Below are 72,089 nucleotides of genomic sequence, written 5' to 3'. Positions count from 1 at the left end.
AGCTCACCAGGAGCGGAGTATATGGCCAGTAAAGGATGTTTTCAAGTGCCATTGAGTATAGGTAGGCATGTGTTTCCCTCGGATTTAATCATTTTGTAATCGCAAGGCTTGGATGTAATTTTGGGTATGGATTGGCTATCGATGTATGGAGGAAACATCGATTGCGCCAGTAACTCGATTTTGCTTACCACTCCAGAGGGAATAAGGATCAAGTATGTATCACGACATGTGCCGAATAGGACTCAAGTAAATTCCTTATCAGGAGTTGTACAGGAGGAGGTACCGGTGCTAAAGGATTTTCTGGATGTATTTCCAGAAGAATTTCCAGGCATGCCACCGGATAGAGACATTGATTTTTTGATTGAGCTTTTGCCAGGCACATGACCAATATCTAAGAGACCGTATAGAATGCATGCAAAGGATTCGGAGGAGATTAAGAAGCAGATTAAAGAGTTACTGGATAAGGGATATATTCGCTCAATTTCTTCACCTTGGGGATCACCAGTACTTCTAGTGGAAAAGAAGGACGGATCGTTAAGGATGGTTGTTGATTATCGAGGATTGAATGAAGTGACGATCAAGAATAAGTACCCACTGCCGATGATCAATGATTTGTTTGACCAATTGCAAGGAGCTAAGGTATTTTCCAAGATCGATTTGCGATCAGGATACCACCAATTGAAGATTCGAGAGCAGGACATACCTAAGACAGCTTTCACCACAAGGTATGGGCTGTATGAGTATATTGTTATGTCATTTGGCCTGACTAACGCACCTGCCTATTTTATGAACATGATGAACAAAGTGTTTATGGAGTTTTTGGATAAGTTCGTCGTAGTGTTCATTGATGATATTCTGGTTTACTCGAAGAATGAAGAAGAACATAAATAACATTTGCGTTTGGTACTCGGTAAGCTCAGAGAACATCAGTTATACACCAAGTTTAGCAAATGTGAGTTTTGGTTGAAGGAAGTGGGATTCCTCGGACATGTTATATATGGAGAAGGAATAGATGTAGATCCCACCAAGGTTGTCACTGTGACAAATTGGGAAGCCCCAACAACAGTTGGAGAGATCCAGAGTTTTCTTGGACTCGCAGGATACTACCGGAGGTTCATTGAAAATTCTCAAAGATTGCAAAACCTATGACGGAGTTGTTGAAGAAGGATACCAAGTTCAAATGGACTGAGGAATGTGAGGCCAGTTTCTAGGAGTTGAAGAAACGTTTGGTTACCTCGCCGGTGTTGATTCTGCCAGATCAGCGCAAGGATTACGAGGTATATTGCGATGCTTCACGTCGAGGACTTGGACCAGTGCTTATGCAGGAAGGAAGAGTTCTTTCATATGCCTCACGACAGCTTAAGCCCCATGAGTTGAATTATGCTACACACGACTGGAGTTAGCAGACGTAGTGCACGCTTTAAAGACGTGGAGACATTTTCTCATCAGAAACCATTGTGAGGTGTACACGGATCACAAGAGTTTGAAGTACATCTTCACGCAGAAGGAGTTGAATCTTAGGCAAAGGAGATGGTTGGAACTCATCAAGGATTATGATATGAGATTACATTATCATCCTGGAAAGGTGTAACGCCTCGAGACCGATGTGCCAGGTGTCCTATAGTTATTCGATGTTGTTGCGTTGTCATTGCTTGAGTGTCATGCATTGCATATCATTTCATCATGTGCATGTCATTTGCATATGTGTTCATCTCATGCATCCGAGCATTTTTCCCGTTGTCCGTTTTGCATTCCGGCGCTCTTATCTCCTCTGGTGTCCCTTTCTACCTTTTTTCATGTGCGGGTATTAAACGTTTTCGGATTGGACCGAGACTTGCCAAGCGGCCTTGGTTTACTACCGGTAGACCGCCTGTCAAGTTTCGTACCATTTGGACTTCGTTTGATGCTCCAACGGTTAACCGAGGGACCAAGAAGGCCTCGTGTGTGCTGCAGCCCAACATCATTCCAATTTGGCCCAAAACCCACCTAAACCTCCTCCATCATCTCGGTCATTCGATCACGATCGCGTGGCCGAAAACCGCACCTCATTTGGACTCTCCTAGCTCCCTCTACCTATAATATGTGGCTCTTCCTGAATTTTCGCGCAGTCCAAACCCTAGCGTCGTCCTCCTCGCGCCGTTGGACATGTCCAACCGCGCCGGACATGTCCAGCCTCCACCTCGCCTCGGCCAATCGCATCATGCCACGTCAGCGCCGCCATCGCCCACGTCCAACCGCGCCGTGCCACGTGTCCGGCTGCGTACCTCCGCCACCGCGCGCCGCCGTGGCCCGCGGGGCCCGAGGCCGGCCCGCCCGAGCCGCGTCCGGGCCCGAGCCCCGCCGCCGTCCACCACTCGTCACCGGCGTTCTTCACCGCCGCCTCACCGGCGCAACTTCGCCGGAGCTGTGCTCCGCTCCGGCCCTCCTCCGCACAGCGTCCTCGTCCTCGTCCTCATCCCGCGCAACGCCGCCGCAGCGCAGCGCCATGCCCGGATCCGGCCACGGCCAACTTCGCCGGAGAGCGCCGCCCTGCTCCCACGCCGGTAATGGCGCCGCTGCCCTCGTGCTCGTCACCGGAGAGGCGAGCGTCGCCGGATCCGCCCCGGCACCCCCGCCTGGATCAGATCCACCGGTGCGCCCAACCAAACGCGCCCCGCCGTGTACCGGTTCCCTCCATCCTGGATCTCTTCCTCCGTCCCGTTGACTTTTCACGGAGGTATATTTTTCACTAAGTCCCCGAGTTTTCCATGTTTCAAATGCCCATGTTCACCGCATCGTAACTTTGCATCCGTAGCTCCGATTCATGAGTGTAGCATAGCAAAATGTTCGTCTCAGAGAGCACATCATTTCATCTCATTGCATCATTTTCATTCGAGCTCATATTAATGCCCGAAATGCTGTTGGAAGAGTGCTATTTGAGTTAGTTGCCAGATCTGCTGCTCCAAATAGCTATTTGTCATTTTTGCCATGATTAATGTGTGCATGATATGCCCCTGAGCTCTACATGTGTTTTGTTATATGCCATGCCATCTTTCCAGAGGTGCTATCAATGTATTTTTGGTGACATGTGTGGTGACTAGAATAAGCTTGCAAAGTGATGCATTCGTTAATGCTGATTTCAGGGACTTGGTAATTTCACTAAGTCCTTGGTCTGTTCTTGTCAATATGCCATATGTTCATGTTGTTTCCTAGTGATCCGTGCCTCTTTTGAGTATGATCAGTAAGGATGATTTGTTAGTCTTGTGATGCTCTATCCATCCATATCTTTGTTTGCATTTATGAAGCACCCTAGCTTGAGTCAATCGAGCTCTACTTTTGCTATTTCGTGAATCTGGGCAGATTGTCTACTTGTTAGCGATTTTGCCGAGGATGTTGTTGTTGATCCGTGCATGCTATGTTGTTGTTCTTACCATGTCTAGCTTGGATAACATGTATTCTTGATGGGTGTATTCTTAGATTGTAATGCCTTGCTCTGTAGTGAGTGCATCGAGCTCGTAAACATGCCTACTTGATATCTGATTTGCATGCTCTAGTTTTTCTCTAAGTCTGTAACCTGTTTATGTTTTTGCCATGTTTACATGCTTGCAATTGTATTTTCTGATTCATTTTGGCTCAAGGTCACTAAGGGACTTTTGTTAAGCTCTTTGAGTAGCTCGATGCCATGCTTTACTTTGCCTTGTTAAGTTCCTGCAGTATATAGTTTTCATGCTTCAAAGTGTGCTACCTGATTTGAAATTCCAGGCTTGTGTTAATTTCACTAAGTCTGAAACCTGTTTACCATTTGCATTTTTGCCATGCTTGTTTGAGCCTGTTAATGGATGAATTGGCCGTAGCTCACTGTTCATCTTTTGTCAAGTATCATGAGTGGATCCCTGCCATGTAATATGTAGCCATGTTTGAGTGCTGTAGCATGTTTATCTTGTTGCATTTAGATGGCTACTTGTTGTATATCGCAGACCGGTGCCATATTTGTTTTGCTTGCCATTTCCAAACCGTGCCTCCGATTCCGGTGTTCTTCATATCGATTTCAACCGAAATCACCTCACCTTTCCAGTGGAACACTTGGATTTCCAAGTTGAGGCCAGGTCCAATCATTCCTTGTCAAATCATGCATATGCACCGCATACCGCATCTCGCATATCATACCATGTTCATGTGTGGTTTGTTTACTATGTTGTGTGCTTTCTTTCCGGTGTTTGCTTCTTCGGGTTGGTTTCGATAACGTCGCGTTTGTGAGGATCCATTCGACTACGTCCGTTTGTCTTCTTCATGGACTCGTTCTTCTTCCTTGCGGGATTTCAGGCAAGATGATCATACCCTCGAAATCACTTCTATCTTTGCTTGCTAGTTGCTCGCTGTTTTGCTATGCCTATGCTGCAATACCTACCACTTGCTTATCATGCCTCCCATATTGTTGAACCAAGCCTCTAACCCACCTTGTCCTAGCAAACCCTTGTTTGGCTATGTTACCGCTTTGCTCAGCCCCTCTTATAGCGTTGTTAGTTGCAGGTGAAGATTGAAGTTTGTTCCTTGTTGGAACATGGAGATCGTTCCTTGTTGGAACATGGCTTACTTGTTGGGATATCACAATATCTCTTATTTAATTAATGCATCTATATACTTGGTAAAGGGTGGAAGGCTCGGCCTTTTGCCTAGTGTTTTGTTCCACTCTTGCCGCCCTAGTTTCCGTCATATCGGTGTTATGTTCCCGGATTTTGCGTTCCTTACGCGGTTGGGTAATAATGGGAACCCCTTGACAGTTCGCCTTGAATAAAACTCCTCCAGCAAGCCCCAACACTGGTTTTACCATTCGCCACCTAGCCTTTTCTTTCCCTTGGGTTCTGCAGACTCAAGGGTCATTTTATTTAAACACCCGGGACAGTGCTCCTCTGAGTGTTGGTCCAAGCTGAGCGATGTCCGGAGCTACCAGGGGAAACTCTGGGCTGGCCCACCCGACGTCTGGCTCATCCGGTGTGCCCTGAGAACGAGATATGTGCAGCTCCTATCGGGATTTGTTGGCACATCTGGGTGGCTTTGCTGGTCTTGTTTTACCATTGTCGAAATGTCTTGTAACCGGGATTCCAAGTCTCATCAGGTCTTCCCGCTAGAAGGTATATCCTTCGTTGACCGTGAGAGCTTGTCATGGGCTAAGTTGGGACACCCCTGCAGGGATTTGAACTTTCGAAAGCCGTGCCCGCGGTTATGGGCAGATGGGAATTTGTTAACGTCCGGTTGTAGTAAACCTGAAGTTGTCCTTGATTAAAATGCATCAACCGTGTGTGTAACCGTGATGGTCTCTTTCCGGCGGAGTCCAGGAAGTGAACACGGTGTTGGAGTAATGTTTGACGTAGGTTGTTCTAGGATCACTTCTTGATCATAGTTTCTCGATCGTGCTTTGCCTTCTCTTCTCGCTCTCATTTTCGTATGTTAGCCACCATATGTGCTAGTCGCTTGCTGCAGCTCCACCTCATACCTTACCATAACCCATAAGCTTAAATAGTCTTGATCGCGAGGGTGCGAGATTGCTGAGTCCCCGTGACTCACAGATACTTCCAAAACCAGCTTGCAGGTGCCGATGGGTCCGTGCAAATGACGCAACCAAGCTCAAGGAGGAGCTCGATGAAGATCTTGTCCTTTGTGTTGTTTCGTTCTAGTTGATCAGTAGTGGAGCCCAGTTGGGGTCGATCGGGGACCTTTGTCGCATTTGGGGTTCTTATTTTATTTTGGTTCCGTAGTCGGACCTTGATTGTTTTGGATGTTGTAATGCGTTATTCATGTAATTGGGTGAAGTGGCGATTGTAAGCCAACTATGTATCTCTTTCCCTTTATGTATTACACGTGGGAGATATAGCCGCATCGAGGGCGTTAAAAAAGGCTAACGTAGTAGCTGACGCATTGAGCCGCAAGAGCCATGTCAACAAACTAATGACCGGAGAGTTACCAAAGGAGTTAGCCGAGGATCTTCGTGAGCTATGTTTGGAGATAGTTCCAAGAGGCTATGTAGCAGCATTGGAGATTCAGTCTACTCTGATGGATAAGATCAGAGGAGCTCAGAAGACCAACAAGGAGACAATTTATGAAACCGGAGGTAGAGTTTATCTTCGTGTATCTCCACTTCGAGGAGTTAAGCACTTTGGAGTTAAGGGAAAGCTAGCGCCACGCTTCGTGGGACCATACAAAGTTTTGAACGCATGGGGGAAGTTGCTTATAAGTTGGAATTACCTGAGGGATTGTTGGGAGTTCACAACGTGTTCCACATTTCCCAGTTGAAGAAGTGCCACACAGAGATGGCAGATATACCGCTGAGAGATACAGTGCCGCTGGAAGCGATTCAGTTGGATAGTGATTTGACCTATGAGGAGAAACCAGTTAAGATTCTCGAGTATGCCAGCCGAGTCACCCGCAGCAAGGTTATCAAGTTTTGCAAGGTTCAGTGGAGCCACCACATCGAGGATGAAGCCACCTGGGAGCGAGAGGAAGATCTGCTGAAGGACCACCCTCACCTATTTCTAGCCAACCCGAATCTCGAGGGCGAGATTCATCTTAAGGGGGGTAGGTTTGTAACATCCCAATTTTTCAATTTGGAATGTTATACATTAGATCATCACTGCATATCATATTTTTATTTGCTTTTGTCCTGATCCAGAAATTCTACGCAACTCAAGGACGCACGGAGAGAGTTGGGGATTTCATTATTTTCATATTTGGGTTTTCTCAAATTTTGAAAATAGGATCATTTGATTTTATTTATTTTATCTTCAATTATTTCTATTATACAAATATGAGAGAGGGAATAAAATGACTTTCCCAAAATAAAGAAATATTGAAGATTTAATAAAAAAACAAATAAGATTTTATTTTGGAGTTTTTGGCTAGTTTATTTTAATTTAGGAAAAAATGCACGTTTTTCAAAACTACATTTTAGGGCCAAGAAAATGTTCATCTCGTTCTAAATATTTTATTTAGGCGGCGAAAATTTATTTTGGCATTTTTAGAATTTTATTTTATTTTCTAGAATTTTTCTTAGTTTTGGCAGAATTTGTTTAAAAAAAAGTACCGGGCGCCCGACTGGGCCGAAGGCCCAGCCAGCCACGCCAGGCCCGCGCCCGTCGCCGCCTTCCCCGCGGGAGCCCGCACCGCCGCCGCAGCCGAGTCCGGCCGGGGCACGCCTCCCGAGGCCGACCCCGACCCGGCGCCCCCTTCCCCAAGCCGCGCCACCCCCCTCTCATAAATACCCCACCGCCGCCGCCTCACCCCGCCACCTCGCCCTGCCCCGCCCTGCCTCCCCGCAGTCGCCTCTCGCTGCCGTGTGCCGCCGCCGCTTGCCGCACAGCCCACCGCCAACGCCGCCCCACCCCGCCGGAGTCCGACGAGGTAGCCGCGCCGTTCGCCGCCGGTTTTCCGAAGAAAACCGACCCGGTTTTTTTGTTAGATCGGTTTTATCGATTCTTTTATTTAGCGAGCGTTCGCTCGTTCGTTCATTTTAATGGACGAGTTCACCGTTTAGTTTCAGATAACGAACATTCATTTGTTAATCTGTTCATCAATTTTCTCTTTTCTTGGATTTTCCGCGATTATTTCTGATCGCGATTTCTGATCCGATTTTCATTTTAGTATAATATTTCGCTCGTTTATCGGAATCAGGCGATTCAAGCGCCTAGAGTTTCATCTCGAAACCCTCTTTTCGTTTAACCAACTCAAACAAGTTTTTGCTTCTGTAAAATTTGACTTAGGTCCAGATTAGCAATCGAAGCTTGTTTTCTTTCGCCGTTTGTCTTTCGTTGTTTCGTTCGATTTGTTTCTTTTTGCAAACCGGAGTTCTAAGTTGAACTTTCTGGTTAGATCTCTTATTTGAGTTTTACATGTGCATTAGATGAGTACTTATTGTATGCTTGTTTGTTCGTTTGCGTTAGAGTACCCGGAGTGCGTCGCTTGCTACTTCGAAAATCTAGGTTTCACGGATCATCAGCAAGGCAAGTAACACTTTGATCATACCTCTTTACTACCCAGTTTTATTGCATTAGATCAATCCTCAAACCATTGCATGAATAGGATCTGATTAATATGTGGGTTTTGGGAAGTAGATGAGGTAGTACCTATTACCTGTTTTATTATCAAACCCTGGGAGTTCTTTGTTTGCTTATGCCATGCTATGCTTGTAGACGTGGATTGGGTTTGAGTGTATCTATGACAGATGTGAGAATGTTAATTAATGGTTCAACTTAAGGTGGCAACTTTAGTACACATCTGGGTGGATTGAGGCACCTGGGTATTCTAGAGATTGCCTGTTTTTCTTTATGGACCGCCACCCAGGCTTAAAGGGATCATGAGATTATTCATACTAGAAACTTCCGTGTGCAGCCACAAGCTACTATGGGCTCTAGCATAATTGATTAAGTCGTGCGAACTCTTACAGTGGTAGACTAGCAGATGTAGGGGAAAGTAGGTGTAACGGTCTACCTGATCGTAAGGTGCTAGCGCTTCTGAAAGACTATGTCTTGGTCATCCGTTTCTCAAACACCATGTAGTGCGAGAATCCCAATGGAGGAGATCGAGTCTTGTGGGGAGAAGTGCGCAAACCTCTGCAGAGTGTATAAACTAATCATGATTAGCCGTGTCCCCGGTTATGGACGTCTTGAGTATCTGGTACTTGGATTATCATGTGAATCTCATCATGTGACTTTAATTAATTTTGTTGGGTTTTAATGATGATGTTTAATTGGGATTGAGAGGGTATCTACGCTCTCAATGTTTAACAACCACCATGATAGTTAAATGGAATTTATTCCTTTGCAGTAGGGAAAAATTGGCTTTACGCAAAACTGTAACCATAGAGCTTTCCACCAGCCACTTATGCATGTAGTATAGCTTATTTCTGTTCACTACTCTCTATGTGTTACATTGCCAACATATTCCTTGTGCTGACCCGTTTTCGGGCTGCAACGTTCGTGTTGCAGACTTTTCAGACGACGAGTAAGGAGCCTTAGGTCGTGGCTCTATACTTAGTGATGCCGTTGGAGTTGATGGACTAACTTATCTTCCAAGCCTTCCACTGTTATCGTTATTAGATGGCCCTAAGTCATATTATTTGTAATAAGTTCTCTTTTGAGACACTCGATGTAATAAGTGTGTGATTGCTACTCTGTTATAAATCCTTCAAGTACTATGCGTGTCAGCATTACTAATCCAGGGATGACACTGAAGCACAGAGACTTGACTGTCTGAGGTCGGGTCTCTACATGATAGAACATTATCACAGACGGTAACTGTTGGGAAATGTGTGCGATGGAGTCTTCAATGGCAGACGGGTTACGCAGGAAACTCGTGTGCGATGTGGCACAAATCACACATAGTTCATATGTTGTCCCGTGTGCCTTACATACTGTTTCCCAAGCGGTTCATTACGACACACCGTATGGTTTCACTACATCATTAGAAACGTTTAATCACCGATCCCACACGTGCAAAATAATTTAGTGTGTGCTACATGGCACATGATAACATTTTGGAAGGCCTCTAGATCATTGCTCCATATCCCCGACGGTTTCTGGGTCGTGTGGGAAGGACACCCTATCGCCCACACACACTTGGCGACAGTCCCAAATGCCGTCCCAGAAAGGGGTATAAAACCATTCGTATAGCACCGACGTGTACCAGCGAATGATGTCAAATACAATTAAGAAATAGTACATATGATATGAATATAGAATGGATAAATAATCTGAAAAAAGATTCAGTTGTAATACTTGAATCAATTTTCTCTTTAGCATAGTGGATGCATGCAACCTACACCTACACCTATCATAAGGGCAATGAACAGTGAATCTTCTTGGCTCACTCCTATCGACCTCATAGGAGTTTTCAGTGAGAATGCAATATGTAGTCACTGCATTAGGACAGTCCACCATTGATTTGAATACGATTCCCGCAGTAAGCTGAGGATTCTCCCTGTTCCACTCAATTGTTGGCATGCCCTCACCATCATATTATTGTAAAACTAAGGAGTCGATGTTCTCCTTCCTCTCTTCATTGTCAGTGTCATCAAATCTAGCATGGCTGCTAGGCTCCTCTGGATATTCATCTTCCATTGCGTGTTGACTGACTCTATCTACCAATTCAGTGAATGGAGTCTCATCCTGATCATCATGTCAAGGCACTTCCTCGTCAGGCTCTCCATCTACTTCTACATCAGGTCCAGAAGGGAGAGGAGAAGTGGCAGAATTAGCAGCAGCCGACATGTTGTTGCTTTCAAAACCACTAGGTTTACTTGGTCTTGACATACAAGTAGTGTGAGGACGCTCGCTATTAGCAGAGACAATTGATGTCTGAACACCCTCCCCTTTGGGATACATTGTTTGCGTTCCTGAAGCACACCGATATGGATTTTACTGAAACAGCCATCAGCATTCAAACTAAATAGCAATCCCAGATGCTCATCACAAGTTAATGGGACAAATCTCTGCTTGGTACAGTCGAAATATGTCAGTTCAACAGCATCGCCAGGGCTCCACGTATACTCACAATAGAGTGCCTCATGGAAATCTTTGAACAAAACGCTGGTTTCTACCTCTTTCGGATAGAAAAATCCAGAAATCAGATAAGATTTAGTTCCACGTAGCTTGCTAGTTTCCATTTTAACCGCCAGCCGAAAAGCAAGTGGAGGATCTACCCTATTCGATCGAAATAAAGGGTGCAGTTAGGCCTAAAATTTTCAAAAAAATTCCACTGATTCACGCCAACGGCGGTCAAATACATCCTAATTACGGATCTCCTAATCAATTTGAGACGAAAATGATGCTTACCCAGGTGGAATCCATGAATTGTCCGCCTCTGATTCGACCCAATCATCTCCACGGTCGACGGGGTGGACGGGGTGCTCCCCGAACATCGCTTCCTAATCCTAGATATGGAGAGAGGGTAGATGCGGTGGAGGCGGCACGACTGCGGCGGAGGGGGCGGCGCGGAAGCGACTCGATCTGATTCAGGTTACAATGAGTGTAAGTTTTGTGGCCCCACTCGTTAGCATGTAACGGTCAAAATGTGGACTCAGCCTTGCGCGGCCCCACTCGTTAGAGTTAACGGTCAAGCCATTGACCCGACGACAATGTCTGCTGTGACCAGTTCTGAGGGTTTCGGGCAAGGGAGTGGGAAAAAGTAAGCAAAAGTTAACAGTGTGGGGATGATTGAGTAGAACTAACAAACCAGGGGCACATAAATAAAAATCCCTTTATATTTGGGCTTATTTCCAACATTCGGTTACTTACGGTCTGTTACTGGCCTGTTCCGCTTGTGTGCCAAATTCATCCCATGGTTACAATCGGCCCGTTTGTGTCCCATTAACCCGTTGGGCTATTTTCATAGCGTCATCAAATATGCCCAATTAACGACCTATGATGCCTGTCGATAGAATTAAGCCGGTTATACATTTTGTCCTATTAACGGCCCGTTATGGTCGGGGCATAAATAGACGATCTCCACTCTAGCCCGTTTACGGCCCATTTTGTGAACCGTTATTGGTCCATGGATAGAACGACCCATGTTTGGCCAATCGATCATACGGCCCGTAGAAGGCCCATGGATCCTACGGCCCATATATTATTGCCCATGGATATTGTAGCCTAGTTATAAAAATAGGTTGTTGTGGCCACTAGAAAAATGCGAAAAAAGAACTGCAGTGACTACAAGCAAACAACTAGACAGTAAGGAAATAAATAAGCAAGCGACTAACGCTAGGCTATTACACATATTACATCCACTCGGCATCAAAGTTTGCAACTAGTGCAAATATAGGGAACAAAGAAGCATATTACATACACTGGCCATCTAAATTGGCCACCATTGCAAATAAATGCGGCAGCAAAACAAGTCCATAACTGAAACAACTTCATAAGAGCTCAAGAAATGTTATCCTAGGTATCCACCATGCTGGCAATAAGCTTAGAAAGGTTATTAGTTTTCTCCTATTTGGCGCTAAAATCCTCTAATGTCTGCTATTGCACCAGAAAGTATGCATTTGAATTCTCCACAGACTTCTGCAGTCCTTTGGCTTCTTGTCGCAACACAACTGATCGATGCCTTGCAGCTTGTAGTTGAGACATAAGAAACCAAACTGATTCCGACAGTGAGTTCGAATAACTTGTGCCAGCGGTAGTGGCCAGTAACTCGTACACTACACCAAGACAGGACTTTGGGGTTGTCTCACTGTCTTCAAGATAGTTTTCCTTAGTTGTTTTATCATCTTTGTTGGAGACCAACAAGGATGTCTCACTATTCTGAACCTTATCTGCATTACATCCTTTACCATTGCTTAATAAGGTACTCTTCCCCAATATTCTGTCAGCATTCTGAAAGAAGAAACAAGCAGACAGATAACAGATTTAGCATGTAGTATATGAAACTCATTTTGGTGAACCAGTTCAGTAGTAAGGTGGATAGGACTAAACTACCAAGTATTCTATTGCCAAGTAGTACATAATAAAAGCATCAAACAAACATATATCTATGTTCTATGGTCACTACATTGTCTTGCCAAATCAAAATAGAGACACGGTTCAAATCATATCAGTTCAAGACAAAGTAGCATTGAAAGAATACAAAGCGTGGGAAACTACATGGCACAACAAGATTTCATATGGGTACCACGGGTCTACATGTAGAACAACACTATTGGCGCTGTTCTGATGCTAGTAATGTGCATGATATGAGAAGTCAACTGTTTACACAATTGAAATTGAAATCAACAGAGCTATTTAGAAGAGCAAACATGTTGAAGGAATATGCTTAAACATACCTATTGTGCCATTGGAGTTTCGATTGGATCCATAAATTTAATAATAAATTCGTATGAGTAAATACAGTGATACAAGAGCAAAGCAGTATGCACGATATCAATGGAATCTTAAATGAGATCAGTTGTTCTTCAGGTTTAAGCACTTGTTTTACACGAATAGAATACTGTAAGACGCAGACACATAGTACTTAAAAATAAAAAATGAGCTCATTGACCTTACCACATTCTTGGTTCGGGACCAGTACAGAACAAGGCGTTCCCAGTCATCGTCCCGTAAATGTGTCTCAAGAGAATGTAAGGGAATCTGATGGGTTTCTTTGCCAGTGAAGTACATTTTCTTCAGGTAATTCCAATACTACCACCAAGCATTCTTGAAGATAGTAGAGGTATTAGCACAGGTTACCTCATCCTGAGTTTCCCAATTGGTCCTTCTCCGTAGAGAAAATGGGAACATTTCCTTTATTATAACCAGCACGGAGGTAGAATGTATGGGACAAAGCAAAGTAATTGCCATGAAAACATTACTTACACATAACTACTAAACGAACACCTACAACTGGCATTTTCCTTCATCTTTAGTATAATACTTCCATGATGGGAAGATACGCACATACGATTTAACAACATCAAATGCGATAGATGCTGAACTATGAATGGCTAGTTGTGCTTCGTCCACAGGAATAGGTGTACTAACTGGAGGAGTTGGGGTTTGCTGTGGTAGTACTGGCACTTTGGGCACTGGAGCTACCTTACTAACTGCTCTTGTTTGGGAGCTCTGTGGTGGAGCTGGTGTTGTGTCAACTGGAACTGGGTTACTATCTGCTAGGGTTGGGGTTAGATTGGGTGAAGCTGGTTCTCTGTCCATCGCAGTAGGGGTACAATCTGCAAGAGTCTGGTTTATGTGTGGTAGGGCTAGTTCTCGTGCATGTACAAACGGGGTGCTATGTCCACGAATAGGTAGCACTGTTTTATTTGAAGACCGTGTTTATACTCCGCTAGATACTGCCATCACCCGCTGCAATTCAAATGGCTGATAAAGAAGAAACGTAGTTGAATGTATAGACCTTGTATGAGAGACAAATGCAATAGATAGTGTGGAAAATAGAGGGCATGAAATAGTTCACATGTATATTCTTTAACTAAAAAGGATAGCATGACATAATTTCACATATATGATGTCTATTTAACATGGATAGCATAACCAGACATAATTCAAAGATATGATGACTAACTAAACAGGATGGCATGGGATAATTATATGATATCTTTAGTAAACAGGTTCGCATGACATATTTCACATACATGTTATCTAAGTAATCAGGACCGCATGATTTAATTCACATATATGATGTCTGAACTAATAACATGGTGTTGAATATTGTGTATATGATGTCTAAACTATGCAATGCAAGACACCATATGCATGATATGAGCAGTATAACCGTGCCAAGTTAGAGCATACACCTCGGTGGGGGAATAGGACTAGTAATCTATCTCTGAATCCATCTCTAAGGAGCTATCAGGACCCTGCAAGAGATCTTCTTTGACCGGTAGCACTATATTCTCTGAATACCTTGTTTTCACACAATTTTTTTCCATCACCCACTCAAATGGCTGATTCACAGGAAGAGTAGTTGAATGTACAAACATTGTCGACAAATGGAAATGTAATGAAGAAAAGGATTGGCAAGATATCATTCAAATACATGATGCCTGGTTAAACAGGATGGCATTGCATATTTCACATATATTATGGCTAGCTAAATGAGATGAGATTGCATAATTCACATATATGATATAGAAACTAAACATGTGGCATTACAAAACATGTCTAAACTAAGAAGATGACATAAATGATGTCGAAAGTAGGCACTGCAAGGCAACATATGCATGATATGACCAACATCATCATGCCAAGTTAGAGCAAACACCTCGGGGGGTAAATAGGAGTTGTCAGCTGCGTCTGAATCTGCCTCAGAACATATATCTTCCTTTGGACTACAATCTGGAGGGGGGAGGGTTTGCCATAACCAACCATGGAGCGATGTCTGCATGACATTGTATTGCCACGCAAAACTCTTCTCTTTTTCTCTACATGTTCAGCATGAATGTGTGCAATATCTGACATGCATACAAAAAAATATAGTGAGATTATGTAAGGAGAGCAGGCAAAAATCTAGAGTGAAGGTAACAACCAGTGGATGGATCCAAAAAATAATGATAGAAGGATGGTGATAGCTTTAATTTGATAAAATGACAGATGATGATTGCTTTACTTTTTGTTTGCCACCCAAGATGAAAAACATAGGCATACCCTAAGTGAACCAGATAAAAGACAGAGATACTATTCATTGCTGCCTCGATATGTGCCCCACAAGTAATTTTAAAACTCAAGTTTGAACATTAATTTGGACTTGTCTTGGAGTCTAAGAGGCGAATAGGGCGATAAAGTAGCAGGTAATATTAAGCAATGCATAACATAAGTAGAAACAAAAGAGTGCGACCACTCTTGTGGACCCGTGTACTACTCAGGTTCATCTGCTGAGTCGGTGATGTTGATGTAGTTGCGGTGGGCATTAGTGGCAGGGAAGGAGATCTGAGGCGGCGAAAGACGGTCAGGAGTCATGATGTCTGGTATGGTGGATGCTTTTGTCGATGGAGCACCTCGGGTGAGGTGGATGATGTCGCGACAGGACCAGGACAAACTACACAAAGTTTTCTTCAACACCTATCTATAACTGAAGTAATTCTATATGGGCTCCTTTGGCTTGTAGGATTCTAAAAACGCAGGGATAGGAAAAACACCGGAATAGGATAGGAATGCATGTGGGAAACAAAAGCATTTGTAAACATGGGATTTCTGTCAACTTGGGTGTTTGGTTCACAGGAATTGGAAGAGCAGAGGAGTGCAAAGAAACATGGCCAAATTAAAGCGAAACCATATGAATGTGTGTCAAGTTAGAAAGTTATTATGCCACTAATTTGACAAACATCATTAATATCAAATGGTATTCTAATGGCATCTCCAATAGATGATGTAAATACATTACCCAAAAGTGATAGATGTAAAATTTACATCACTAAAAAACACCTGACTACAACAGATGGGGTAAAAACTATTGACTCTGAACTTAACTGTCGAAACTGAAATTTACTGTGGAATCTGAATGTTACTGTCGAAACTGAACGCACTGGTAGCAGAGAGGCACTTCACATGTAGTTTTGGCCGCTCGAGCACTAGTAGTACAGAAACAGTGATCTAAATCAGGAGGCGGTCGATAGGGACAAAGCAGATAGCAGCCGGAGCAGGAGCGCCTGGAGGAGCACCATGAACTAGGGACAAAGTAGCAACTCGTCTACCTGCAGTAGCCCATGTACCACCATCAGCAACGCGAGCAAGAGCAATAGCAGAGCAGCAGCAGCACAAGCGAGGGGAAGAGTAGAGCAGTGATACGTCCATTTTGCATCATGTTTTTATATTGATATTTATTGCATTATGGGCTGTTATTACACATTATAGCACAATACTTATGCCTTTTCTCTCTTATTTTACAAGGCTTACATGAAGAGGGAGAATGCCGGCAGGTGGAATTCTAGACTAGGAAAGGAGCAAATCTGAGAGACCTATTCCACCAAAAGTCCTAAAAATTTATGGAAAATTATTTTGGAATATATAAAAAATATTGGGTGAAGAAAGCACTAGAGGGGACCCACTAGGCATCTACAACGGTGGGGAGGGGGCTAGCCCTACCCCCTAGGCGCGCCCCTGCCTTGTGGGCCACCTGACAGGCCCCCGGTCCCCATCTTCTGCTATATCAAGGGTTTTTAACTGGAAAAAAATCAAGGAGAAGCTTTCGTGATGAAGCGCCGCCATCTTGAGGAGGAACTAGGGTAGTACCAATCTAGAGCTCTGGCGGAGCTGTTTTGTCGGGGAAACTTCCCTCCCGGAGGGGGGAATCATCGCCATCATCACCACCAATGATCCTCTCATTGACAGGGGGGAGGGGGGTCAATCTCCATCAACATCTTCAACAACACCATCTCCTCTCAAACCCTAGTTCATCTCTTTTATCCGCTTTGTCTCAAATCCTCAATTGGTACCTATGGGTTGCTAGTAGTGTTGATTATTCCATGTATTTGATGCTAGTTGGTTAATTCGATGGAAGATCATATGTTAAAATCCTTAATGATAATCAATACTCCTCTAATTATGAACATGAATATGCTTTGTGAGTAGTTATGTTTTTCCCGAGGAAATGGGACAAGTCTTGTTATAAGTAATCATGTGAATTTGGTATTTGTTCGATATTTTGATGAGATGTATGTTGTCTCTCCTGTAGTGATGTTATGTGAATGTTGACTACATGACACTTCACCATGATATGGTCCTAGGGGAAGGCATTGTGAACTAATAAACAGATGATGGGTTGCTAGAGTGACAGAAGCTTAAACCCTAGTTTATGTGTTGCTTCGTAAGGGGCTGATTTGGATCCATATGTTCCATGCTATGGTTAGATTTATCTTAATTTTTCTTTCGTAGTTGTGGATGCTTGTGAGATGAGTTGATCATAAGTGGGAGGATTTTCCAGGTAAGGACAGCACCCAAGCACCGGTCCACCCACATATCAAATTATCAAAGTAACGAATGTGAATCATATGATCATGATGAAAACTAACTTGACAACAATTACCATGTGTCCTCGGGAGCGCTTTGCTTTATATAAGAGGTCATCCAGGCTTGTCCTTTGCTACAAAAAGGATTGGGCCACCTTGCTGCACCTTAGTTACTCTTGTTACGTGTTATCCGTTACGAACTATCTTATCACAAAACTACCGGTTAGAGTGCTTGCAGAGAATACCTTTCTGAAAACTGCTTTTCATTTCCATCTGCTGCTCGTTGGGTTCGACACTCTTACTTATCGAAAGGACTATGATAGATCTCATATACTTGTGGGTCATCAAGACTCTTTTCTGGCGCCGTTACCAGGGAGTGAAGCCCCTTTGGTGAGTGGAATTTGGTAAGGAAACATTTATATAGTGTGCTGAAATTTACTGTCACTTGTCACTATGGAAAATAATCCTACGAGTGATGTGAGTGCAACAAACACTGGTTCCATTGCCCAGAATGTGCATAGGCCTAAGGACAAGATTGCAGCACCCAAGATCAGACCAAGCACTAAAGATCAGTCCTTTGAAGAATCAAAGTGCGGATCGAGAAGACAAAGACAAGTCAGAGAAACAAGATATCACTAAGGGGAAAACCTCCCTTGCCGGACATGCGAGCCTGGCGAGGATTAGGATCCCCCCCAAAGACAAGCCTCCAGACCTACTTGGCAGGTTTGCCGAGCACAGCAAGGGTGGACTGCTATAACACCCACGATGTGGCTATATCTCCCACGTGTTGGGGCATGACTTAGAGGCATAACCGCATGGTAGGAATGTTGCAAGAGGGGTAATCTTTACACATCCCATGTACTGAATAAGAAAGGGATAAAGAGTTGGCTTACAATCGCCACTTCACACAATACATAAATATAACATACATCATCCAGAATACAATCAAGGTCCGACTACGGTACCAAAATAAAGAAAGACAACCCCAAATGCTAGATCCCCGATCGCCCCAACTGGGCTCCACTACTGATCAACAAGAAACGAAACAAAATAATGATCAAGATCTTCATCGAGATCCCACTTGAGCTAGGTTGCATAACCTGCACTGGTATCATCGGCACCCGCAACTGTTTGGAAGTGTCTGTGAGTCACGAGGACTCAGCAATCTCACACCAGCGAGATCAAGACTATTTAAGCTTAAGGGTAGGAAAGGGTGATGAGGTGGAGCTGCAGCACTAAGCATATATGGTGGCTAACATACACAAATAAGAGCGAGAAGAGAAGCAACGCAATAGTCAAGAAGCTAGAAGTGATCAAGAAGTGATCCTGAAACTACTTGCGCACAAACATAACTCCAAAACCGTGTTCACATCCCGGACTCCGCCGGAAAGAGACCATCACGGCTACACACGCGGTTGATTCATTTTAATTAAGTTAGGTGTTAAGTCCTCTACAATCGGATATTAACAATTTCCCATCTCCCACATAACCGCGGGCGCGGTTGTCGAAAGTTTAAACCTTGCAGGGATGTCCCCACTTAGCCCATGACAAGCTCACAATCTGCCGAGACAATCCTCATCGGGGAACCCTCCGATTAGACTCGGAATCCCAGTTGTCAGTGTCAAAACCGGCGGATCTCGGGTAGGGGGTCCCGAACTGTGCGTCTAGGATCGATGGTAATAGGAGGCAGGGGACAAGAAGTTTTACCCAGGTTCGGGCCCTCTTGATGGAGGTAAAACCCTACGTCTTGCTTGATTAATATTGATGATATGGGAAGTACAAGAGTTGATCTACCACGAGATCGTAGAGGCTAAACCCTAGAAGCTAGCCTATGGTATGATTGTATGTATATATGATCTATCGACTAGCCTGGCCCTGGTTTATATAATGCACCAGAGGCCCAGGTTAACAAGAGTCCTAGCCGAATACGCCGGTGGGGAGAAGTCCTTGTCTTGATCGCCAAGTCTTTTGGAATCTTCCTTGTACGCGGCAGTTGTCCGAACTGGCCCATGAGTATACGGCCACGGGGGTCCTCGGCCCAATCTATTAGATCGGGAGATGACGTGTTGAGTACCCCCTAGTCCAGGACACCGTCAGTAGCCCCCTGAACCGGTCTTCAAGTTAGGGACACTCCTCGATTCTTCTGAACTGTTCTTCATCTTCGGTCGTCGGTCTTGAAAACTGGTTCAACAAATCTTCTCATCTTCGATCTTGAGGATCGCCGAAATGAATTCGACAAGTTTATACATCGGGTATCCGAGGAGCCCCTTTAAGTTTCCGGCCTTTATTAATGCCTTGTTATTTTTATGCCACACCTCAGGTTTGAAATTGTTCCCGGGCGGCAGCGTCCTCTTGCGTCCGAGCTCCAACGCCAGACTGCATTCGAGGTATCTTTTGCTGCCGAGCACCAACGCCGGACCGCTTCCCAGCTCTAACGCCGGAATGTATCCGAGCTCCAACGCCGGACTATGTATCCGAGCTCCAACGCCGGACTGTATCCGAGCTCCAACGCCGGACTATGTATCCGAGCTCCAACGCCGGACTGTATCCGAGGTGTCGTAAATCACCTTGGTTCAAAGAAGTTTGAAGGAGTTTAGCCGAGCTTAATGCCAGAAATGCCCTCTATGGAGCCAGCCACTAACGCCCGAGCTTTATGCTGGACTGCTTCCGAGGTGGTTCACCACCCCGAATGTGGGCCGATTTTTGTTAATATTTTTTATTGGTGCAATTTATTCTCTGCCGAGATATATAGCCAGTAGCCCTCAAGGTGTGTATCGGTCTAAAACACGAGATGCACCTGAAGGATGACGTAAGACCGCTGATCCCAGTAGCCGCTGAGACTCAAGTTGATTTGCAAAATTGGCTTGAGGATCAAGTCCAAGCTCGACAGAATACTTCGGGATACTAAAAGCGGCGTGCTCAGTCCTCGAGACTCAGGTTGGGTGCGGCCGACCAACCTAAGGATAAAAATCTCCTCGGAAACTATATTGCACATAAAATTTTCTGCATTGGACAAGCAATGCAGTAGCCCCCGAGACACTGGTCGGGTGGTAACACCAGATCAGGGGATCAATGTGCCCCTTTAATATTTGTAAATAATAAGCCCGAAGCCCAGTAGCCCCCGAGCCTTAATGCGGGCACGGGTGGCCGAATTAAGGATCAATATCCATAGTAAAATCACAAATTATGTGTAATGACTCTTATGTATCCAAGTACTTTACGTCATTAATGCTCGGATCTGCATTGTACAAAACTTTGTTGATCGACCATCGGCTTCCACCTCCTCGGCTAGTAGCCAAGGAGTGTTTGTCCTACTTTATAAAGCCTTTATGAGGGCAAAGATTTACAACAAACAAGGCAATCTGGCCATACGGTTTTATAAACAATGGTACGCAAAGAGTTATATTACTGTTTAACAGAAGAAATGTCTTCCAAAGAAAATAGTCCCGCTATCGGTTCCTTTCTTTGGGTTGTCATGCTAAGCATGATCATTAAACCTCAGCTCTAATGGAAGAGCAAAATATTGAGGATTTAGTTTGGGAGGCCAGTTAATAGCCCCCGGTAATGTTCGGCGACAGTCAGGGTCAAGCCGTAAACACTTCGGCCAATGTTATGAATGGCCCATCATTTAACATAGTCATCGGATCGCTGACCAGTTTACGCTTATTGTGAAAGTCAGTTTTCGGCTTTCTCCACTGAGGTGCTTAGCCATGTGAGCTGGAAGCACAATTGCAGTGGTTCTCCCTTTGCACGCCTACCCGAACAAAACGGAACGTAGGAAGCAAGTGTAGGAGCCGGGCAACCCAACTATTGACCGAAGACACAATTCGAAACCGATGCATATATAGCAATATCTGAGAATGTTTTTGCCGAATCCCTAAGGGTGTCCGGCGTTGCACTGCGAGACTAATGCTGGAAAAGCACAAATAGTTTAAAAGTGCCAAAAAGCTTGGAAAACCAAGAAACATTAGTAAAAACATGACGTCCGGACAATATCAAGTGTTCGGTGCCAATCCGAAAGTTGGTCTTAGAAAAAAGAAGTGCTTCTGTCATGCTTTAACATGATACATCCTATCTCAAGACTTCGAGCGGGTCAGCCTACGGCTTCAACCTCCTATCCCGAGGGCGGAGTACTTCTCATCAGGCCAGTTTAGCAAACTAAACTCTAGCGGCTTTGAGAGAGAAATTAGGCTCCCTGGCTAGTGACCGCACACTCGTGTCGAAAAAAGGAGTGATAAATAATAATAATAAAACTTTGCAACGACTAAGAAGAAGAACACTTATTATAAAACGGCTCAAGTAAACTTACGATCCCCCAAGTGACTTGGGTAGAAGAATGATTGCATGTACCAAAGTACTTATATCATATCTATGTTCAACCGAACTTTAAACGCGTCTTAACCGACCGTCAGCTTCTCCCTCTTCGGTCAAGGACCAAAAAGTGTTATGTACTCCATCGGTCGAGAATATCGACGGTGTTTCCAATAACCAAGCAATCAGGCCATAAGGCTGTAACAGACAAAGCGCGCTCAGGGAACTTCTGCTATATTACCGTGAAGTGTAAGAAGCATCTTCGAAGAAAATAGTACCCCCACCGATACCTTTCTTCGGTGCTCATTGTTATTATGAGACTTGTGCAATAGATTTTTTGTACTCATGAGTTCCATTGTGTGCCGACCATCATTGAAAACTATAAGAGCGCTAGCTTTCGGCTTCACCCAGTCTGAGGTCCGGCTCGGGCGACCCGATCGTGACAATCGCAGAGGTGCTCCCTTTACTCCCTAGCCGAACAATCGGGAACATAGGGGTAAACACAGGAGCGAGGCAAGACAACTTGCAAATCGCTTAAGTCAATATGGTGCATATTGTGGCATAATACACGAACAAGGAACGAAGCCGTACAAGTATAATCACATGCAAGAGGAAAAGCTTCATAAAGGAAACCCCCAAGTGAATTGGGTCCTTGAATTTGTGTGTCACAAACAAATTTTGGACAACGAAAAAATTTTACAAGCAACTTTTTCCAAAAAAGTATAATGCTTGGTCGAACCGAACACAAGTTTGAAATTAAAGCTTTGAGCATGAAAGCGACTTAGCTGGTTAATGTGTTCGGTATTGATGACGCGGTTCGAGCTTGATGCGGGGCAAGGTTCCATCCCCCAAGCCGGTCCCGAGGTGGCGGAGCGGAGAGTTCGACACGACAAAGTGGTGACATAGCACGGTCAATGCAGACCGGCAGAGTGACGCCGAAGTCCCCAGATCGTTTTCCTGTGCACAAAAAATAGTGCAAACTAGAGATAATAGTAATAATGATAATTAAAAAAATGTTGCATAATAAATAATTTATGCAAAGTGAGTAATAAAAGAAATATGGCCCGGCGCCGAAGTCAATGTCGATGCAGGGTGTCGGCGTGATGCAGTAAAGGCGTGGCAAAGCCTGAATTCACAGGTCGGTCCGAGTTCCGGATGCGGCATTCGCCGGACTATGTACGGAGACTGACCGGACCACCATGCGACCGTCGTTAATGCGGCCACCATTTGATAGACCTGTATACATATGATGGACAAATCAGAGTAATAATTCCTTGGGAAAAATTGAACCCAAACAAGCAAAAAATACTAGGATTAATAGCACCTGGTTTATTTGTTGTAGCAATCCGAAGGAAGGTGATTCCCAAAATTGGGACTCAATCCGCACACCCATTACCGGAGTAGGTTGATGAAGAGATGGCGAAGCCTCGATGCCAGCCGATGAGTCGAAGTAGGTCGGCGTGATGGACACCAGCTTGAAGAAGCAATAGTGCGGCCCTGCCGATGCAGGTCGTGACGTGGTCGATGCCGGCTTGATGAAGCGACCGTGCGGTGATGCCGGTATGCCCGCTTCGTGTAATCCGTGGGGCGGCGATGTTGGTGATGATTTATCCTTCGCGATGCCGGACTCTTGTTCGGCTTGCCGAGGTGATGATCCAAAGAAGTTGAGCTCGGCTCAACAAAGTGACGACGTGTCTAGCGCAGGTCGGCAGCCGTGGAGCAATATTGCCGGACTGGTTTGACACCAGCATGATGTTGAAGATCATGTTCAAAAGATCTTAAAGTTAGTGGGATGTGTTCGGGAACAAAACACAATACCCCATACAAAACTTCCTTCAAAAGGGATGTCCGAAATCCTGTTCATAAAAAAGACGAACTCGGGTCGGATTCGTTTTCGCGCAGAAAACAGATCCGAAAAGTGATGCACTAATCGGAAGGTTCCCGGAGTTTGGACGGTCGGATCGAGCTAAAATTTTGAGAGGTGCTAGATATAGGAATTCCGCAGCCGATCAACGGTTGGATCTTTCAAAGGACGTCCGAGATAGAAGCTGGACACCACGCCCTAAACTCGTCCAGATTCCCGTCCAGATTTGACAGGGCTCCGGTATATCATAGATTGCCAGAGATTCCTCCATCGGAACTCGACGAAATTTTCTAGGGTTGTTGTAGACTCGATTCTGCACAATTCCACCAAAGCGATCGTTAAAGCGACCCTCGAGGAGGCAGTGGCAGTGGATACGCGTTCGCTATCCGGAAAGACAGCACAGTCGCCCGAGGGCAATGTTGACGTTGATCCCCCGAGCTCCATGGACGATTCCTCCATGATCTTGATAGAGATCGGAGTTGGTGTTGATGAAGGCTCTCGTCCGAACATGGTGATCCGAACACGGGGCGCGGTTCTTGGTCGAACCAAGGTGACCAGTCGAGCTGGTGACGAGGATGCCAAAGTCGCAGTTGATCTGCAGGCGAACCATCGATCCTTTTGTCGATCACATAGTGGAACTCTCAATGAAAGCACCAATGTCGGTGTCAAAACCGGCGGATCTCGGGTAGGGGGTCCCGAACTGTGCGTCTAGGATCGATGGTAACAGGAGGCAGGGGACACGAAGTTTTACCTAGGTTCAGGCCCTCTTGATGGAGGTAAAACCCTACGTCCTGCTTGATTAATATTGATGATATGGGTAGTACAAGAGTTGATCTACCACGAGATCGTAGAGGCTAAACCCTAGAAGCTAGCCTATGGTATGATTGTATGTATATATGATCTATCGACTAGCCTGGCCCTGGTTTATATAATGCACCAGAGGCCCAGGTTAACAAAAGTCCTAGCCGAATACACCGGTGGGGAGAAGTCCTTGTCTTGATCGCCAAGTCTTGTGGAATCTTCCTTGTATGCGGCAGTTGTTCGAACTGGCCCATGAGTATACGGCCGCGGGGGTCCTCGGCCCAATCTATCAGATTGGGAGATGACGTGTTGAGTACCCCCTAGTCCAGGACACCGTCACCGGTGCACATGACATTTCGACAATGGTAAAACTAATCTAGCAAGACCTCCCGGCGTGCCGACAGCCTGATAGTAGCCGCGCGTATCTCGTCTAAGGCCACACCCAGATGGGTCAGCCTACAGGTATATACCAAATACCTCAGGTTTCCCGAGGCGGCCCCGCAGTCTGCCCATTTGGGACCAACACCATCAGCACTGCCCCCTGCTATGTAGAAAGAATCCTCGGGTTCATGACGCCCTATGCCAATTAATTATTTAGTTCAAGTATTATTATGGCAACTGTTAAAACCAATCTTGGGCCTTGCTGGAAGAGTTTTATTCAAAGCGAACACTCAAGAGGGGCCCATAAACCCTCACCGTGTCAAGGATGCAAAATCAAGTAACATATCATTGGTATGACGAAAACTAGGGTGGCAAGAGTGGAACAAAACACAAGGCATAAGCTGGAGCCTTTCACCCTTTACCAACTATATATGTGCGTTAATTAAATGAGAGATATTGTGATATCCCATGATATCCATGTCCCAACATGGAACAAACTACAACTGCATCGGCAACTAGCAACGCTATAAGAGGGGCTGAGCAAAGCGGTAACATAACCAAACAACGATTTTCTAGGAAGGGTAAAAGGTTAGAGGCTATCATGGCAATTTGGGACGCTTGATAAACAAGGGGTAGGTAGCGCGACATAGCGATAGCATCGAGACAACTAGCATAGCAAAGATTGTAGTGGTATCCGGGGTAACAGTCATCTTGCCTGAAATCCCGCTAGGAAGAAGACCAAATCCATGAAGTAGAAGAACCAATGCAGTTGAATGAATCCTCACAATTGCAACATCACAGGAACTATCGAGAGGAACACAACCGGAAAGAAAGCCAACAACATTGTAAACAACCATCACATAAACATGGCATGATGCACAACCAAGTATGATGCATGTCCGATTTAATGAGTCATGGCATGGCAAAGTGCAACAAACAATACTACAAATTAACTGGAGCTCAATATGCAACGAGTTGCATATCGATGAAACTTCACAACAATTATATAGTTCTCTCCTGTTTAAACTACTCAACAATATTAAATGTTGTTGAACATGGCAAGAGGTGAAGCATAATTAAACTACCTATCTAGGAAAGTTTAAATGAGGTCGAAAATAACAAACAATAATTCCAGAAAATCCTCATATGTTATTTAGCAATTTTTAACACAAATAACAATTTTAAACATTTTAAATATTGTTATCATGATGCAGATGACATATGCAAGTTATATGCAATTTTAAGAAAATGTTGACATGAGCATGTTATGAAGCATTTGTCACCGTGGCAGAACGAAAGGGGTACCACGACAACGACAACGAAAATGGTGCCACGGCAGCATATCCGTTGATCCGACAACTCATTGAGATACCGGTGCAAAAGAACAAGTGTGCGGAGCAAGTCATGCAAGGACGGTGGGGTGAACCCGGTTAGCGGGTTCCCACGAGTCGACGGCATGGCAAACGAGGAGGAAAGTGCAACGACAACTCGAACATGATGCAAACACGAGCATCTCATACAACACATGCATTCATCCACGGGTGATCGTACCGGCGGTTATACCTTTGAAGCGTGCATTTATGGAGCGGATCGACTCGGTGCGATGTAGATGAAGTAGACATTCTCGAAACGGTCATAGTGGAAGTAGTGGCACAAGTTTCATAGAGGAACTTGATGAATCTAGCATCTTCGGGGCGACGGTAGTAGTACACGACAACCGTAGTCGATCTTGAATGGTCGTCAATATCATGGTACTTGGCGATAGTAGTGATACATGGGTTGTAGCCAGCTTGGCGGGTCATCGAAGCCAGCGGCGGTCGAGGTACTTGGCATCCAAGTAGGCTCCGGGGTACTTGACGGATTGGGGCCGGAGGCGTTCGGTCCAACGAGCGCCACAGGTGCATAGAGGTAGCAACTAGTGTGATACCGGCCATGGTGTGGGTCTCGTGGCTTGGTCATGGCGCCTACTGCTAAAACCAAAGAAGGTGCACGAGATGCGACAGGACACGAACTACTGGGAGTCATGGTGGTGAGGTTGCAGGGGAGGTAGGCGACAGAGGCGCCATGGGAGCCTGCTGCAGGGAGGTGGAAGCGCTGTTGTTACTGCTGCCGGCGGCAACCGATGAGCAAGAGCTGGGAGGTTGCTGGTGAGCAGAAGAAGAGGCGGCAAGGCGGTGGAGGTCGCCGGCAGAGAAGGATGACGGAGGGCCGCGGAGGGCGACACTGGGCGCTAAGGAGGTGGCTCGGTGCAGCGGCCTGCAGGTGGTCGCCGGCACAGGCGCCATGGCCGAAGACCGAAGTCGGGGTTTGTGACAAAGGGTCATCACTGATCGTGGGAGGCACAGGGGAAGGTCTCGCCAGGCGGCACGCTGGTCAGCGCGGGGCAAGGAGGCGCTGCTCCTCTGTGTGTGGGTATGCATGCATTGTGTGTGACGACGCGAGGAGGTAGATATGGGATCGAGTGTGGGGGGTCGAGAGGAGGGGGATCAGGCACCCTCTGCTTGTGAGCGTGTGGGAGGCGGCCCTAGGTGGAGGGGATCGAGAGGAGAGGGAGAGGGATCGAGAGCAGATCGGGCTAGGGTTAGGAGGTCTAATTGGGCCTTGGGCCAAATTGGGCTGCTGGGAGGTGCAGCAGGGTTGGGCTCTCTTCTCTCTTTAATCTCCCATAGTTCACAAAAGAAAATGATGGAGAGGAAGAGAAAATATTTGAGGGCTCAAATATTTTCTAATTGAGACAAAAATTAACAAGTAGCCACTTGGCATATTGCCAAAGTGCCACAACTTGAAATGGGCCATACGGAGAAAAGATCATGGTTGCAAAAATATTTTAGAAACAAGAGGGAATTAAAATGCAAGTTTGTTACGATGGCTTCGAAGTAAATGGAATATTTTGTTATAGCTCCCAAAAATTACTGGGAGACTTTGGCATGTTTTAAAGAGAATTTCACCATGTGAATTCCCTCGATTTAAATGGATCGAAGATCCATACGGTTTATTTAGTTGATTTTTAAAAAGGGGTGCAAGATGACATGATGCAATGCACATGATGCAAAGATGAATGCAACGAACCAAACAAATCACATGACGAATCTCGGAATCCATGGAAGGCATCTGGAGCACCAGTCTTGGGGCATCAGACTTCTTCCCGGGAAAAGTGCATTCGGATGACGTACTTCAAGTGCTCCCTGGAGGGGGCAACAAGTAGCACGCCAACTCCTGCACCTTGTATGGAAAAAGCACCATCAAAATACATAATCCATCCTTGGGGTGATTCCTTGCCGGGGATAGCTGTTTGCATTGCTTCCTCGTTAGGGGTTGGCGTCCATTCTGCAATAAACTCTGCCAGCGCCCTGCTTTGAATGGTTGAAGTGCTCTCAAACTTCAAACCAAAACTGGATAACTCCAAAGCCCACTCCACTATTCTGCAAGTAGCCTCAGGGTTTCGGTGTATCCTCTACAACGGAAAATGAGTAACAACCGTGATCTCATGGGCTTGGAAGTAGTGGAGTGGTTTCCTTGAGGCCAAAGATCAACTTTAGCACATGAGAGTACCTCGATCTAGCCCCTTGCAACAACGAGATGACGAAGTATACTAGGCGCTGCACCACTTTCTTCCTTGTCATGTCCTTGGGGTGCACTCGTTGTCGTGCTTACTGCTGTTCTGATCCTCTTCTGATTGTACCGCGGTCTGGCCGCTCTCTGCTTCATCCACTTCTCGCTCTGCTACCAAGGCTCCACTGATCACTTGGTTGGTTGCTGCCAAGTAAAGTAGTAATGGCTCTTGAGGTTTGGGTGCAACCAATGCGGGCACAGATGATTGGTAAGTCTTCAACTCTTGCAAGGGTGTATCGGCTTCCGGGGTCCACTTCATGGGCCCTGCCTTCTTCAAAATTTTGAAGAATGGTATGGCACGCTCGGCAGACTTGGAAATGAATCTGCTTAACGCGGGAACGCATTCCGTCAAGCGCCTCACATCCTTAACTATCCTTGGCGCTTGGATCTACTCAATGGCCTTGATCTTGTCAGGGTTGGGTTCAATCCCCCGGTGGGACACGAAGAATCCAAGTAGCTTGCCGGAGGGAACAACAAACACACAAATCTCCAAGTTAAGCTTCAAGTAGATCTTGCTCAAATTAGCAAATGTCTCCAAATCCTGGATAAGGGTGGCCTTATCGTTGGTGTTGACCACAATGACATCCATATAGGATTCTATGTTTCTGTGTAGCTATGGCTCAAAAACAATCTGGATTGCTCTTGCAAAAGTAGCCCCGACACTCTTCAATCCGAAAGGCATGCGGACAAAACAATATGTACCACATGGAGTGATGAATGATGTTTTCTCCTCATCTTCTTTGGACATAAATATCTGGTGATATTCGGAGTATGCATCCAAAAACGAGAGCAGATCACATCCTGAAGTAGAATCCACAATCTGATCAATGCGCGACAAGGGGAATGAGTCCTTCGGGAAATCCTTATTGATATATGTGAAATCAATGCAATCCATTTCCCATTCACCTCTGAACTACCACTGGGTTTGCTAACCACGTAGGGTGCAGTACTCCTCTGACCAATCCAGCTGCCTCTAACTTCTTGATTTCCTCGACAATGAACTGCTGCTGCTCCAAGGCTTGCTTACTAACTTTCTGCTTGATGGGTTGGGCATATGAGCAGACAACAAGGTGGTGCTCGATTACCTCCCTGGGAACACCGGGGACATCATATGGTTGCTAGGAAACCACATCGATATTCACCCAAAGGATGCAAAGATGAATGCAAGGAACCAAACAAATCACACGACGAATCTCGGAATCCATGGAAGGCATCTGGAGCACTGGTCTGGGGGCGTCACACTTCTTCCCAGGCAAAGTTCATTTGGATGACGTACTTCAAGTGCTCCCTAGAGGGGGCAACAAGTAGCATGCCAACTCCTGCACCTTGTAGGGAAAAAGCACCATCAAAATACATAATCCATCCTTGGGGTGATTCCTTGCCGGGGAGAGCTGTTTCCATTGCTTCGTGATCAGGGGTTGGCGTCCATTCTGCAATAAACTCTGCCAGCGCCCTACTTTGAATGGTTGAAGTGCTCTCAAACTTGAAACCAAAGTTGGATAACTCCAAAGCCCACTCCACTATTCTGCCAGTAGCCTCAGGGTTTCGGTGTATCCTCTTAAACGGAAAATGAGTAACAACCGTGATCTCATGGGCTTGGAAGTAGTGGCGCGGTTTCCTTGAGGCCATGATGAGGCCAAAGATCAAGTTTTTCACACCAGAGTACCTCGATCTAGCCCCTTGCAACAATGAGCTGACGAAGTATACTGGGCACTGCACCACGTTCTTCCTTGTCGCGTCCTTGGGGTTACACTCGTTACCGTGCTTACTGCTGTTCTGATCCTCTTCTGATTCTGCCGCGGTTTGGCCGCTCTCTACTTCATCCACTTCTCGGTGCTACCAAGGCTGCACTGACCACTTGGTTGGTTGCTGCCAAGTAAAGTAGTAATGTCTCTTGAGGTTTGGATGCAACCAAGGTGGGCACAGATGACAGGTAAGTCTTCAACTCTTGCACAGCTGTATCTGCTTCCGGGGTACACTTCATAGGCCCTGCCTTCTTCAAAATTTTGAAGAACGGTAAGGCATGCTCGACAGACTTGGAAATGAATCTGCTTAGTGGGGAAACACATCCCGTCAAGCACCTCACATCCTTAACTGTCCTTGGCCCTTGGATCTACTCAATGGCCTTGATCTTGTCGGGGTTGGCTTCAATCCCCTGATGGGACACGAAGAATCCAAGTAGCTTGCCGGAGGGAACACCAAACACACACTTCTCCGGGTTAAGCTTCAAGTTGATCTTGCGCAAATTAGCAAATGTATCCAAATCCTGGATAAGGGTGGCCTTATCCTTGGTCTTGACCACAAAGTCATCCATATAGGCTTCTATGTTTCTGTGTACTTGTGGCTCAAAACCAATCTCAACTGCTCTTGCAAAAGTAGACCTAACAGTCTTCAATCCGAAAGGCATGCGGACAAAACAATATGTACCACATGTTGTGATGAATGATGTTTTCTCCTCATCTTCTTTGGACATAAATATCAGGTGATATCCGTAGTATGCATCCAAAAAGGAGAGCAGATCACCTCCTGAAGTAGAATCCAGAATCTGATCATTGCACGACAAGGGGAATGGGTCCTTCGGGAAAGCCTTATTGAGATATGTGAAATTAATGCAATCCATTTCCCATTCGCCTTCCGAACTACCACTAGGTTTGCTAACCACGTAGGGTGCAATACTCCTCTGACCAATCCAGTTGCCTCTAACATCTTGATTTCCTTGACAATGAACTGATGCCGCTCCAAGGCTTGCTTCCTAACTTTCTGCTTGACGGGCCGGGCATGTGGGCAGACAACAAGGTGGTGCTCGATTACCTCCCTGGGAACACCGGGGATATGAGATGGTTTCTAGGCAAACACATCGATATTCGCCCATAGGATGCAAAGATGAATGCAACGAACCAAACAAATCACATGACGAATCTCAGAATCCATGGAAGGCATCTGGAGCACCGGTCTTGGGGCGTCACACTTCTTCCTGGGCAAAGTTCATTTGGATGACGTACTTCAAGTGCTCCCTAGAGGTGGTAACAAGTAGCATGCCAACTCCTGCACCTTGTAGGGAAAAAGCACCATCAAAATACATAATCAGTCCTTGGGGTGATTCTTTGCTGGGGAGAGTTGTTTCCATTGCTTCGTCATCAGGGGTCAGCGTCCATTCTACAATAAACTCTGCCAGCGCCCTGCTTTGAATGGTTGAAGTGCTCTCAAACTTCAAACCAAAGCTTGATAACTCCAAAGCCCACTCCACTATTCTGCTAGTAGCCTCAAGGTTTCGGTGTATCCTCTTAAACAGAATAAGAGTAACAACCGTGACCTCATGGGCTTGGAAGTAGTGGTGTGGTTTCCTTGAGGCCATGATGAGGCCAAAGATCAACTTTTGCACACTAGAGTACCTCGATATAGACCCTTGCAACAACGATCTGACGAAGTATACTGGGTGCTGCACCACTTTCTTCCTTGCCGCGTCCTTGGGGTTGGACTCGTCGCCGTGCTTACTGTTGTTCTAATCCTCTTTGGATTCTGCCACGGTCTGGCCGCTCTCTGCTTCATGCACTTCTCGCTGTGCTACTAAGGCTTCACTGACCACTTGGTTGGTTGATGCCAAGTAAAGTAGTAACGGCTCTTGAGTTTTGGGTGAAACTAAGGTGGGCACAGATGACAGGTAAGTCTTCAACTCTTGCAAGGCTATATTTGCTTCCTGGGTCCACTTCATAGGCCCTACCTTCTTCAAAACTTTGAAGAACGGTAAGGCACGCTCGTCAGACTTGGAAATGAATCTGCTTAGTGGGCAACACATCCCATCGAGCGCCTCACATCCTTAACTGTCCTTGGCACTTGGATCTACTGAATGGCCTTGATCTTGTCGGGGTTGGCTTCAATCCCCCGATGGGACACAAAGAATCCAAGTAGTTGCCCGAGGGAACACCAAACACACACTTCTCTGGGTTAAGCTTCAAGTTGATATTGCGCAAATTAGCAAATATCTCCAAATCCTGGATAAGGGTGGCCTTATCCTTGGTCTTGAAAAAAATGTCATCCATATAGGCTTCTATGTTTCTATATAGCTGTGGCTCAAAACCAATCTGGACTGCTCTTGCAAAAGTAGACCCGACACTCTTCAATCCGAAAGGCATGCGGACAAAACAATATGTACCACATGGAGTGATGAATGATGTTTTCTCCTCATCTTCTTTGGACATAAATATCTGGTGATATCCGGAGTATGCATCCATAAAGGAGAGAAGATCACATCCTGTAGTAGAATTCACAATCTGATCAATGCGTGGCAAGGGGAATGGGTCCTTTAGGAAAGCCTTATTGAGATCTGTGAAATCAATGCAATCCATTTCCCATTCACCTTCCGAATTACCACTGGGTTTGATAACCACGTAGGGTGTAGTACTCCTCTGACCAATCCAGCTACCTTTAACTTCTTGATATCGTCGGCAATGAACTGCTGCCGCTCGAAGGCTTGCTTGCTAACTTTCTGCTTGACGGGTCGGGCATGTGGGAAGACAGCAAGGTGGTGCTCGATTACCTCCCTGGGAACACCGGGATATCAGATGGTTTCTAGGGAAACACATTGATATTCACCCACAGGATGCAACGAACCAAACAAATCGCACAATGAATCTCGGAATCCATGGAAGGTATCTGGAGCACCGGTATTGGGGCGTCACACTTTTTCCTGGGAAAAGTTCATTTGGATGACGTACTTCAAGTGCTCCCTAGATGGTGCAACAAGTAGCACGCCAGCTCCTGCACCTTGTAGGGAAAAAGCACCATCAAAATACATAATCCATCCTTGGGGTGATTCCTTGCCGGAGAGAGATGTTTCCATTGCTTCCTCATCAGGGGTTGGCGTCCATTCTACAATAAACTCTGCCAGTGCCCTGCTTTGAATGGTTGAAGTGCTGTCAAACTTCAAACCAAAGCTGGATAACTCCAAATCCGAGTCCACTATTTTGCCAGTAGCCTCAGGGTTTCGGTGTATCCTCTCAAACAGAAAACAAGTAACAACCGTGATCTCATGAGCTTGGAAGTAGTGGCGCGGTTTCCTTGAGGCCATGATGAGGCCAAAGATCAACTTTTGCACACCAGAGTACCTCGATCTAGCCCCTTGCAACAACGAGCTGACAAAGTATACTGGGCGTTGTACCACTTTCTTCCTTGCTGGGTCCTTGGGGTTGTACTCATTGTCATGTGTACTGCTGTTCTGATCCGCTTCTGATTCTGCCATGGTCTGGCGGCTCTCTGCTTCATCCACTTCTTACTGTGCTACCAAGGCTGCACTGAACACTTGGTTGGTTGCTTCCAGGTAAAGTAGTAACGGCTCTTGAGGTTTGGGTGCAACCAAGGTGGGCACAGATGACAGGTAAGTCTTCAACTCTTGCAAGGTTGTATCTGCTTTCGGGGTCCACTTCATAGGCCCCGCCTTCTTCAAAATTTTGAAGAACGGTAAGGCACGCTTGGTAGACCTGGAAATGAATCTACTTAGCGCGACAACGCATCCTGTCAAGGGCCTCACATCCTTAACTGTCCTTGGAGCTTGGATCTACTCAATGGCCTTGATCTTGTGGGGGTTGGCTTCAATTCCCAGATGGGACATGAAGAATCCAAGTAGCTTCCCGGAGGGAACACCAAACACACACTTCTCCGGGTTAAGCTTCAAGTTGATCTTGTGCAAATTAGCAAATGTCTCCAAATCCTGGATAAGGGTGGCCTTATCCTTGGTCTTGACCACAATGTCATCCATATAGGCTTCTATGTTTCTGTGTAGTTGTGGCTCAAAACCAATCTGGACTGTTCTTGCAAAAGTAGACCCGGCACTCTTCAATCCGAAAGGCATGCGGACAAAACAATATGTACCACACGGTGTGAAGAATGATGTTTTCTCCTCATCTTATTTGGACAGAAATATCTGGTGATATCTGGAGTATGCATCCAAAAAGAAGAGCAGATCACATCCTGAAGTAGAATCCACAATCTGATCAATGCGCGGCAAGGGGAATGGGTCCTTCGGGCAAGCCTTATTGAGATCTGTGAAATCAGTGCAATCCATTTCCCATTCGCCTTTCAAACTACCATTATGTCACAATACTTATGCCTATTCTCTCTTATTTTACAAGGTTTACATAAAGAGGGAGAATGCCGGTAGCTAGGATTCTGGGCTGGAAAAGGAGCAAATATTAGAGACCTATTCTGCACAGCTCCAAAAGTCCTGAAACTTCACGGAACACGTTTTCAGAATATGTAATAAACATTGAGCGCAAGAAGTTCACCAAGGGGGCCACACCCTGCCCATGACGGTGGGGGGCGTGCCCTACCCCCCTGGGCGCGCCCCCTACCTTGTGGGCCCCCTGGTGGCCCTCCGGTGGCCATCTTCTGCTATATGAAGTCTTTCGATGAGAAAAAAACCATAAGCCATCTTCTTGGATGAAACTCCGCCGCCACAAGGCGGAACCTTGGCGGAACCAATATAGGGCTCTAGCGGAGCTGTTTTGCGGGGAAACTTCCCTCCGGGAGGGGGAAATCATCACCATCGTCATCACCAACGCTCCTCTCATCGGGAGAGGGCAATCTCCATCAACATCTTCACCAACACCATCTCCTCTCAAAACCCTAGTTCATCTCTTGTATCCAATTCTTGTCTTCAACTCCGGGATTGGTACTAGTAGGTTGCTAGTAGTGTTAATTACTCCTTGTAGTTGATGCTAGTTGGTTTATTTGGTGGAAGATCATATGTTCAGATCCTATATGCATATTAATACCCCTCTGATTATGAACATGAATATGCTTTGTGAGTAGTTACGTTTTTTCCTGAGGACATGGGAGAAGTCTTGCTATTAGTAGTCATGTGAATTTGGTATTCATTCGATATTTTGATGAGATGTATGTTGTCTCTCCTCTATTGGTGTTATGTGAACATCGACTACATAACACCTCATCATTATTTGGGCCTAGAGGAAGGCATTGGGATGTAATAAGTAGATGATGGGTTGCTAGAGTGACAGAATCTTAAACCCTAGTTTATGCGTTGCTTCATAAAGGGTTGATTTGGATCCATATGTTTCATGCTATGGTTAGGTTTATCTTAATACTTTTGTTGTAGTTGCGGATGCTTGCAATAGAGGTTAAACATAAGTGGGATGCTTGTCCAAGTAAGGATAGTACCCAAGCACCGGTCCACCCACATACCAAATTATCAAAGTACCGAACACGAATCATATGAGCGTGATGAAAACTAGCTTGACAATATTCCCATGTGTCCTCGAGAGCGCTTTTCTGTATATAAGAGTTTGTCCAGGCTTGTACTTTGCTACAAAAAGGATTAGTCCACCTTGCTGCACTTTATTTACTTTTGTTACTTGTTGCTCATTACAAATTATCCTATCACAAAACTATCTGTTACCACTTATTTCAGTACTTGCAGAGAATACCTTGGTGGAAACCGCTTATCATTTCCTTCTGCTCCTCGTTGGGTTTGACACTCTTACTTATAAAAAGGACTATGATAGACCCCCTATACTTGTGGGTCATCAAGACTCTTTTCTGGTGCCGTTGTCAGGGAGTGAAGCGCCTTTGTTAGGTGGAATTTGCTAAGGAAAAATTTATATAGTGTGCTGAAATTTACTATCACTTGTTACCATGGAAAGTAATTCTCTGAGGGGCTTGTTTGGGGATCTTCACCCCGACCAGTAGAGCAAAGAGTTTATCCTCAACCTACTGAAAATGAAAATGAAAATGTCTGCTTTGAAATTCCTTCGGGTATGATAGAAAAACTGCTAGATAATCCTTTTGCAGGAGACGGAACAATGCATCCTAATGAACACCTAATATATGTGGATCAAGTTTGTGGATTATTTCAGCTTGCAGGTGTACCCAGAGATGTTGTTAAGAAGAAGGTCTTCCCTTTATATTTGAAGGGAGATGCATCTACATGGTATAGGCTATGTGATGATATGGGGTCATGGAACTACAAACGATTGAAATTGGAATTTCATCAGAAGTTTTATCCTATGCATCTTGCTCATCGTGATCGCAATTATATATATAATTTTTGGCCTCGCGAAGGAGAAAGTATCGCTCAAGCTTGGGGGAGGCTTAACTCAATGTTATATTCATGCCCCAATCATGAGCTCTCACGAGAGATGATTATTCAAAATTTATATGCTCGGCTTTGTGATAACAATCGCACCATGCTCGATACTTCTTGTGCTAGCTCTTTTATGAAGAAGACTATTGAATTCAAATGGGATTTATTGGAAATAATTAAACGCAACTCTGAAGATTGGGACCTCGACCAAGGTAAGGAGTCAGGTATGACACCTAAGTTTGATTGTGTTAAATATTTTATGGATACCGATGTTTTCCGTAAATTTAGCACTAAATATGGACTTGACTCTGAAATAGTAGCTTCTTTCTGTGAATGTTTTGCTACTTATGTTGATCTCCCCAAGGAGAAGTGCTTTAAATATCACCCTCCCATAGAAGTAAAAGTAGCTGCACCTATTAAAGTTGAAGAAAAGACTATCACTTATAATGATCCTATCGTTCCTACTTCTTATGTTGAGAAACCACCTTTCCCTGTTAGGATAAAAGATCATGCTAAAGCTTCAACTTTGGTTCATAAAAGCAATACTAAAACTTATACACCTTCTGAGCAAATCAAAGTTGAACCTGATATTGCTATTGTTAAAGATCTCTTGTCTGATAATATTGATGGGCATGTTATTCATTTCCTTGATATGAGGCTGCTAGAATTGCTAAACCTTGTGCTAAAGATAAAAACATACCTGTGGTAGGCATGCCTATTATTTCTGTTAAAATAGGAGATCATTGTTATCATGGCTTATGTGATATGGGTGCTAGTGCTAGTGCAATACCTTACGCCTTATACAAAGAAATTATGCATGATATTGCACCTGCGGAGATAGAAGATATTGATGTCACAATTAAACTTGCCAATAGAGATACTATTTCACCTATGGGAATTGTTAGAGATGTTGAAGTCTTGTGTGGGAAAACTAAATATCCTGCTGATTTTCTTGTTCTTGGTTCCCCACAAGATAGCTTTTGTCCCATTATATTTGGTAGACCCTTCTTAAGCACTGTTAATGCTAAGATAGATTGCAAAAAGGATGTTATTACTATCAGTTTAGATGATATGTCTCATGAATTTAATTTCTCTAAATTTAGTAGACAACACCATGAAGAAGAATTACCTAGTAAGAGTGAAATTATTGGTCTTGCTTCTATTGTCGTACCTCCTAGTGATCCTTTAGAACAATATTTGCTAGACCATGAAAATGATATGTTTATGAATGAAAGAAGGGAAATAGATGAAGTATTCTTTAAACAGGAACCTATTCTGAAACACAATTTGCATGTTGAAATCCTAGGGGATCCTCCTCCACCCAAGGGTGATCCCGTGTTTGAGCTTAAACCGTTGCCTGATACTCTTAAATATGCTTATCTTGACGAGAAAAAGATATATCCTGTTATTATTATTGCTAACCTTTCAGAGCATGAAGAAGAGAGATTATTGAAAACTCTGAAGAAGCACCGTGTTGCTATTGGATATACGCTTGATGATCTTAAGGGCATTAGTCCCACTCTATGTTAACATAAAATAAATTTGGAAGAAGATGCTAAACCAGTTCGTGATCATCAACGACGGCTGAATCCTAAAATGAAAGAAGTGGTAAGAAAGGAAATACTAAAGCTCCTTGAGGCAGGTATAATCTATCCCGTTGCTGATAGTCAGTGGGTAAGTCCTGTCCATTGTGTCCCTAAGAAGGGATGTATCACTGTCGTTCCTAATGATAAAGATGAATTGATTCCTCAAAGAATTATTACAGGTTATAGGATGGTAATTGATTTCCACAAATTAAATAAGGCCACTAGAAAGGATCATTACCCTTTACCTTTTATCGATCAAATGCTAGAAAGATTATCCAAACATACACATTTTTGCTTTCTAGATGGTGATTCTAGTTTCTCTCAAATACCTATCTCAGCCAAAGATCAATCAAAGACTACTTTGACTTGCCCTTGTGGTACTTTTTCTTATAGACGTATGCCTTTTGGTTTATGTAATGCACCTGCTACCTTTCAAAGATGCATGATGGCTATATTCTCTGACTTTTGTGAAAAGATTTGTGAGGTTTTCATGGACGATTTCTCCGTCTATGGATCTTCTTTTGATGATTGCTTGAGTAACCTTGATCGAGTTTTGCAGAGATGTGAAGAAACTAATCTTGTATTGAATTGGGAATAGTTCCACTTTATGGTTAATGAAGGTATTGTCTTGGGGCACAAAGTTTCTGAAAGAGGTATTGAGGTTGATAAATCCAAGGTTGATGCTATTGAGAAGATGCCATGTCCCAAGGACATCAAAGGTATAAGAAGTTTCCTTGGTCACGCCGGATTTTATAGGAGGTTCATTAAGGACTTCTCAAAAATTTCTCGGCCTCTGACTAATTTATTACAAAAAGATATACCATTTGTCTTTGGTGATGATTGTGTAGAAGCATTTGAAATACTTAAGAAAGCATTGATCTCTGCACCTATTGTTCAGCCACCTGATTGGAATTTACCCTTTGAAATTATGTGTGATGCTAGTGATTATGTTGTAGGTGCTGTTCTAGGGCAAAGAGTTGATAAGAAATTAAACGTTATTCAATATGCTAGTAAAACCCTAGACAACGCTAAAAGAAATTATGCTACTACTGAAAAAGAATTCTTAGCAGTTGTATTTGCTTGTGATAAGTTCAGACCTTATATTGTTGATTCTAAAGTAACTATTCACATTGATCATGCTGCTATTAAATATCTTATGGAAAAGAAAGATGCTAAACCTAGACTTATTAGATGGGTTCTCTTGCTACAAGAATTTGACTTACATATTGTTGATAGAAAGGGAGCTGAGAACCACGTTGCAGACAACTTGTCTAGTTTAGAAAATGTGCTTGATGACCCACTACATATTGATGATAGCTTTCCTGATGAGCAATTAAATGTCATAAATGATTCTCATACTACTCCATGGTATGCTAATTATGCTAATTACATTGTTGCCAAATTCATACCACCTAGTTTCACATACAGGCAAAAGAAAAAGTTCTCCTATGATTTGAGGCATTACTTTTGGGATGACCCACATCTTTATAAAGAAGGAGTAGATGGTGTTATTAGACATTGTGTACCTGAGCATGAACAGGAACAGATCCTATGCAAGTGTCACTCCAAAGCTTATGGAGGACACCATGCTGGAGATAGAACTGCACATAAGGTATTGCAATCTGGTTTTTATTGGCCTACTCTCTTCAAGGATGCCCGTAAGTTTGTCTTATCTTGTGATGAATGTCAAATAATTGGTAATATTAGTAGACGTCAAGAAATGCCTATGAAGTATTCACTCATTATCGAACCATTTGATGTTTGGGGCTTTGACTATATGGGGCCTTTTCCTTCCTCTAATGGTTATACACATATTTTAGTTGCCGTTGATTGCGTTACTAAGTGGGTAGAAGCTATTCCAACTAGTAGTGCTGATCATAACACCTCTATTAAAATGCTTAAAGAAGTTATTTTTCCAAGATTTGGAGTCCCTAGATATTTAATGACTGATGGTGGTTCACATTTTATTCATGGTGCTTTCTGTAAAATGCTTGCTAAGTATGATGTTAATCATAGAATTGCATCCCCTTATCACCCACAGTCTAGTGGTCAAGTAGAATTGAGCAATAGAGAACTCAAATTAATTTTGCAAAAGACTGTCAATAGGTCTAGAAAGAATTGGTCCAAGAAACTTGATGATGCTTTATGGGTCTATAGAACTGCATATAAAAATCCTATGGGTATGTATCCGTATAAAATGGTCTATGGAAAAGCATGCCACTTACCTATCGAACTAGAACACAAGGCATATTAGGCTATTAAAGAGCTCAATTATGATTTTAAACTTGCCGGTGAGAAGAGGTTATTTGATATTAGCTCACTCGATGAATGGAGAACCCAAGCCTACGAAAATGCCAAGTTGTTTAAAGAAAAAGTTAAAAGATGGCATGATAAAAGGATACAAAAGCGGGAGTTTAATGTAGGTGATTATGTATTGTTATACAACTCTCGTTTTAGAATTTTTGCAGGAAAACTTCTCTCTAAATGGGAAGGTCCTTACGTTATCGAGGAGGTCTATCGTTCCGGTGCCATAAAAATCAACAACTTCAAAGGCACAAATCCAAAGGTGGTGAACGGTCAAAGAATCAAACATTATATCTCAGGTAATCCCATAAATGTTGAAACCAATGTTATTGAAGCCGTAACCCTGGAGGAATACATAAGGGACACATTTCGGAACGTTTCAGACTCCGAAAATGAATAGGTATGTGGTACGGTAAGTAAACCGACTCCAAAACAGTTCTAAAGGCAACATTTCTCTGTTTTGGAATATTTAGAAAAATAGAAAAATAAGAAGCAGTCCGGGAAGGACATGAGGGCTCCACGAGGGTGGAGGGCGCGCCCCCTACCTCGTGGGCACCTCATGCGCTTTCCGGACTCCGTTTTCATACACGATACATATTTTGGTTGGTAAAAATTCATTATATAATCTCCCGGGGGTTTTGACTCCTGTATTATGCAAATATCTCTTGTCTTTGTTTCGAGCTGTTTTCTGTCAGGGTTGTCAAGGCCAGGCACTATGTCGTCTCCCTCCTCCTCCAACTACGAGGGCAACGATGCTTGGCTAATGAAGATAAAGCTAAAGAGGGAAGAACCCATGGAGATCAACAAGGATGAAGGGATCAAGAAAGCCATGGAGGACCAAGCTTCGGCAACAGAAGACATCCTTCAACTTGATCACAATCTTCTTACACCAACTGAGATCGAAGCTTTCAAGATGATTGATCTCGCTCGTATAGAAAATAAGGATCTCACACATGATTTTTTTGTTGAAGGAGCATATCATCGCACTCAAAGGCATTATCCGCAAATTAGAAGACCTCCTACGCTCGATGTGCGACTATCCAGCATCAACAACTCCACCTTCTCTACCAACAAAGAAGAATTGAGCATCTGGTATGGGCACTCCCCTTGGCAACTGCCAAGCTTGGGGGAGTGCCCTGGTATCGTATCACCATCACTTTTGTCTTTACCGTTTTTTATTAGTTCAATCCTTTTGGTAATATCTTGATCTAGTAGAATAAAGTTTATGGCATGATCTAGTTTTGAGTTTTGCTTTATGATCCCTCTATGTAATAGAGTCCATGAGCTATATATAATAAAGATTAGTGTTGAGTCAAGGGCTTGATTATTTTGCCATGATCCTAAGTGAATAAAAGAAAAGAGAAATAAATAAAAAAGGAAACAAAGAGATCATATGGATCTTATGGAGAGTAATGAGCTCACATAGAAAAGTATGATGAATAAAAGTTGTTGAGAGTTGACAAACATAGTTTTGGTCATCGTTGCATTAATAGGAAGTAATAAAGAAAGAGAGGTCTTCACATATAAATATACCATCTTGGACATCTTTTATGATTGTGAGCACTCATTAAAATATGACATACTAAAGAGTTGACATTGGACAAGGAAGACAACGTAATGGGTTATGTTTTCTTACATCTAAGATAAATTATATTATCATGGATCATCCAACATGGTTGAGCTTGCCTTTCCCCCTCATGCTAGCCAAATTCATCGCACCAAGTAGAGATACTACTTGTGTTTCCAAATACCCTTAAACTAGTTTTGCCATAAGAGTCCACCATACCTACCTATGGATTGAGTAAGATCCTCCAAGTAAGTTGTCATCGGTGCAAGCAATAAAAAAAATTTGCTCTCTAAATATGTATGACTTATTAGTGTGGGAGAAAATAAGCTTTATACGATCGTGTGATATGGAAGAAATAAAAGCGACAGACTGCATAATAAAGGTCCATATCACAAGTGGCAATATAAAGTGACGTTCTTTCGCATTAAGATTTTGTGCATCCAACCATAAAAGTGCATGACAATCTCTGCTTCCCTCTGCGAAGGGCCTATCTTTTACTTTTATCTCCTACCTTGCATAAGAGTCATGGTGATCTTCACCCTTCCTTTTCACATTTTATCCTTTGGCAAGCACAGTATGTTGGAAAGATCCTGGTATATATGGCTAATCAGATGTGAGTTTTCATGAACTATTATTGTTGACATTACCCTTGAGGTAAAACATTGGGAGGCAAAACTATAAGCCCCTGTCTTTCTCTGTGTCCGATTAAAACTCCATACCCATAAGTATTGCGTGAGTGTCAGCAATTGTGAAAGAATATACGATAGTTGAGTATGTGGACTTGCTAAAAAGCTCTTATATATTGACTCTTTCCTATGTTATGATAAATTGCAATTGCTCCAATGACTGAGATTATAGTTTGTTAGTTTTCAATGAAGTTTACGATTCATACTTAAAATTGTGATTGAATTATTACTCTAGCATAAGAAATCATATGACAAGAATTATGTAAGTTGTTGTTCTAAGAATGATCATGATGCCCTCATGTCCGTATTTTATTTTTAACGACACCTCTATCTCCAAACATGTGGACATATTTTCCATTTCGGCTTTCGCTTGAGGACAAGCAAGGTCTAAGCTTGGGGGAGTTGATACGTCCATTTTGCATCATGCTTTTATATCGATATTTATTGCATTATGGGCTGTTATTACACATTATGTCACAATACTTATGCCTATTCTCTCTTATTTTACAAGGCTTACATAAAGAGAGAGAATGCCGGCAGCTGGGATTCTGGGCTGGAAAAGGAGCAAATATTAGAGACCTATTCTACACAACTCCAAAAGTCCTGAAACTTCACGGAAGACACTTTCAGAATATATAATAAATATTGAGCGCAAGAAGTTCACGAGGGGGGCCACACCCTGCCCACGAGGGTGGGGGCGCGCCCTACCCCCCTGGGCGCGCCCCCTACCTCGTGGGCCCCCTGGTGGCCCTTCGGTGGCCATGTTCTACTATATGAAGTCTTTCGATGAGAAAAAAACCATAAGCCATCTTCTCGGACGAAACTCCGCCGCCACGAGGTGGAACCTTGGCGGAACCAATCTCGGGCTCTGGCGGAGCTGTTCTACCGGGGAAACTTCCCTCTGGGAGGGGGAAATCGTCGCCATCGTCATCACCAACGCTCCTCTCATCGGGAGAGGGCAATCTCCATCAACATATTCACCAGCACCATCTCCTCTCAAAACCCTAGTTCATCTCTTGTATCCAAATCTTGTCTTCATGTTCAGGATTGGTACTAGTAGGTTGCTAGTAGTGTTAATTACTCCTTGTAGTTGATGCTAGTTGGTTTATTTGGTGGAAGATCATATGTTCAGATCCTATATGCATATTAATACCCCTCTAACTATGAACATGAATATGCTTTGTGAGTAGTTACGTTTGTTCCTAAGGACATGGGAGAAGTCTTGCTATTAGTAGTCATGTGAATTTGGTATTTGTTCGATATTTTGATGAGATGTATGGTGTCTCTCCTCTAGTGGTGTTATGTGAACGTCGACTACATAACACTTCACCATTATTTGGGCCTAGAGGAAGGCATTGGGAACTAATAAGTAGATGATGGGTTGCTAGAGTGACAGAAGCTTAAACCCTAGTTTATGCATTGCTTCGTAAAGGGCTGATTTGGAACCATATGTTTCATGCTATGGTTAGGTTTACCTTAATACTTTTTTCGTAGTTGCGAATGCTTGCAATAGAGGTTAATCATAAGTGAGATGCTTGTCCAAGTAAGGACAGTACCCAAGAACCGGTCCACCCACATACCAAACTATCAAAGTACCGAACGCGAATCATATGAGCGTGATGAAAACTAGCTTGACGATATTCCCATGTGTGCTCGGGAGCGCTTTTCTCTATATAAGAGTTTGTCCAGGTTTGTCCTTTGATACAAAAAGGATTGGGCCACCTTGCTGAACTTTATTTACTTTTGTTACTTGTTGCTCGTTACAAATTATCCTATCACAAAACTATCTGTTACCACTTATTTCAGTACTTGCAGAGAATACCTTGCTGGAAACCACTTATCATTTCATTTTGCTCCTCGTTGGGTTCGACACTCTTACTTATCGAAAGGACTACAATAGATCCCCTATACTTGTGGGTCATCACTCTCAAACTTCAAACTGAAGCTGGATAACTCCAAAGCCCACTCCACTATTCTGCCAATGGCCTCAGGGTTTCGGTGTATCCTCTGAAATGGAAAACGAGTAACAACCATGATCTCATGTGCTTGGAAGTAGTGGCGCGGTTTCCTTGAGGCCATGATGAGGCCAAAGATCAACTTTTGCACACCAGAGTACCTCGATCTAGCCCCTTGCAACAACGAGCTGACGAAATATACTGGGCGCTACAACACTTTCTTCCTTGCCGCGTCCTTGGGATTGCACTCGTTCTCGTGCTTACTGTTGTTCTGATCCTCTTCTGATTCTGCCGCAGTCTTGCCGCTCTCTGCTTCATCCACTTCTCGCTGTGCTACCAAGGCTGCACTGGCCACTTGGTTTGTTGCTGCCAGGTAAAGTAGTAATGGCTCTTGAGGTTTGGGTGCAACCAAGGTGGGCACAAATAACAGGTAAGTCTTCAACTCTTGCATGGCTGTATCTGCTTTCGGGGTCCACTTCATTAGCCCTGCCTTCTTTAAAATTTTGAAAAACGGTAAGGCACGCTCGGCAGACTCAGAAATGAATCTGCATAGCGCGGCAACACATTCTGTCAAGCTCCTGACATACCACTACTAGGAAAAGGGCTATAGATGATATGGCCACTAATGGCGCACCAGACATGTGGTGCGCCACTACTATATTGTAATGGCACACCATGAGTTGGTCCATGATTGGTGTGGTAGACACTAATGGCGCACCAGACCCACGATGCGCCACTAGTAACAAGTTTTTTTTTCAAAAATACTAATGGCGCACCAGGGCACAGTGCACCATTACTAGTTTAACTAGTAATGGCGCACCTGCCACACAGTGCGCCACTACTATATTTTTTTTGCAAAACTACTTGATGCAGAGAATCCTATGGACATCACCATGTCAAGAGTCCGTTTGGAAAGTGACACGTGCGACATCTACTTCACATACATAAAGGTGAATCATCTCCTTTACACGTTCTCACTTGACCCCTTCGAGGATGGTATACTACTTGACGCTCCACTCGTGTGCATGCATAGGTGTTGTCAGAACACTACGGACGATGAGGAGGAGTGCAAGCGCCAAGGAACAACTACACCCTCTGCGAGGGAAGCGTGGAAACGAAGACGCAAGAAGAAGAGTTGTCGAAGAAGCTCCAGCCACCGGACGACCGGTCGGGTCCGGACGTCCGGCGCCTGAAGATCCACCGGACGACCGGCCCGGACCGGACGACCGGCGATCCCGCACCCGAGCCAAATGAGCGGACGTCCGACGCCAGCAGACGACCGATGACCGGAAGATCGGCCCCCTCCAGAAATCCGGCACTCCTGTGTCCGTGCCAAATTGAGCGCACGTCCGACGTCTACCGGACGTCCGGCTGCCCGTCAGTCTCCGGACGTCCGACGCCCACCGGACGTCCGACCCCTGGGTGTGTCCAGTTGCGGGCTGAGGCCCATGTACCCCTTCACTCCCCCCATTTGCACTAAGACTATAAATAGACCTATCCCTCCTCCTTTCTAGGGTTAGCGTTGGTTTAGCTCATTTGAGAGATAGAGCTACGCTCATACATATCGGATCTCCTCCTTGCGAGAGACCGCGGCCTCTTCGGAGAAGATCCCTTTGGATTCAAGCCCCCTTTCTAAGGGAAGATCCCCCCATGTATTCAAGACCTCCTCACGGAGAAGACCAGCTACCCTTGTATCGTCCTTAGTTATCCATGGATCGTGTATCTTCTCTTATGTATTCGAGGATCTAGCACATGTGTGACTATTTCTTGTTGGTTGAGTGATTCTCTCGTGTTTCCCTCCGTGATTTCCCTCGTTTTCCCCTCGTGTTCCCCGTGTTCTTCGCGGGATCCGCTCCTTTCGTGAAAGATCGGGCGATTAGGGTCCTACCCTACATCATCTTGGTATCATGAGCCACGTTGATCACGATTTCGGAGCCTCCCCAACCGTTTTCTAACCTTCTTTTGCTTGATTTCATCCTAAATTCGAAAATCCCCACCAAAAATAGCCCCAATTTTTTTTTGTGATTTGTTGGTTTGATGATGTTTTGTTGATTTTGATGCATGGATTTGCTTGGTTTCAAGTGGATCTAGCATCTCCCCAAGTTTCCCCATCTTTCATCCACGAAATCTCATCAATTTTGACCCCAAAATCCCCAAATTCCGCCCAAAATCGTGTCCTGAATCTCGGATCTGGAGTTGACCCCGATACACCGGACGACCGTCACCTTACCGGACGTCCGGAGCCGCAGGAACCACCGGACGTCTGACCTTACCGGACGACCGGAACCCCCCAACCCGAGCAGAATCAGCGGATTTCCGACCCGACCGGACGTCTAGCGACCGGACGACCATTTTTTCCGGACGTCCGCTACCTATAGATATCACCTTCGGCAGATTTTTGTTTCGGCCATAACTAATTCATCCGAACTCCGATTTTTGCATTCTTTAGCTCGTTGGAAAGCTCTTGACATCCCCCTTCCCACAAAAATACTAACATCACCATTTCAATCCATCAAATTTTGACAATTTTGGCATCTTTGCCTAGGTCTTCCACCGCATCATCCGCTACACCAACACCGACTTCTGCAACCTAACCAATATTGATCCCCAGCGCATATGTGGTCGCTTGAGGAGTGATTTGTGTCTCCTAAGGTGTCTAGGCTACTTAGGGACGGTTGCTTCTTCATCAACCACCACCACCACTTCCGCATAGGCTTGACCACTATACACTTCCGCCACCCCAAATTAACCCAATTTTGTTTGTGTTGTGAGTTGTGTCTCCTAAGGTGTTTCGGCTACTTAGGGACCGTGCTTCCAACTCCGACACCGTGTATAGTACACCACCTTACCCTCCACTTCCGCATTGCATACTCCACAACCCATCATTGCATTTCCACAATCCCTTTGAGCTTCCGCAACCACCACCGCATCCGGCTACCACCATTTTGACATTTGACGTTTGAGATTTTGAGTTTGCGGTTTTTCCGTTTCCTAAGGTGTTTCGGCTACTTAGGGACAAGTCTCCATCATCTTGGTATCTACATCAAGAACACCACTACTCATCATCGCCAAGGACGGTAAACCTCCATATCATCTTGGTATCGTGGTACCCCTCCATTGTACATTCCCCTTGCAATTGCATTGTTAACCCCTAGCCCATTTTGCATTACTTGCCTATCGAGACTAGCCATTTGAGTAATACTGGCAGCGTTACTTGTGCACATTAGTGATCTACACCATACATTGCATACATACCATATAATATTGGTATCATATCATCTCGTGTGCCTCAAGTTTGTTCCCGCATATAAACAATTACTATCTTGGTTTGTGCATTTCGCAAAAGTGGATATATAAAAAAAGAATAAGCTTTTAAGCAAAAGAGAAAGAGCAAAGAAGCTTGTAAGCAATAGCCTTAGCATCCTACCACATTGCGTAAGCTTTTCATATCCAATCATCTTGGATCAAACACCGGGAACCATACATACATAGCATACTTGGGATAGAAAGTTTATCTATTCTGCATCTTATAGGTTGTGCACAAGTGTCGTATCTGCCTATAGAGAAATCGTGCTAGCGTCTCTCTTGAGTTGTGCAACACGAGCGTTTTCCGTGGATTCCACATTTTGTGCTCATCCTTGGTTGCACGAACCCATTTATCTATCCGTGTGTGTGTTTCCGTGTGCCACACATTGCTATTGGTCTACTTGTTACACTTGTGAATTTGTGAATCTCTTTCAACATTATTGACTCTTGCTAACATTTTACATCAAATTTTTGTGCCACTATCCTCACCGAGCTCCACCATAAGCCTTACTTGTGTAGGTGTGAGAAACCGACAAGAATTGGTACCAATTGTGCTATTTCCTTGTCCACATTGGAGTGATCATTGATACACTTTCAACTTAGGTCAAGGTACATTTGGTATTCGTTCTTCTCTTTCTACCACTCACATTTTTCTCTTGGAGTGATGGATAGGCAAGGCATTTCATCTTCGGTCTACAACAACAACGACGAGTTCGATGCCGCGAACAACTCCACCAACGCCAAGATGCAAGCTCAAATGGAGGAGATCAAGGCCCTCATCAACTCCTACAAGCGGTCTTCCTCATCTTCGAGAAGACGCTCAAGAGCACATGCCTCCGAGCTACCATCTCCGGCAAGATCACATCGGCATCGACACCATCACCAACAAGGACGTGAAGGTCAAGAGCTCAACACCAATAACTGCTCAACGACTTCACCATCCCCCTCGGCATCTTCGCCAAGCGACTTCAAGGCATCTTCGCCTACGGACATACGACATCTTCGCCCACAAGCACCTCAAGAGAAGCTCCCCAAGCTCAAGTCCACGACTTCCACGAGCTACTACGACCTCGACATCGACCATGAGATTCCTTTCTATGGGACTCTAGAACCCGAGGAGTATCTCGAGTGGGAGCGTTTGATGGACGACTACCTCAAGCTACATCAAGTTCCTCCCGAAGATCAAGTGAAGTGCGCCACAAGGAACTTCCACGACTACACATCCACATGGTGGCTTCACGCATCTTCGGACACCTACGGCATGAGTTGGCCCAAGACGAAGAGAGCTTTGCGGCGAGAGTTTGTGCCCCCAACCTACACAGAACAACTTCAACACCAATTGGAGAACACCATCCAAGGATCCAAGTCCATCGACGAGTACTTCAAGGAGATGATGAAAGCCTTGCGACGAGCCGGCGTGGATGACCCCATTTTGATGAAGTTCCACTTCATGATGGGATTACACAACGACATCTCTAAGACAATCTTCCTCGAGAACTACAAGTCCCTCGACGACAACTACATTGGTGCTCTCAAGGCGGAACAAGAACTCATGAAGGACAAAGCTTCTCCACCACAAGCTCACTTCGCGACGACCATGCTCCATGAGAACAAGCATGAGGCTAGTACCACCAAGATGTCCAAGGCCGACGAGCTCCAAGACGATGCTCCCAAGTTCGAATTCACCGCCATCCCTCTTTGTGGCATTGATGATGCTGAGTCCTCCATGACACTTTTTCAAGACGGTGCAACGATGAGTACGACTACGGAGACCCTCAAGGACCAAGCTTTGGAGGCGAGCGACAAGGTGGCAAGCAAGGATGATGCTTCCATCTTAGGAGGCGAGAGTGATGATGTGCCATCTTCGGCTTTCATCCACGGCGACAACAACGAGATGGTTGAGCATGGGATTTTCCCTTTGACCACGGCGACATACGATGACTTGAGTGACTTGTGCCACCATATTGAGAGTGAGAGTGACTTCACCACTAGCACCATATATGTGTTGCCACAATTCCCATGTGAGGAGAGCCACAACCCCCATCATTTGAGTGAGATGAGTGACTCCACCATATGTGAGTTTGAGTGCACCTATTTTGAGGGAGTGAGTGAACCACCACATAGAGAGAGTGAGATAGTTGATAGGTCATGTGAGGCCACTTTTAACACTAACAACTTTACCTCTACCTCTGTTGTTTCTTCTCATTTGGTGCTAGGTCCCTTATATAATGACGCGCCGATTCTCGACGACTTCGTCCTACCTTTGGACAAGACGATGGCCATGGTGGAATATGGTGCACCCCCACATGGTTCCATCACAATGATGTTCTTGACCACCATCCGGTCTTACCCACCTCACCTACACCACGTGAGTGGAATGACAAAGGTAACATAGGTGAAGGTGATGCTCTTGTCCCACTAGTGGACTATCATGACATTGATTGCTTGCATGATGTTGATCAACCTATTTCCATGCTTCATGCTAGTGTGGCTTCCCCCTGCGATGATTTACCCATTTATGATGAGTATGATGATTGCCATGTGGAGTCTATTAGTTGTGATGCCATGTTACATAGGATTTCTTGTGCTAATTCTCTCGGTCACATCATGTTTGCCAATCCGCTTGACTTGTCATATGCTATGCATGAGATTGACCACATGTCATATTTGCAATCTCTTCATAGTGACTATGCATATGCCATTAAGATTAACCCAATTTGCACTTATGGCATAGATGACAAGCCTATGGTTATTGGCATTTGTTTCTCTTGTGATGATATTGACATGCTACCTTTGCATCATTTATCTCATATGCCATGCCATAACCACCTAGCTTCGGATATGCATTGTGTTGGATGTTGTCCATTTTCTCCATATGATGTTTCCAACATTGCTCATGAGGAGACCCCCATAGTTTCCTCATACATTTCAGGAGATTTTGATCACTCCCATCCGTTGCATGATCCTCATACTTATGTGCACAATATGCTCCCCATAAATAAACATGCTATTGATGTGCCATATACTTGTATGCTAAATTTGCATCCCCATCGTGTTATACACAATAACTATTCTTTCATGATGGATAACATGTTCTTATACCATGCATCAAATTTCTTTGACCGATGCTTATCTTGTGCTAACTCACACGTGCACATACACATCATGATGGATGATGTGTACATTTACCACGCGCACAATTTCTTTGGTTTGTGTCTCTTTTGTGTAGGTACCCATGAATTCTTGTCAACCTCGCAATCCCACGAGTTGACAAAATGAGCTCTAGAGAGCAATGATGACTTGGGATCCCATGGATTGCATTTCTCGCCGCTGTCTTCACGCGAAGTCTTCGCGCATTTCTTCTACATGACCCTCACTTGGCTATGGGTTATTGTCCATTACATATTATATGCCCATCTTGCCATGTTCACTTTGCATGATATGCTCATTACTATGGCTTTGCCATGCATTTGTGACCCACGCTTTGCATTACACATGATGATTGATTCTCATACTTGTATGTGTATTTGTAAACTTGGTGGAGATATCACTTGTTATTGCCATATTTGCTTTGTGCCCCATGCCTATGATTATACTATGATCTTGCTTTGTGTTCATGCTTGTGATCTGTCATGTGCATTGCCTACCCCTATTATTTGCTCACATGACATGATTGCCATGATTTCCTCTAGTATGTTGCATCTTCATAATACTAGCTTGCACGACTTGTTTCCTATGATTGCTTGCCTTGTTGCATCACCGATGACTCATACTTGCTCACTTCATGCGGTTGATGACAACCATCTACATGCTTATCACATGATTATTATTGCTTCTTGTCATTATCTCCATATGTTGCCTCTCTCGTGCTAGATGATTTGCCATGTATTGAGTACAACTATGCCTTTAGTCTTGCTAATGAGATTGCCCCCATAGCATTCTCGCATATATTTGAAGATTTGGACATATTTTTTGTGAAGCATGCTTGTCTTACCTCTTTGCACCATACACCTAGTGCCATGAATATTGCCATTGTTGCATCATATTATTCACGCACTTGTGCTTCTAATGGTTATGTGCAAGAGAAGAGGACCATCATGATGGATGATGTGTTTATCTACCATGCGCATATGTTCTTTGTTTTGTTGTGTGCATGTGTAGGATACTTGGACCTTGTGTCAACTTCCACGTCACGTGTGTTGACAACCCGAGCTCTTGAGAGCGAACCACCTCCTACCATGACGATTCTACATCGCACTTGCTTGTACTTCGGCATTGTGAAGGACGCACAAGGACATGCTTTCAAGGTGATATCCTTCTCTTTTGAGAACCCCCAAACCATGAGACTTGGACAACTTGATTGCACACTTGTTAGAGATCTTTCTTCGACTTCTCATTTTCACCATTCCATGCATCATGATATATATGCCTTGTGTGTTGCATCCAATTCTTGGATTACTTGCTCCTGTCACATGTTTGGTTGCAACAATGCCGTTTCTTCACATATGTCATGTCCCAATGATTGCTACATGATTTCCTTGATTGCCTCACACATGATGAATACTCACTCTTTCTATTGTGTTGAGTGCCATACTATCTTCACTACACCCTATGCAAATTATGCTTGGATTGTCTTGCACTTGTCCCATGTGTTTAGACACTTGATTTTATTTGGTGTTGTGAATGATTCCTATGCCTACCAAGACCTTTCATTGAGCAATTTGTGAATGTTTCCTATGAGCTTGAGGTAGATGCTTGTTCACTTTTCCAACATATTTGCATCACTACCTCACATTTACATGCTTGTCCCCATGATATCCTTGATTATGCACAATTTCTGTGCTTACATGTGATGTCACAATCCTTTGTCAAACCATATGCTTTGCATGATGACGACACTTGTTTGGTGAATAACCTCTTGAATGCTTGGTTTTGCACTACCGCTAACCACATTTGTTTTTCCAAGTGTTTGTTGTCCTTGCTCATTTTGAAGGAATCACTAGACGGTGCGACGTTGGAGAGTGCCCATTTCGAGCTTCAAGATGACGAGAACTTGGTGATCGACCACTCCTACACGCTGACGCCATCTCTTTCTCATGGTGATTTGGATTTCGATCCGAGGTCGGATCTTTCCCAAGGGAGGGGAGATGATGCGGAACATCCTATGGACATCACCATGTCAAGAGTCCGTTTGGCAAGTGACACGTGCGACATCTACTTCACATACATAAAGGTGAATCATCTCCTTTACATGTGCTCACTTGACTCCTTCAAGGATGGTATACTACTTGACACTCCACTCGTGTGCATGCATAGGTGTTTTCGGAACACTATGGACGATGAGGAGGAGTGCAAGCGCCAAGGAACAACTACACCATCCGCGAGGGAAGCGTGGAAACGAAGACGCAAGAAGAAGAGCTGTCGAAGAAGCTCCAGCCACCGGACGACCGGTCGGGTCCGGACGTCCGCCGCCTGAAGATCCACCAGACGACCGGCCCGGACCGGACAACCGGCGATCCCGCACCCAAGCCAAATGCGCGGACGTCCGACGCCAGCGGACGACCGATGACCGAACGACCGGCCCCCTCCAGAAATCCGGCACTCCTGCGTCCGAGCCAAATCGAGCGGACGTCCGACGTCTACCGGACGTCCGGCCGCCCGTCAGTCTCCGGACGTCCGACACCCACCGGACGTCCGACCCCTGGCTGTGTCTAGTTGCGGGCTGAGGCCCATGTACCCCTTCACTTCCCCCCCCATTTGCACTAAGACTATAAATAGGCCTCTCCCTCCTCCTTTCTAGGGTGAGCGTTGGTTTAGCTCATTTGAGAGATAGAGTTACGCTCATCCATATCGGATCTCCTCCTTGCGAGAGACCGCGACCTCTTCGGAGAAGATCCCTTTGGATTCAAGCCCCCTTTCTAAGGGAAGATCCCCCCGTGGATTCAAGACCTCCTCACGGAGAAGACTGGCTACCCTTGTATCGTCCTTAGTTGTCCGTGGATCGTGTATCTTCTCTTATGTATTCGAGGATCTAGCACATGTGTGACTATTTCTTGTTGGTTGAGTGATTCTCTCGTGTTTCCCCTCGTGATTTCCCTCGTTTTCCCCTCGTGTTCCTCGTGTTCTTCGCGGGATCCGCTCCTTTCGTGAAAGATCGGGTGATTAGGGTCCTACCCTACATCACTACTAATGGCGCACCTCAAGCTGGTGCGCCATTAGTAACCAGGGTTACTAATGGCGCATTTGTGGGTGGTGCGCCATTAGTAACCTGGGACCAGCTAGATATTTTGGACAGCCACACCTACACACTCACTTTCCCCACTTCATTCTCTCCACCTCCTCCTCCAAGCTTGTGTCGGCTGCCTCCTCCTCCTCACTTCATTTGCACCATAGATTCATCCAAATTAAGTGGTTAAATTACCTTTTTTTGATAGGTAAGTAAGGGGAAAGCTATCTTTATGTTGTAGATCTACTTTTTTCTCCCTCCAACAATGTGCACATGCACTTTTTGTGGCCTAGCTAGATCTATGTATGTTTGTGGTGTTGCATATGTTTGTGGTGTTGCATATATGTTTGTGTTTGCAGGTACCGGTATTTGAAATGCGATAGTTGCCAATATTTTGCCGAGATGTTGATTCATTTCCGTTTCGGCGAGAATTTTGGCACTATGCATTCTTTTTTGTCCTATTTTTAGGGAAAGTCATGCCAAATTTTTTCTTGGTTCTAAAATATCGTTTTGCTCTACCCCGCAGGCGACCATGGTCCGCACGATGACTGAAGGCATCGTGAATAGGTTTTTGAGCTCCGCGAAGGCCGAGATGCTTCAAAAGAACGAGACGGAGATAAGATGTCCGTGTCAAAGATGCAAGCTGAAGAGCCTTATTGCAGACCCGGATTCTGGGCAGGTGCGGGACCACCTGCTCTTGCGTGGTTTCATGGATGGCTATCAGTGGTAAGGTGATGAAGATGACTATGAAGTCATCCATGGGGGCCGGGCAAGAAATGAGGAAGGGCATCAAGACAACCACCGTGGCGAGGGCGGGCAAGAAGATGAAGAATCTCTAGGACATGATCACGACAGTGATGCTGTACACAGTCATCATGTAGAAGATGCCGGACATGATGATTAGGAAGATCAAGACGAATGGCATGATCATGAAGATGAGGATGCCGGAGCAGACGACGATGGAGGCTGGGTGCAGGACCCTCATATTCAAGAGCTGCTTCTCAAGCAGACGGATAACGCAAGAGTTGCCGCCTGAGAGAAAGCCAAGCTAGATCAACTGGAGATAGACGTGGTTACTCCATTGTATGAAGGATGCAGGTCCGAGGATACCCGCCTGAAAGTAACGCTCATGGCTCTGGAGATGAAGGTAAAACACAAAATGACCGACGCATGCTTCGACGAGAACATGTCATTCTGGCACGAACGTCTTCCCAAGGGGAACAAGTGCCCGACCAGTTTCGAGGAGGCGAAGAAAATCATGTGTCCTCTGGATTTACCGCACGTGAAATACCATGTGTGCATGAACAATTGCATCATTTATTGTGATGAGAACGCGGAGTCTACCATATGTCCGGTGTGCGGCGTCACTCGATACAAGAAGAGGAAGAAAGCTCCTCGAAAAGTGGTGTGGTACTTTCTGATCACTCCTCATCTGCAGTGGTATTTCGCGGACCCTAAGGTAGCAAATCTCCTGCATTGGCACGCGGATAGGGAGGAGAAGAAGCGAGAAGATGACGGTAATGATCGGGAGATAAATAAAAAAGAAAAGATGCTGAGTCACCCTAAGGATGCGAGCCAGTGGAAAGCGTTGAACTTCGAAGACCCAGAATTTGGGAATGATCCAAGGAACATCGTGCTTGGCGCGAGCATCGATAGAGTCAATCTGTTTGGTAGCCAGAGAAGCACACATAGCACCTGGCATGTGTTTGTGTGGATGTACAACCTTTCCCCCATGTTGTGCATGAAGAGGAAGTACATTCACATGAGTATGCTAATTGAAGTGCCGAAACAACCAGGGAACGACATCAATCTATATCTGGGGCGGCTGAAAGAGGAGCTAGACACGCTGTGGAAAACGCCAGCCAATACGTGGGACGCCGCAGAGAAAGAATATTTCCCTATGAGAGCCGCACTGCTCACGACGGTGCACGACTATCTCGGTTACGGATATCTCGCGGGGCACGTGGTCCACGGATTTTCTGGATGCGTGAGGTGCATGGATGACACAACATATCGCCAGCTAGATAGAGATCCTGGGTCTTCGAATAACATGTTCATGGGACATAAAAGGTGGCTTCGCGACGATGACCCGTGGAGAAAACGCAAGGATTTGTTCGATGGTGAAACCGAACCCCGAAGACGCCAGTGTACGAGGGGCGGCGAGGAAATAGACGAGATGTTGAAAAATTGGAAAGATTGCCCACTGCCAGGAAAGAAGCAAAAGGTGCCAGAGCCGGGAAAGAAGCGAAAGGTGCCAGAGCCGCTGCTGAAGGTATGGAAAACAAGGTCTGTTTTCTGGGACTTGCCGTACTGGAAGATCCACTATGTGCCTCACAGCCTTGATGTCATGCATATAACAAAGAACGTGTGCGAGAGTATTCTTGGTACCCTGCTCAACATGCTAGAGAGGACCAAATATGGGCCGAAAGCAAGGGCAGACTTGAAATCAATGGGCATCAGGTAGGAGCTTCACGCTAATGATGATGATGATGAGGCGAAGCAGGACACAGAAAGTCGTCGCAAAGGCAAAAAGGCCAAGAAGACCGGAAATGACTACCCTCCCGCGTGCTTCACTCTAAGTCAGGAGAAGATCGAGCAGTTTTTCACCTGCCTCGTAGGAGTAAAACTTCCTTACAGTTATGCGGGGAAGATAAGCAGATACCTAGACCCAGCACAGCAGAAGTTCAGCAGGATGAAGTCTCACGACTGTCACGTGCTGATGACGCAAATACTTCCAGTTGCAATCCGTGGGATCATGGACGCGCACGTCTGTGAAACGCTATTTGGCCTATGCAACTTTTTCGACGTCATCTCTCGGAAGTCGGTTGGCGTGAGGCAACTCAGAAGGCTACAGGAAGAGATCGTGGTGATACTATGCGAGCTTGAGATGTACTTCCCGCCCGCATTCTTCGACGTTATGGTGCATTTGCTCGTCCATATCGTGGAGGATATGATCCAACTCGGGCCGAACGTTCCTGCACAGCATGATGCCATTCGAAAGGATGAATGGTTTCATCAAAGGATACGTTCGCAACATGTCACGTCCAGAGGGAAGCATAGCCACGGGCTTTCTGACCGAAGAGTGCATCTCCTACTGCACGAATTATCTAGGCATCTAGAACCCCGTTGGTCTGCCCGTCAACAGGCACCTCGGCAGGCTCGCTGGATGGGGTCACCGTGAGGGTCGCCGCGAAATGCATATCGACTTCTAGGGTCGACTTGCCGACTTTGAAAGAGCAAACCTAGTCATGCTACAACACATAGACGTGGTCGATCCTTGTCTCGTAGAGCACAAAACCTTTATTGAGAAGACGTACAATGACCGAGGCCAACAGAGGACGGACAGAGATATAATCATAGAGCACAACTCATGTTTCACGCGTTGGTTCAAGTAGAAGCTTCTGTCATACCCTTTACATGAGGATTCTTCCACGGAAGAACAACTCATATTCGCCTTGTCACAGGGTGCCGAGCACAACCTGATGACCTATGAGGCGTACGATATCAATGGCTACACATTCTACACCGAGGACAAGGACATGAAGAGCGATGGTTATCATAACTCCGGGGTAATGATGGAATCCTACACCGGTAATGACAAGGGCAGATACTACGGAAGGATCGAGGAGATCTGGGAGCTGAGCTACGCTAGAGAGAAGGTCCCGATGTTCCGTGTCAGATGGGCCAAGAGCATCCTAAAAGAAGACCGGTATTTCACCACCATGGTTATACCCGAAGCCAAATCCAAGACCGCAGGCGCAAACGTCACCGTGAAAAATGAGCCATGGGTACTGGCTTCCCAAGTGGACCAATACTTCTTCATTACCGACCCATCAAAGCCTAGTCGTGTTGTCGTGAGGAGAGGCAAAAGGAAGATCATCGGAATGGATGGAGTCGCCAATGAGCAAGACTTCAACAAGTACGGCGACCCGAAGATGGAACATGACGACGACGATGAAGTAGCAGCATACACCACATGAAGAAGCAGGACCACCCTACCTAAAGGATGTCCATTCCACAGAAGAACTCCATTTGCGTAAAAGAAGGGCAAGAAGATTGTGAATGGATAGCTAGCTAAGATCGATTTCATTGGCACTTTTTGATATCATGAATATTTTTAAATTTCATGGGAACTTTTTGAATTCATGAATATTTATTCAAATTTGATGATATTTTTTCATATTCAATATGAAAAAATATTGAATATTCATGAGGACACTCGATCCCCCTAAATCTCGATCGCAATCCCCCTCGCCAGATCCCCCTCGCCGCCGAGCACCCCCCGCACCCTCCCCCGCTCCACCGCCGCTGACGACCCCCCGCACCCTCCCCCGCTCCACCGTCACCGACGGCCCACCGCACCCTCCCCTGCTCCACCGCCGCCGATGACCCACCGCACCCTGCCCCGCTCCACCACCGCCGCCGACCCACCGCACCCTCCCCCGGCCCGCTCCACCGCCGCCGCCGACACCCCGCACCCTCCCCCGCTCCACCGCCGCCGCCGAGCCCCCGCACCCTCCCCTGCTCCACCGTCACAAATGAATGCAACTAAAAATCCAAAAAAACATATTTGATTATATTTTCAAATAACAAATTGGATGATATTTTCAAATAACAAATTTAATGAATGCAACAAAAAATAATAAAAAAATTTACTTATGGTGCACCGCTGGCTGGTGCGCCATTGCTATGCAAAAAAAGTTACTTATGGCGCACCGCTGGCGGGTGTGCCATTGTTATCTAAAAAAACTTACTTATGGTGCACCGCTAGGTGGTGCGCCATTGCTATACCTCCCCCGACTAAAATCTCGGCCCCAATCCCCGGTCGATCCCATCTCACATCTCTCAGCCCCTGCGCGCCGCTGCCCCGACGACCCACAACGCCGCCGCCCCTACGTGCGCCGCCGCCCCCGCGCCCCCCACCACTGCAGCTCCTCCGCCGCCCACCGTACAGCAAGCCGCTGCGGCCCCCAACCATCCCGCCGCCGACGACCGCACGGGGTGCAGGACGACGACCGCCGCCGACCCGCAACCGTCCCGCCGCCACCCGTAAGCCCCCCTCCTCCTCCGCCCGTCCTCCCCGTAAGCCCCCTCCCCCTGACTGACTCAACTCCCCTGGCCTCCGCGCGCAGTTCACCATCCCGGATCTCCGACTGCATCGCCTCCCGCGGCGGCAACATCCACAACGTCGACGTCTTCGTCCCCGACGACGCCCCCGTCTTCTACGCCCTCAGGTACCCCATCCAACTCACCCCGCCTCCATTTCCCACCTCTCCCTCTCTGCTCATAGTTCTTTTTTTCAAGTTCTTTCCTCATAGTTCTTCCACATTCATGGAACATATCAGGTAAATTTCAGCTACTCCAGCCGTTCCTCCGGTTGCCTCCCTCCTCTCCACACTCCAGACAGGACGACCGACGGTCGACTCCCTCCGCTGCTGAACAGGACGTTGGTAATATGAACTCTCTCTTCTTCTCTCTGTTTACCAATTCTACTATTGTATAGAAACATCTTTATGTGATATGTTAACTTGTGAAGTTTGTGAATTACGAGAATTAGAAAGATTAGGGAAAGGAACTAGTTGATAAGAGGGATGCATGAGAAGCTAGCTACACTTCCATGAACTTTGTTTTTCCTTTTGACAAACACTCTTGTTAACATCAGGAATTAAAAATGCAGCATAGAACAAGATATATAGATAGCTGAAACAAAGAGGTGTGCTTTGAAAGAAAAAAAAGTGCACCTGCAAGTGAGACTTGACATGTGCCAAGCTAGTAAACAAAATTTGTATATGTACATACTCTCATAAGGTTCTAAGAGATTTTATTATAAGCTTGATGTTCCTTGTCGTTGACTTATCACGGTTAAACAGAGACCTCTGAGCTGATACTCTGCATGTATGCACACAAACAATAATCCTATGAGGCTGGTCATCAACTCTGATCCAGAAGTTTTAAGTTTTAAGTTGGTGATAACAACACATATATTCCCTTCCAAAAAGAAAAAAGAAAGAAATGTATGCATCTGCTACTGTTTATAATTAGCCCCTCCCTCCCTAACTAACTAGAGTAATTAACAACACTAGCTAATTAACAATACTAGCCAGCTTGCTAGCTTGATGAGTCAGCACCAGTTTCTCAAATCTTGTTTCCTCTGATGATCAATTCATATGTTCAGAGATTAATATGCTAGCTTGATGAGTCATCACCAATCAATATGACGATCAAAGCTTGTCTGTAATTGCTTCTCTGTCTGTCTATAATATGCTAGCTTGATTAACAATACATATGATGCAAATCAACCATTAGAGATTGTGGTGGGGATTTTATGGACTGTTCATTTTGGCTGTTACATGTTACTATGCTGGCTGGCTGGCCAGCGTCTTCTCTGACTTGTTTGCCTTTCCCACTGCTCACATGTTACTGTCATATTTTCCAGCAAAGTCTTGGTCTGGCATTGCTGCTGAGGCACTTGATTTTTGTCCATATGAAAGCAGAGGACCATATGGTTTGTGGCCTTTTCATCCATATGAAAGTAGAGGCACATTGTGGTGCTAGTTTGCTGGGTTTTGTCTCCAACCATCGTGTCGTGATGATTTTGCAGGTACCCCGAGAGGCCCTTGAGTTTGCCGGAATGTCGATTAACTTCCGTTCTGGCAAATTCAGGTACTCCATATGTCCTATTTTCAGCAAAGGTCATGCTTAAATTTTCAGTGAATTTTAGCATGACTTTGCTAAAAATCGGACATATGGGGTACTTGCTACTAATGCATGGGCCGGGGTATCTTAGTACTTAATTAAGTAGGACCAACTGCCTCTTGTGTTATGCATGGGCCTCAGCGTCGACAAACCCTAAATTATAAAACCTTGGCTTTTAGGGTGCCTCGGTGTCGATAAAAACCTAAATGATGAAAGCTTAGGCTTTTAGGGTGCCTTGGCGTCGACAAACCCTAAAAGATAAAAGCTTGGCTTTTAGGATGCCTCGGTGTCGACAAAACCAAATTTATGAGACCATGATCTTCTTCCTTGATAATAACCAACTTTTTGACCAAACTTTTTTCCTATTTAGAGCGAAACATGGCCCACAACGATGTGGCCGGCGGTTCGGGCGACAAGCAATTCTGGGAGCTTTCCCAGGAGATGGAGGAAGAACCTCACCGCTATGAGGATGCCGCAGAAGACACCGATCCTGACTACACAACCCCTAGTGGCGCCGGGGATGACACCATTGATGGTGCCGCCGAGGATGCCACCACTGATGGTGCCGCCGAGGATGCCACCACTGATGATGGCAGCGCACGCACAGATGGCAGCCAACCAAAGAGGCAACGGAAGGACCGGCGCCCGAACATGCTCCGCACCGTCAAGGAGGAATTTACTGAAGTGAACTCCGACGGGCATCCAACGGTGCCCAAACAAATAGTCAAGGGGTACTTGGTTCAGCTCGGGTGCATTACGGGCATCCAACGGCGCCCAAACAAATAGTCAAGGGGTACTCGGTTCAGCTCGGGTGCATTCTCCGGAGCACCGTCTCGATCAACACCGAGAACCTAAGGCATAAGGACCGAGGGAATTTGCGCAACCTCCTCTTCATGAAGTTGCATTGATGATACAAGTTCCATGCTGAATTTGAAAACACACGCCTCTCAGGGAATAAAGTGAACAGTGCCGCCCTCATGATGATGACTACAAGGAATTCAAGATTAGGTGCGAGAGCAGTGCAACCTCCGAATCAAGTCAGTGGGGGAAAGAAATGCGGGAGTTGAACTTAGGGGAACACAAACTCGGTCCCGGCGGTTACAGAGTGGCGGAGCCTATATGGGACAAGGAGGACGCGGAGCGTGCCGAGCAAGGCCTACCGCCCCGCTTCGAGAAATACCGTGACAAGCAGACCAGGAACTATGTCAGGGCCCGGTACTAGGAGGACCCGGTAACAAAGGAGCTTACCACGGATCCGAAGACCAGGGCGCTTGAGCTTGTTTTGGTAAGGAATACACCCCCGCGTAATTAGCTCCATATGGTTGCATTCTAATTAATGAAGCCAAATTTCTAAATGGTTCACATTCCTTCCGCAGGAGACTGAAAGCAGTAGCACGGGGTCGGCTCAGAGCAAAACTTGGGACAACACTCTAAATAGGGCGTTGAACGTAATGAAAAACAAGGATAAGCTCAGTAAGCCGTCGTCAGCTGGTCGTGTGGCCGGCAAAGGCTTGTCCACAAAATGGTCGTCATACTATAACGCTGGTGGGCGAAAGGAGAGAAGGACCAGCTCGGAAAGCCAGTCGCGCGAGGTTCAAGAACTCAAGGCACAAGTGGCGTGGATTCCGGAGATTGTCCAAGAGCAAGTGCAACAACAACTGGGATGGACGCTCACCGGCATTATGCCTACCTTGATTCATGGGCTGACGGCGTGGATTGCGGGCAGCCAATAGGGGCCGCCCCCGATTCCCAGCTTCACGGCCAGCAACTCGCACAACGCGCAGGCGGTGCCATTGGTGTCTCCAGCGGAGGCGGTATTGGTGTCTCCGACGCTGGCACGGGCATTGGAGCTTAATGCACCTGGGTGTACGCCGGCCGGCACCTCCGCAGCAAGCGGCCCCTCCGTTAATTGCACGCCCGCTGTTGGCGGTGCCTCGACATTAGCCAAGCTCGACGCCATCACGGTAACTAATTAAGCCTCTCGGCCGAGGACTTCATCTCCTTGCCTTTGACTGGGCATCCCTGACGCCCTACATGTTTTCGCAGGGCGCCATGAACATTCTGTGCACTCTCCTGCACTTCGTGAACGACGAGTTCGTTGATGTCGCCAAGGGAAGAATCGTTCAACCGGGCAACCCCGTGTTCCACGGTAATCCGATGCCACCCACCATGTATAGGGTTCAACTGGTTCGGGTGCTGCTAGGCTGCGACGAGTTGTTACCTCCGATTCGACCCGACGGGGCCGACGAATATGATGTGATGACCCTCAGCGCCTGCCTAAGCTGGCCCCTGCTTTGGCCGAAGAGATAGATTCGTTTGGGGGCAGGGGACACCACCCCAAAGACAACACCGCCAGTTGTGCCGGCGCCAAGCCATGACAAGACCGCCGCAACGCTACCGGACATGCCGGACATCCCTATGGCACAGGATCCGAACCTGCATATGGCATAGGATCCGGACGACGACGACGACAACGATGATGGTACATTTACCAACATCGATAAGTACTTTGCCGAACATGGGTACGATGACAAATTCTTGGGGCCTCCTTCTCAAGAACCCAACCCACCAAAAGACGATTGCGATCTAGCTGGTACCATGGAGAAACCCAATTGCAACAGGCGTCGTCTGGCGTTCAATTCTCAGGAGACGCCTCTAGCTACCGACTTCGCCGAGCCTCAGATAGCCGAGGTGTGAAATATTATCAGCCCCAGCACACTAAAGAAGGCGGTCTGTGAGAAGAACTCGGTCCATTACAGCAGAAGAAGAAGGGACGGAAAAGAAAGAGTAACAAGGGTGCGAGCCAGCCGGCACCGAGCACGATCCGTGCTCAGGACGGGCCACCTCCACCTAAGGATATCTCGAGGAGGGTGCATGTAGCGGGTAGGCTGATGCTACTGACTAATATGCTCAATGCTGCAACCGGTGCTATGCGGAGTCTGCATGATAGTGTTCTTTCTTTGGAGAAGCGGCGTCTCTCCGAGAATGATGTGGCATACCAGGTTTTCTTGGCCAAGGTGCCAGAGGGCAAGGTCTTTGTGGATAACTCCATCGGGGGTACGATCGTCCTGCGGTTTGATGACATCTTCACTATGTTTAACCTTCATCCACTGCACTACACCTTCGTTCGGCTATTTTTGCCGAGTATGGAGATGCGGATCATTAGAGACAAGACCCCGGACATCGTGATAGTCCACCCCTTCTACATGCGTGCCAAGATCTTGGGCAGCGCTGGGGACCGGCAAGTCATGAGTTCTTACCTCGAAGGCGTCATTCTGGCAAACCCAAAAAAGGATAACTTCCTCGTGCCTTACTTTCCTGAGTAAGTCATCCCCTCACCGCCCCGTAACATATGATTTCTTAGATTTCGATCGTTTCTTTTTCTAACATTCCGTGTTTTGTGCAGTGACACACATTTCACACATCCTCTTAAGCCCGAAATATTCCATGGCCACATATTTCGACTCAGACCGTCAGTCGAAGAAAGACTTCACAAATATCAAGAAAGTTCTTGATGATGTTCTCCCCGGCTATGCCAAATCTGGAGGCACCTTCACCAGGTCAGTTCATAGGTACGGCAAGCACGTGTTCGCCCACAATACGATGTTCTGCTGTGTCAAGCAGCCGCCTGGCGGTCAGAAGGATGCCTACTACGCGCTCCATCACATGCGGGCGATCGTAAGGGACCATAATCACCTTCTGCTACCAAATAATCTCAAAGATTGGGTCGCGAGCTTGTCGGCAATCCAGGACGCGGACATCAGACAAGAATTCTTTCGCATCCAGTCGGAGTTTGCGGGAATCATCCATCAAGATGTCCTTCGTACCTCGGGGCATTTCAACGTCAGATATCAACCGTCCAATAGTGAGATAGACACAACGCTACAAATGTAGGCCGACAACGCCCGCGATTTCATGACCATCATGAGAGACGGCGGCTTCATCCATGCTCCGGTCCCTTGAGTCGAGTCGAAAGTAGTGGTGCTATGTGTAGTTCTGAAACATCGATTTGCTCATGTTGTAATTAAACTTTAATGAACTTGTATGTCTCTTTGGTTTGGACAGTCGTTCAACTTAGATGTAATCGATGCTATTTACTAGTAGGACCATGAATCGTGCAATTAATGTCTTGCTTTTCTCTTCCGATCCTTTTGTTGCATACTTATATATTGGTTATGTATTGTCTGTGAATTGCTACTAACATTTTGTTTGGCTAGTGCATAGAGATGCCGTCGTATGTCGTGTACAAGGGTAAGGTTCCCAGAGTCTACGATGACTAGGAGGAGTGTCGGAGACAGGTTCACCGTTTCAGCGGTAATAGTTACAAAGGGTACACCACTAGGGCGGAGGCGGAATCTAGATACGCGTGCTATCTAGCGGGAGAGAGGAGGGAGCATTGGAGGAACCGGAGAAGACCAGTTTCATCGCGATGATGCTCACCGTGATGACTGCAGCTCTCTTCTATGTGATGGTAGTTTAGATGATCGATATCGACTTGTAATGTGAAGACAAACTCGCTACTCGCGGTCTCGAGACTTGTAATGTTATATCTTTGTTCAGTCTTTTGAATTCGGAGACTAATATGATGAATTGTATTCGGAGACTAATATGATGAATTGTATTCGGAGACTAATATGATGAATTGTATTCGGAGACTAATCTTCTATTGTATTCGATGAATCTGCTATTGTTGTGTGGTGTTGTCTATATTCTGTCCAATAATATATTTTGTAACCTGTCAAAATATCAGAAAAGAAAAATAAATCCCTAATATTTATACTAGTGGAGAACCACCGCATAGTGCGCCATTAGTAAGCCAGAGCACACTAATGGCGCATCATCCACAAGTGCGCCATTAGTATGCCAAAGCACATGGGTAAATATGGCCCCCTGGGAGGCATACTAATGGCGCACCGTGGGCTATACTAATGGCGCACTGCATGGTGCACCATTAGTAATAAATTCTAATGGCGTGGTGCTAGTGGCGCACCTATAGTGCGCCATTAGTAGGCAAAACAGGTGCGCCACTAGTAGGCCTTTTCCTAGTAGTGTACTTAACTGTCGTTGGCGCTTGGATCTACTCAATGGCCTTGATCTTGTCGGGGTTGGCTTCAATCCCCTTATGGGACACGAAGAATCCAAGTAGCTTGCCGAATGGAACACCAAACACACACTTCTCCGGATTAAGCTTCAAGTTGATCTTGCACAAATTAGCAAATGTATCCAAATCCTGGATATGGGTGGCCTTATCGTTGGTCTTGACCATAATGTCATCCATATAGGCTTCTATGTTTCTGTGTAGCCGTGGCTCAAAACCAATCTGGAATGCTCTTGCAAAATTAGAACCGGCACTCTTCAATCCGAAAGGCATGCGGACAAAACAATATGTACCACATGGAGTGATGAATGATGTTTTCTCCTCATCTTCTTTGGACATAAATATCTAGTGATATCCGGAGTATGCATCCTAAAAGGAGAGCAGATCACATCCTGAAGTACAATCCACAATCTGATCAATGTGCGGCAAGGGGAATGGGTCCTTCGGGCAAGCCTTATTAAGATATGTCAAATCAGTGGAATCCATTTCCCATTCGCCTTCCGAACTACCACTTGGTTTTCTAAACACATAGGGTGCAGTACTCCTCTGACCAATCCAGCTGCCTATAACTTCTTGATTTCCTCGGCAATGAACTGCTACCGCTCCAAGGCTTGCTTCCTAACTTTCTGCTAGATGGTTCAAGCATGTGGGCAGATAGCAAGGTGGTGCTCGATTACCTCCCTGGGAACACCGGGGATATCATATGGTTGCTAGGAAAACACATCGATATTCACCCAAAGGATGCAAAGATGGATGCAATGAACCAAACATATCACACGACGAATCTCGGAATCCATGGAAGGCATCTGGAGCGCCGGTCTTGGGGCATCACACTTCTTCCCGAACAAAGTTCATTTGGATGACGTACATCAAGTGCTCCCTAGAGGGGGCTACAAGTAGCACGCCAGCTCCTGCACCTTGTAGGGAAAAAGCACCATCAAAATACATAATCCATCCTTGGGGTGATTCCTTGCCGGGGAGAGCTATTTCCATTGCTTCCTCATCAGGGGTAGGCGTCCATTCTGTAGTAGACTCTGCTAGTGCCCTACTTTGAATGGTTGAAGTGCTGTCAAACTTCAAACCAAAGCTGGATAACTTCAAAGACCACTCGACTATTCTACCAGTAGCCTCAGGGTCTCGGTGTATCCTATTAAATGGATAATGAGTAACAACCATGATCTCATGGGCTTGGAAGTAGTGGCGCGGTTTCCTTGAGGCCATGCTGAGGCTAAAGATCAACTTTTGTACACCAGAGTACCTCGATCTAGCCCCTTGAAACAACGAGTTGGCGAAGTATACTTGGCACTGCACCACTTTCTTCCTTCCCGCGTCCTTGGGGTTGCACTCGTTGCCGTGCTTACTGCTATTCTGATCCTCTTCTGACTCTGCAGCGGTCTGGCCGCTCTCTGCTTCACCCACTTCTCACTGTGCTACCAAGGCTGCACTGACCACTTGGTTGGTTGCTGCCAAGTAAAGTAGTAATGGCTCTTGAGATTTGGGTGCAACCAAGGTGGGCACAGATGACAAGTAAGTCTTCAATGCTTGCAAGGCTGTATCTGCTTCCGGGGTCCACTTCATAGGCCCTGCCTTCTTAAAATTTTTGAAGAAAGGTAAGGCATGCCCGGCAGACTTGGAAATGAATGTGCTTAGTGCAGCAACACATCCTGTCAAACGCCTCACATACTTAACTGTCCTTGGCGCTTGGATCTACTCAATGGCCTTGATCTTGTCGAGGTTGGCTTCAATCCCCCGATGGGACAAGAAGAATCCAAGTAGCTTGCTGGAGGGAACACCAAACACACACTTCTCCGGGTTAAGCTTCAAGTTGATCTTGCGCAAATTAGCAAATGTCTCCAAATCCTTGATAAGGGTAGCCTTATCCTTGGTCTTGACCACAATGTCATCCATATAGGCTTCTATGTTTCTGTGTAGCTGTGGCTCAAAACCAATCTGGACTGCTCTTCCAAAAGTATACCTGGCACTCTTCAATCCGAAAGGCATGTAGACAAAACAATATGTACCACATGGAGTGATGAATTATGTTTTCTCCTCATCTTCTTTGGACATAAATATTTGATGATATCCGGAGTGTGCATCCAAAAAAGAGAGCAGATCACATCCTGAAGTAGAATTCACAATCTGATCAATGCGTGGCAAGGGGAATGGGTCCTTCGGGCAAGCCTTATTGAGATCTTTGAAATCAATGCAATCCATTTGCCATTTGCCTCCTGAACTACCACTGGGTTTGCTAACCATGTAGGGTGCAGTATTCCTCTGACCAATCTAGCTGCCTCTAACTTCTTGATTTCCTCAGCAATGAACGGTTGCCGCTCCAAGGCTTGCTTCCTAACTTTCTGCTTGAAAGGTCGGGCTTGTGGGCAGACAGCAAGGTGGTGCTCGATTACCTCCCTAGGAACACCAGGGATATCAGATGGTTGCTAGGAAAACACATCGATATTCGGCCACAGGAAGGAAACGAGCGCGCTTTCCTATTTGTCGTCAAGGGTGGCGCTGATGGTGAAAGTACCATCAACACCAGCCAGCCCTGCTGGGACCTTCTTCACTTGGGGTGCTGCAACCTTGGATCTCTTGTTGTTGGAACACTCCGGTGAAGGAAATATGCCCTAGAGGCAATAATAAAGTTATTATTTATTTCCTTATATCATGATAAATGTTTATTATTCATGCTAGAATTGTATTAACCGAAAACATAATACTTGTGTGAATACATAGACAAACAAAGTGTCACTAGTATGCCTCTACTTGACTAGCTCGTTAATCGAAGATGGTTATGTTTCCTAACCATAAACAAAAGAGTTGTTATTTGATTAACGGGATCACATCATTAGGAGAATGATGTGATTGACATGACCCATTCCATTAGCTTAGCACCCGATCGTTTAGTATGTTGCTATTGCTTTCTTCATGACTTATACATGTTCCTATGACTATGAGATTATGCAACTCCCGTTTGCCGGAGGAACACTCTGTGTGCTACCAAACGTCACAACGTAATTGGGTGATTATAAAGGAGCTCTACAGGTGTCTCCAAAGGTACATGTTGGGTTGGCGTATTTCGAGATTAGGATTTGTCACTCCGATTGTCGGAGAGGTATCTCTGGGCCCTCTTGGTAATGCACATCACATAAGCCTTGCAAGCATTGCAACTAATGAGTTAGTTGTGAGATGATGTATTACGGAACGAGTAAAGATACTTTCCGGTAATGAGATTGAACTAGGTATTAAGATACCGATGATCGAATCTCGGGCAAGTAACATACCGATGACAAAGGGAACAACGTATGTTGTTATGCGGTCTGACCGATAAAGATCTTCGTAGAATATGTGGGAGCCAATATGAGCATCCAGGTTCCGCTATTGGTTATTGACTGGAGATGAGTCTCGGTCATGTCTACATTGTTCTCGAACCCGTAGGGTCCGCACGCTTAAGGTTTCAATGATAGTTATATTATGAGTTTATGAGTTTTGATGTAACGAAGGAGTTCGGAGTCCCGGATGAGATCGGGGACATGACGAGGAGTCTCGAAATGGTCGAGACATAAAGATCGATATATTGGACGACTATATTCGGACATCGGAAAGGTTCCGAGTGATTCGGGTATTTTTCGGAGTACCGGAGAGTTACGGGAATACGTATTGGGCCTTATTGGGCCATACGGGAAAGAAGAAAAAGGGCCTCAAGGGTGGCCGCACCCCTCCCCTTGGTCTGGTCCAAATTGGACTAGGGAAGGGGGGCGCCCCCTTCCTTCCTTCTCCTTTTCCCTTCCTCTTTTCCTATTCCATATGGGAGGTAGAATCCTACTAGGACTAGGGAGTCCTAGTAGGACTCCACACTTGGCGCGCCCCCTCCTAGGGCCGGCCTCCTCCACCCTTGCTCCTTTATATACGGGGGCAAGGGGGCACCTCTAGACAAGTTGATTGACGTGATCATATTCTTAGCTGTGTGCGGTGCCCTCTTCCACCATAATCCTCGATAATATTGTAGCGGTGCTTAGGCGAAGCCCTGCGATGGTAGTACATCAAGATCGTCACCACGCCATCATGCTGACGGAACTCTTCCCCGACACTTTGCTGGATCAGAGTCCGGGGATCGTCATCGAGCTGAACGTGTGCTAGAACTCGGAGGTGCCGTAGTTTCGGTGCTTGATCGGTCGGGCCGTGAAGACGTACGACTACATCAACCGCGTTGTGCTAACGGTTCCGCTGTCGATCTACAAGGGTACGTAGATCACACTCTCCCCTCTCGTTGCTATGCATCACCATGATCTTGCATGTGCGTAGGAATTTTTTTGAAATTACAACGTTTCCCAACAGTGGCATCCGAGCCTAGGTTTTATGTATTGATGTTATATGCACGAGTAGAACACAAGTGAGTTGTGGGCGATATAAGTCATACTGCTTACCGGCATGTCATACTTTGGTTCGGCGGTATTGTTGGACAAAGCGGCCCGGACCGACATTACGCGTACGCTTACGCGAGACCGGTTCTCCCGACGTGCTTTGCACAAAGGTGGCGAGCGGGTGACAGTTTCTCCAACTTTAGTTGAACCGAGTGTGGCTATGCCCGGTCCTTGCGAAGGTTAAAACAGCACCAACTTGATAAACTATCGTTGTGGTTTTGATGCGTAGGTAAGATTGGTTCTTGCTTAAGCCCGTAGCAGCCACGTAAAACTTGCAACAACAAAGTAGAGGACGTCTAACTTGTTTTTGCAGGGCATGTTGTGATGTGATATGGTCAAGACATGATGCTAAATTTTATTGTATGAGATGATCATGTTTTGTAACCAAGTTATCGGCAACTGGCAGGAGCCATATGTTTGTCGCTTTATTGTATGCAATGCAATCGTGCTGTAATGCTTTACTTTATCACTAAGCGGTAGCGATAGTCGTGGAAGCATAAGATTGGCGAGACGACAATGATGCTACGATGGAGATCAAGGTGTCGTGCCAGTGACGATGGTGATCATGACGTTGCTTCGAAGATGGAGATCACAAGCACAATATGATGGTGGCCATATCATATCACTTATATTGATTGCATGTGATGTTTATCTTTTATGCATCTTATCTTGCTTTGATTGACGGTAGCATTATAAGATGATCTCTCACTAATTATCAAGAAGTGTTCTCCCTGAGTATGCACCGTTGCGGAAGTTCTTCGTGTTGAGACACCACGTGATGATCGGGTGTGATAGGCTCTACGTTCAAATACAACGGGTGCAAAATAGTTGCACACGCAGAATACTCAGGTTATACTTGACGAGCCAAGCATATACAGATATGGCCTCGGAACACGGAGACCGAAAGGTCGAGCGTGAATCATATAGCAGATATGATCAACATAGCGATGTTCACCAATGAAACTAATCCATCTCACGTGATGATCGGACACGGTTTAGTTGATTTGGATCATGTAATCACTTAGAGGATTAGAGGGATGTCTATCTAAGTGGGAGTTCTTAAGTAATATGATTAATTGAACTTAAATTTATCATGAACTTGTCCTGGTAGTATTTTGCAAATTATGTTGTAGATCAATAGCTCGCGTTGTTGCTTCCCTGTGTTTATTTTGATATGTTCCTAGAGAAAATTGTGTTGAAAGATGTTAGTAGAAATGATGCGGATTGGATCCGTGATCTGAGGTTTATCCTCATTGCTGCACAGAAGAATTATGTCCTTAATGCACCGCTAGGTGACGGACCTATTGCAGGAGCAGATGCAGACGTTATGAACGTTTGGCTAGCTCAATATGATGACTACTTGATAGTTTAGTGCACCATGCTTAATGGCTTAGAATCGGGACTTCAAAGACGTTTTGAACGTCATGGAGCATATGATATGTTCCAGGAGTTGAAGTTAATATTTCAAGCAAATACCCGAGTTGAGAGATATGAAGTCTCCAACATGTTCTATAGCTAAAAGATGGAGGAGAATCGCTCAACTAGTGAGCATGTGCTCAGATTGTCTGAGTACTACAATCGCTTGAATCAAATGGGAGTTAATCTTCCAGATAAGATAGTGATTGACAGAATTCTCTAGTCACCATCACCAAGATAGTAGAACTTCGTGATGAACTATGATATGCAAGGGATAACGGAAACGATTCCCAAGCTCTTCGTAATGCGGAAATTGACGAAGGTAGAAATCGAGAAAAACATCAAGTGTTGATGGTAGAC

This window comes from Triticum urartu, chromosome 2 (genome assembly GCF_003073215.2).
Source record: "Triticum urartu cultivar G1812 chromosome 2, Tu2.1, whole genome shotgun sequence".
In the NCBI taxonomy this organism is placed as follows: domain Eukaryota; kingdom Viridiplantae; phylum Streptophyta; class Magnoliopsida; order Poales; family Poaceae; genus Triticum; species Triticum urartu.
The sequence above is the reverse complement of the archived record's forward strand: the minus strand, read 5'-3'. Positions refer to the sequence as shown.